Source organism: Hyalella azteca, unplaced genomic scaffold, assembly GCF_000764305.2.
Source record: "Hyalella azteca isolate HAZT.00-mixed unplaced genomic scaffold, Hazt_2.0.2 contig10814, whole genome shotgun sequence".
In the NCBI taxonomy this organism is placed as follows: Eukaryota; Metazoa; Arthropoda; class Malacostraca; order Amphipoda; family Hyalellidae; genus Hyalella; species Hyalella azteca.
The window spans coordinates 31,936-98,866 of NW_025940835.1; the positions used below are offsets into that span (position 1 = coordinate 31,936).

The 66,931-nt window shown below is 38.2% G+C and overlaps 2 protein-coding genes across 2 annotated transcripts; both read left to right on the forward strand.

The window, feature by feature from the left end:
* Positions 1-16,142: 16,142 nt before the first annotated feature.
* LOC108682637 lies at positions 16,143-22,834 on the forward strand. Its single transcript, XM_018171841.2, has 2 exons — positions 16,143-16,410; positions 19,304-22,834. The coding sequence occupies exon 2, from the start codon at positions 19,321-19,323 to the stop codon at positions 21,976-21,978; it is 2,658 nt and encodes an 885-aa protein (XP_018027330.1). The 5' UTR covers positions 16,143-16,410; positions 19,304-19,320; the 3' UTR covers positions 21,979-22,834.
* A 12,972-nt stretch (positions 22,835-35,806) lies between these two features.
* LOC108682632 (periaxin-like) lies at positions 35,807-36,573 on the forward strand. The gene is made up of 2 exons (XM_018171834.1): positions 35,807-36,103; positions 36,238-36,573. The coding sequence occupies exons 1-2, from the start codon at positions 35,807-35,809 to the stop codon at positions 36,571-36,573; spliced, it is 633 nt and encodes a 210-aa protein (XP_018027323.1).
* Positions 36,574-66,931: the final 30,358 nt, after the last annotated feature.

Genomic DNA, 66,931 nt, shown 5'->3' on the forward strand with positions numbered 1-66,931 from the left:
TGCAAAACAAGAGCCTGCTGTGACCTGCAAAACAAGAGCCTGCTGTGACCTGCAACTGCAAAACAGAAGCCTGCTGTGACCTGCAAACATGAGCCTGCTGTTACCTGCAAAACAAGAGCCTGCTGTGACCTGCAAAACAGGAGCCTGCTGCGACCTGTAAAACAAAAGCCTGCTGTGACCTGTACAACATGAGCCTGCAGTGACCTGTAAAACAGGAGCCCACCGTGATCTGAAAAAACAGGAGCCAGCAGGTACCTGCAGATAAACAGCCTACAGATACTCGCAAAACAGCAGCCTACAGTGACTCGCAGACTGCATTGACCTGCAAAACAGCAGCCTGCAGTGGTCTGGACAAAAGCAGAATGCAGTGACCTGTAGAACAGTAGCCTGAAGTGACCTGCACAATAACAGTCAGACACCACTGCAGGTGTAGTGACCTACAAGAAAGTAGCCTGCAGTGACCTGCAAAACGACTGCCTGCAGTGACTTGTAGAACAGCAGCCAGATCCAACAGCAGCTGCAGTGACCTGCAGAACAGAAGCTGCAGTGACCTGCAGAACAGAAGCTGCAGTGACCTGCAGAATAGCAGCTGCAGTGACCTGCAGAACAGCAGCCTACAGCGACTTGTGTTCTGGGCTGGAGCCTCTGCTCGGACTACGCTGCCCCGATACGTAAATACGGAAACTGCAGACCGCATCACAGCTCGTCCTAGAGTCGATTGGGTTGAAGGCCTCGGAAAATGTCAGCCTGGGCATATTAGAGTAGCGCTTGAAACGCAGTGTTAACAGTTATCGTTCACGAAAATTGTTTCATAGTTTGCACTAAACGAATTAACCTCTGGATACATATATAGTCACGATTTCGTGCAATAGGAAAGTTAGTATTCGTTACTGCTGGTAATAAGAATAAATAGTTTACGAATTTCCACAATTTCAGCCTGATTGTTAGCAGATGATGTTTTTAATTCGTTGCATAGAGTAATATATGCTAAATAAATGAGTTTTTTTGTGTCACTGTCGCTCTATTCTTAAGATATTTATTTGTCATCTGGAAAATGAAGATATTTTTATATGAAAATAATAGTAAAAATTTTCACTCTAAAATCTTAGCGTTTGAAGACCCCATTTTGATTAATTCTGAAACTATAAAAAATTTCTCTTGTATATGGAAATTTATAAGAACTTTTTTTACTCCAGATAAAAATATGATACATCATCAGCTCACAGACAAAATAATAATAAAAACAGCCGTCAATAATGAAAAATTGTTTCCAGTAACGGGAAGATAGTTCTACTATGCCTTCGAACAGTTATACTCCTTACTCCCATTTATATTTTTAACAATTTAGGCAAGCAGAGAAACGTCACTTTACTATTTTTGCAACTATTTAATTTGCAACTTTTTTTAAATTTTTTACAACGTACATTTCCAATTTACTTATATTTTTTGGTGCCAAAAAAAAACTTTATTATATGAACTTTCAAAATTTTCAATGGTCGACATTGTCGCATTTAAATTCGATGGTAATGTATTCGAAGTGCCTTGATTTTAAAAGCAATTTGATTCAATCTAGGCCGTGAGCGTTCTCATGCGCAGGTAATTAATTTAAAATTAAATTTCTGCATAAACTTAAAACACAAAATATGTGTGAGACAGCTTCCTGTCGAGGTTAAAATTTTACCCGATTTAATAAAAATTGCTTCTTTAAATACTTCTCTCATCGGGCTCCAAAGCCTTCATCGAAATTCCTCCAAACTCGAAAGTGATACACAACCACCCACGTCATTAAATATTCCAAGAACCCCATTCACAATTACCTTATCAAAATTCGGAGCCCACCCAAGAACTACACTCGGCGCAAAGTTATTCTATATCTGTTTGAAAGCAGTGTCTAGTCATTATATCCTTTCCGATTTATAGTCGCCTGAGAGTATGACAAGGGTTGGCCGAGCCGCGTCATAACGATCTAGCAAACTGCCCAGAGGCTGCCCTTCGAACCCTGAGTAGAATCGGACATATAAAAGCCGATTTACATGTTTCTCGAGTCCTAGGCGGTCATAATGCAGTGTCGCGCATACCTCTTAATTTATTTAAGGTACCGGTCATCTCTCAGCAGCCGCCTTTGAATTGGCTTATTTGAAAGTGTGGTTAGCGAAGTGTGTGATGGCATCGAATTCAAGGGACTTTAGTCGCAGCATCCTCATCATCAGATAGACTTCCTCAATATATATTGATTTACTTTTTAGATTACTCTAGGTATTATAAAGCCCATCAGTGACCGCCTCATCGAATAAATCAGTTATATTGGAGAATTTTGTGGTCGTCCAGAAGGACACAGTCGAGTAGCAACGCTACGGCACACTCCGGGTTGGTTTGATCCTTCCGAATTTATCACTTTAGGCATAAAAAATCCGTTGGCTAAAATCATTATGTAAGTTTGATCAAATTATTGTTAAAGCTTTTTTATTTCAGCACATAATACCAAAATAGTAGCATATTTTTTCCTGAAAAACTGTGCATTTCCTCACGACAATGTAAATTCAACTGCTGCCTTCAATATCTAGCAGCATGCATATTTCGCACCTTCATATGAAGCCTGCCATACACAATGAAATTATTCAAATTTATCCAAATAATTTCAAGACTACGCTCATTTGACGTCACATGAAAAATATTCCATTAAATTGATCAAGTCTTCCAGCGGGCATTATTCAAAATGTCATCACGCAGCTTCCCAGCTCGCGCCACGTCAAAAATATCACAACAAAATCTCCTCCTGGTTCTCGAGGTCCAAATTATGCAGCTTTCGTCAGCACTTTACCTTACCATCAGCGTTAGCGATGCACTCCAGGATATTACAAATTATTTTAAATTTTTCTATGGCAGTACACGGTTATGCCGGTCGCCTGACGCACGTAAAAGGCAAATTTTATTACTAAATTAGCAAAGCTATTCAATGAAAGACGTATGAGAAGGCCTTAGATAATGCAGTAATAATAGCTTGGAATGAAGTTTCAGCCTTGCAAGCAGAATCACGTTCAATTTCAAATTTAGCAATTATTTTTATTTGCGCGAACATACACAAAAAAGAAAAACGTGTTTAAAAAATACAGTATGACTCAGTTCTCACTGCAGTGAGTGACAGAGAGCGCATTTTCTCAAAATCGACGAAAAGGTGAAGTCACGGACAGACGGACGGACGGACATGACAAGCACAATAGGGCTATTTTTCCCTAAATGAGAAAATGCGCTAAAAATGTGAAAGATCCAGTTCAAAATTCTTTATGAATAATGATTGAATACAAAAAAATTACCTGTCATATTGAAAATTATGATAAACAGTTGAGCCTCGACCAAAGAATTATATTGTATTCACATGTCATGATTCATGATCGTGACCTGAAATAGTAAAATCAAATAATGCTGAAAAATTAACAGCCAGAATTCCCGCATAGTAATATAAAAACATAATGTTAAGTCATGAAATGCGAGTTATAATCAAACAATATGATTTTTCAGTTTACCTATTACTATAGGTAAACTATTACAGGGAATAAATCACTTGAGATAATTATGTTTCAAGGAAATAATTAAGAGATATATGGGATGAAGATAAATATTTTTTGTAATGAAGTGCCTAATTTAATAGAGAAATTGTTATTTTCTGGAATAAATTGAAGGCTAAGAAATTTTACGATGTTGTATTAAGAAGACAACATACAAATTTGAATACCTTGTTACAAAATTATCTCTCTCTTACATTCATTCAACTTCATTACATTCAGATCAAATGTGAACATTTCGATTTACCACCAAAGTAAATGTCGATGAGCCAAGGCCATAGAATTAATTCAATTAAATAGTATTTTTAAACAGGCAGCAGTACTGTGACGCATTTCGAAATGAATACGAGTGCTCAACTATCGAAATAAGTTTTTAAAATCCTAAGAACATGTCTTCTTCGACATTTTAGAGAGCTTCAAGTTTCTACATGTTTTATCTCCAGCAATTAAATTTGCTAAATTTGCACGAAGCAAAAGTGTTGCAGGGAGAAACATAAGAGATTCTGAATGAGTTCATCCATGAACAGGTTTAACCAAAACATTCAATGTCCTTCATGTGAAACTGATGAATGACAAAAAATAATGTGAGAAAATTTTAAGCTGAAAACTGAACGAAAGAGATTGAGAGACATTGAAGAGAATAACATTGAAGATTGAATAACTGAAACTGAATCACAAACGACAATAACGAGTAAATATCTTAATTTATATATATGCCTGGCTTGAATGAATCTTTCCAAAGACTGCGACTACAGAAAATTCCTGTCATTGGCTGCGGACAATCGATGGTATATGCATTAAATAGCTGAACAGCGCTCAGTCGAGGAGCCTCGAGGCTATGATAGAAACCTTCTCCCAAATACAATTTATCTCTGCAGCATAGCCGGCAAGCTCACGCCATCGGAGGTCATCACATTCATCTTAACAATCGATCAAAGAGAGACTGCAACGTGCCGGTGCTGTCTAACATTATAGTACGAAAAATTAACCTCTTATGAATTTAAATGTCTGGCGCGAAACTTCATTCGAGTTTAAATTGATTTTACACAAGCAGTAGCATAGCTAAACGGGATGCTAGTAAAGAAATTTCATTAAAATCATGCTAAGCTTATTACACCCGTTTTCATTCTGAGTGAAATGACAAAGTACACTTATTAAACAAAAATTTTCAGAAGAATTGATTCAATCAGAGTTATAAATTTACTCACGCTCACAAAATTTGTCACGGATAGAATTCTTCAGACAATCAGATAATCTATAATCGAACTAATTCAACGGAAATGTTTATACCATCTCGCAGCTTGCATGATCAACCTGTGCGTGACCGAGGCTACAATTCACCGACGAATTCTCTGGATCCCGCCGTGCAATATCAACAGAAAGGAATAGAGATAAGATTATTGTGTGCAAGTTTACGCTCTAATTTTAGTGATGATTTTTAAAAATACATAGCATAGCATATATCACGATAAGTTCGGTTGTATATTTTACCTCGAAAAATTTACACCCATGGATATTGAGGGAGAATAATTGAACTGGTATATTTATGGAAGCACAACAAATTGAATTCAAGACAAATTTGATTCAGAGTAGATCAATCACTTCCTGAAGAATTAAATGTCTCAAAATTGAACCATCCATGTTCAATTTAAATTATTATTGGACCAATTCACGATTACACGCCTTTGTCCTGCCTCAGCTCCGAATCAATTTCGTGCTTCGAAACAAATGGACGAGACGTGAATAAATCTACGGATATCGCTGCCAATATTTAAGTATCTCCCACTGCGACCGATGCAATTGACTTTGCCTGCACAATAATGCAATGATTCTTATTTGCCCCTGAGTGGTATAGTTTAGCATCATTTATAACTGTAATGATAATAGTAGGACTGCATTAATAAAATAAAAAAGTGTATTTAAGGCACTAACATTTAAGCAAAATCAATAACGGTAAAATTTAGATTTAACCTTATTTTTCTGACATAAGAGTTTCAATCTTATTTTAAATTGTGTGAACTTTATATAAATTCAAAATAAAGTTTTAAAATCCGGAACTTTTAAATGTACAATACGGGAATTCTATTCAGAAACAATAAGGAAAATTAATCTAAGTGAGTTCCGCCACCACTGGAGGAGGCAGTGTAACTGACAGGAAGATTTTAGACTCGAAAGTTCAATTGAAAGAAATGCACTCTACTAGGGCGACCAGACTACACGCTTCACCGCACTGTACGTAAGCGGCAATTAATGACTGGTGAGTAATGCGCTTAATCTGCGCACGACATAAAACGCGTTCTGGATACGCAGTGAATAATCATAAATATAAAAAAAAAACAAAATACTGAATAAATTTAAATGATATCAATTTTGATTTGATGTATCTTATGACATCATCCGTTGCACTTACATTGAAGCAAGAAATAAATTATTAAGAGATTTTTTTCAAATGACAAATGTACCTAAAAAAAATATACAATACTGCGCAAAAAAAATAAATACAATACTGCGCAACTATATGACCATATAGAACAACTATAAAAAATAATAATTGAAATAAGATATTTATCATATCAAAACTACAGTCACCGTTATTGAACACAGGATATAAGAATTGAGTTAGGCTGAACTTCCATTAACAAAAGCAACAGAAAAGTGATAAATATCTTTTCATCTTTACTGCGGTTTCCGTCTTTTTTTTAGGATGAGATTTAAAATGAAGTTGTCTGAAGAAAACTTTACCAATAGCAACCACAACTTCAAACCTGGACAGCACAAGTGACCTCAAAAAGAAATGTGAAGTCTAACCAATTGCAATAACCCGACATTTCGCAGAAAAATTCCAGCCTGCAATAAAATGAGCTAACGAAACGAGGACATTCGATCCCACAACAGACAATGCAATACAAGCTCCTAGGACACTTAACATATTCATATCTCTGAAAATATTAAGGAGTGACGGACGCAAAAGTTACCCCAAAAATGAGTTGGACTCTCACTTGCATGAATTAACAAATGCTTTCACACGATCAGTTGAATGTAAGAAAAAATGCTAGGGAATTTTGTGTAAAATTTTAGCGGAGGCCTACGAGGAGGGGGGCGCGTCGGTTTATGCTTTGTAAATTAATTGACGAAATTTGAATCAGGCGACGCAGGATCGTCTCGAGGAGTCATCAAATAATGAAATAAACTCCGACCCAATCTTATTGGTAATTACTTACTTTAATTTAATTATTTCGTTATCCCGCTAATTTCCCATAATTGAGCTTAGTCCGAAAAACATAATTTTTCGTTTCTAATTAACAATTCATTAGTAACAGTCTGAGGACGAGAAAAGTTAGAAACGCAAATAATCTTCTCATTTGGAAGCTAGTTGAACCTGTAAAACAATTAAACGTCGATTAACAATGGATAGATAATATCTTGAAGTATGTTTTTTCAAGTATTCCAATGATGGTTCAGTGAAAGGATTAAAAGCTCAAATTCCATATTGATCGCTACATGACGGCACATTAAAAATCTTCATTAGGCAATTTAAAAGTTAGGTGATGCATGCGTGCTGCAATGAATTCAGGATTTGGAACACGCACAAGGCATTATTTCCTTTAAAAACCCATTCTCAACGCAGATACCCTAAAACTTGAACATTTCTTCAACCTCCGAACTTTAAGAATAAAATAGTAAATTACGTATTAAAAGCCCATATATTAAGATAGGCGCCGTCGCGGCAGCAGTCAATTGTAAGGTGAACGCGCTAAATTTATCACCCGCACTCACGAATAAAGTCATTGTTTCATATAATTTAAGCTCGTAAATAAGATTTAAGAATCTAGAGTATTTTTCAACATACGTCTGACAATCTCGTGAATTTTTATGTCGAAAACGCTTGATAAATTCGTTATTCGTAAATGTGAGTTTAGAAAATTTTACTTTATGAAGGTTGTGATTTTTTAGATTGGTGAACTCCAATTAAATTACATGAACAAATCAAATGTGACTTCTAATTAATATTTGCTATATACCTTCCAGGACATTTTTTGACATCCACAGTAAGTACAATAGAAGACAGAATTAATTGGCCAACGCCTCAATAAATCTAATATTAGTCGAACCCTCGACGGCAATTGCAAACTAAGTGAATTTGGTCTTCACATAAAACGTTCCTATATAAATGATGTGAATACATCATAAGTAATTTTTAACAAATAACAATAACACAATTCCACACTATTATATTCGCTAGAACCGAAGCAGATTTTTCATCTCGCAATTTAATTTCAAATTGAAGAAATATTGCGCTAACATCACACGGCAGGGACAAATGCGTCACCACACAGAAATCACGCTGGGTTGATTCGCAACTTTATAGGCCAATATTGTTTGGCCACGAGCGGCCTTGATTGGTGCATGGCCTTGTAGTGGCTGGCATGTTTGCTTCATTACAATCATCAATACCGAAATATAAGGCTAAAAAATTATTGTGTGTTTTGTTTGTGTGAAAGCTAACAAAATGAAAAATTAAGCAATACCCAAATATAAGGTTTAAAAATTATTGTGAGGTTTGCAGAGGATGAAAGTTGCATTTTTTAAAGTTTCTAACGAATGTGCAGTGTAATTTTACTGGAATTAAATATTTATTAATATATAATATTTAAGCAGTGCAAGAACTTATCGTTCAATATTGTACTGAAATTTTACCTCAGCATGATGAGCATGATGGCTCTCGATAAGAACGAATTAACATAAAGCTAAGCAAGACATCCGTGCTGCAATACTTCAATGGTGACCACCATTGGCTGTGAAGCTGGTAAGCTCTGAATTGATGTGAATTTTTCCATTTGAATTGTTTTTATGTCTGAAAATTGGGTTCAATTCTTTGAACTAGGAACGTAAATTATTTAAAGTGGCCCTCGATTTATGAAAAAATATCTATATCTATAAAACCAATATATATCTAGAGATTTTGTAAATAGGTTTATTTCTGAAGTCATGAAATAACAAAAAATTGCCAGGAATTTTAACATAACACTATTTTTCAATAATGAACACATTTTACAAAACAAATCTGTTTCAATGTAAATTAATCTCACCAAGTTAATAACGATGACAAACTATAATTCTTCATAATAAGTACGCAAATTAAATGGCAAGGCCCGAAATGTTAACTGTCTGGTTAGTGAATATAAGCCTTTACTCCCAACGATACTCTCACGCAACTGCAGGTTGTACTGAAACTTTTACAGCCTGTGACAATTGCACGGCATTTGAACTTCTCCACTTGGGTTCAATACCAGCCGAGTTTGTGGAGACGTCTTATCGAAAAAAAAGAATGAGAGGAGCCTCGTCAGGTCAGTGCCTAGAAATGGCTGGTCAAGGACGTCGTTGATTGCGTGAGTGTGCAGTAACGTCCCATAAAACTTTGTTGCTCGCGAGGAAAAACACTCGACGATGGAGGTCAGGCCAAGACACGTCATGCAAAAATTGTCCGACTGGATGAGGTGAAGCTTGCACTTCAATTCAAGCAATTTTCGTCAAACATTGAGGATATTGGAGGAATTTTTTGATAATTTGTATACGATAATCAAATTTATATACCAGTATTATTTCTTGAAAATATTACATTGGTATTATTCTTTAAAGCATTTTAATTAATTCTAAATGAAATAACTTTGCATAGAGTAAAATTTGTCATGTCAATATTTAAACACAGAAAGTTCCATTTCACTGCGATTGATTCCAAATGCTGTTTATAATTCAATGAATTTTGGTATTCGGTGAATAGCTTAATAATTACGAGGAAATAAAACGTTTATACATTTGAATAGCAGCGTCGAATAGGTTAAATCCAGGTCAAAGAAATTATATTCTGTATATTCATAATTAAAGGTAATTTCAGTCGATAATTTTGTAATATATTCTATTCAGGTAAGGATATAATTATTATTTCCAAATGTAACAGTCGAAAAGATTAAAAAAAGTATCCAATAAATTTTAGTAAAGATTAAATTATACTGTTACGTCGCAACATTTCTACACATGCAATTGATCACAGTTTCAGAATTTCGTCAATTCATTCAGTAATGTCATGTTTCACTATAGTAATTCTGCGAATTGTATCAATACACAACGTTTCCACTCATAAAATTAGTTTTCACTTCAAAATTTTTAACAGCAGCACCATGAATGATTATTGACATAGATTCAGAGGAAACAGATATGATGACTGGGCCCCGCAAGAGTCGCACCCAACCTCTGCCGCTGCCCACGATCTACTAAAGCTTCGAACCAACAACAAGCCTTTTTATTGGAGAAAAAGATTTAATTTAACGTCCGGAACACCTTTGCCATTGGCCGCCGTCGCTCGGCAAGAAATACGGCCATTCATAAAAAATCTACGGACACATGCACAGGAAACTATTAAACGAATCCCGTAGCACGAGATGTGCAAATGCAACTTAAGGAGCAGGACATGTTTGGGGAACGAATCATTGTGGTAACTGGAAAATCATAGCTAAAGACCTGCGTATCCTTCGCTCATCTGGAAAAGTTGAAGTCCAATGCCAATGGATGATGTGTTTTCCGCGGGCTGTTCTAAATTCAGGAAGCTAATCAGCTCTATGAGCCCGAAAAAGTTCCCAACCAGCCAGGCTTGACTCTTTATGAGCACTGAAAGAGAATCGAATCGATGAAACTTTTAGGTCACCAGACTGAATGCGTATACTGTATAGACGAGCATTGACACAATAAATAACTTATAACTCAGGCAACCAAAAAAATTGTTATGAGAAAATCTCAACGCGTTTAGACGTTCTCACGATCATGAATGTGCAAATAGGTGATGCTCGGTCCCCTAATCTTGGTCCCGTAGCCTCGTTAACGTGGCATCAGCCTCGTGGACTCTGTCCCTTGGTTCCGCTTCTGTCATCTCGGTCCCGTCATCTCGGTCCCGTCATCTCGGTCCCGTCATCTCGGTCCCGTCATTTCAGTCCCGTCATCTCAGTCCCGTCATCTCGGTCCCGTCATCTTGGTCCCGTCATCTCGGTCCCGTTATATCGGTCCCATCATCTCGGTCCCGTCATCTCAGTCCCGTCATCTAAATCCCGTCATCTCGGTCCCGTCGTCTCGGTCCCGCGGTCCCGTTTAATAGTATTTGTCTCGGCCGTGTCATGCCGAAATTTTCAGCGTTTCCAGAAGAACTTTTCCAGGTGGTCTTTTTTTGTGGCTGTAGGAGCGCCATTCATCTCAGGATGTTTGGCGAGCGCGCTATCCATCTTGCTGGCGTGTGGACGCTTCTTCCTTCCTGAATATCGAGGGCGTAACACGGATAAAGATTTTTAGTTACGGAGTGAGACAACGCATCCATACCGAAGATCACATCGACAGCTAAGTTGAATTTCGATTTGCATACCTGCGTTGGAGTTATTCAGACATAGAGGAATTTTTCAGCAGGATTATACGAGAAATTTCACAGAAGAGAAATTGTACTGTTTATTGAGATTATTATTATATTGTGAATTTAAGTCATTTCTTCATTCTTAATTCAGCCTTTACTGATTGGACGCTCTGGTTCAAGTTTCTGAAGACGCCCGCGGACTTCTCAAAGGCGGAACGAGTCGTGTTTTGCAGGGTCTGCGCCATAATTGATGGCTGGCAGTCAACAGCGTGTTTGCCACTAAACTTCGGCCAAGCTTCCTCTGCTGCGCCTCGCCTCGTTGATCACTAATTGCTGCTGTTGTATCATCTCAATGGGCCAGCCATAGTTCAATTAAGAAGTTTTACTCAAATTTGCATTTCTCGTCCATTTGGTCCTAGATGAATGCATATGTTTGAATTTTTTTCAATTTTGTCAATTTATTTGTTGAAGTTATTTCTTGTTTTTTCCCTTTTAATTTTGATTTTTGTGTGCGGGCATCTTCCCGCAGACCAACATATTCACTTATTTATCTACAATATCCATTTTAATTGTTAACAGCTGTAGTGAAAATGCCATAAGAGAGTAGTGAAATGCCATAAAAACATACTCTCTAAGCTAAAACATGCAACAATTTTCCATCAGAATACGGCTGACAAAATTCATTGGGTTGAAGCTGAGTATATTAGTAGCACCAGCAACCTAGTATATCACTAGCACCTATCAGTTTAATCCAGCCCATGCACCTAAAGCATGACTTAGCGCTGCAATGAGCAGGCAGCACTAGCTGACATTTTCTTTCAGCTATTAGTATAATTAACACAGTGAAAACATTTTACCTTCCCGCGGTTTAAAATTGTTGTTTTATGTCCTTGAAAAGCTCGGTGCTGAGGTAAGGAACTTTATTTACTTCATTATAATGCTTTACTTCTGTAGATTTTGCATGGTTAGTCGGAGTGCAATTTTTTCATTAGTAAATCCAAATGCAATAAATCTACATTGATTAAAATATGATCGCTATTCAGCCGCACGGTAAAATTGTTCCGTGAACAATGTGCAATAAAGCCCAGAAGCTGATATTATCTTGAACTATGTCCGGTTAGTCGATCACTTCCGTAGTTCCACTCTGCATGTCAGTCCAGGGAGCTAAATATGCACGCCACCGTTGCGTTTCAAGCTTCAATATGAAAAGGTGTGAGCCGTCCTCCTGTCTCAGAAGTGGGAGACCAGTCCTTGCCTGTCTGTTATTATTACAGTAATCCTGAACTTAACCTCATAAAATTGAGCTCTTCCTTGTAAAAATGGTAAGAAGAACTGCTTTCCAAATGTTATCATCTTGATAGATGGGTACACTAATGGTATATGTCGTGGAACTTTATAACTAGTTGCACTTTAGCCCTACGTATAACCTTGAGAAAAGAATTTTCATAGTCTCTGCATGCCTAAAGATAAATCACACAAAATAATCGTGCCATAAAATACATTAATATCAAAATCACCACACATTCTGAAGGTCGATTAACTTGGCAATCAGAAACACGCGAGCCCCGGCCTACATGCTAACGTTATCTAATGGGCAGTTCTTGTCACAAAAAGCTCGAATTAGGCCTGTGCGAAACATCGATTTCTTTATCCAACAAGTGGCTATTAAAAGTACTAGGCGATCAGCAAGGTTAGCAATCTTGTGAGGATGAGAATTTCTCTAATTCGATGTTGAGTCGTGGTACTCTTTGTCGACTCGAGTTAACAACTTACAACCATACGACACGAGCACAAACGTATGAATAGAAAATTTCAACTCATTCAGAATTTAAACACAAAAAATGCAAACGAAATTCACTTGATAATAATTGGAATATTTCGTCGTCGACCTCCACCATGAGTTTGATAACCAATCGAAGCCGTTTTAAGCATCCCTGTCACGAAGGCTTTTCTTCGATTATCTTTTTGTGCAAGAAACGTCAATTAAATTCAGCACGGAGCTTGAATCGAGCAAGTGCACCTTTTATTGACTAAATTGTACTAAATCCCTTAGCCCTGCTATTTCCGTTACACGTTGTATGTTATCTTACATTAATATACAAATAATTTTTTAGCTACGCAAATTTTATGATGTGCATTCTGGATTCAATTTTTATGCAATAACTTTTCGCTGAATGGTTTCTTCTGTTTACACAAATGAGGAAATGCATATCCAAGCGATATTCTGAAGATGATCCGCGTGTGGTTAGGCCTATATGAGTTATTGGACATTTTCAAACGCTAGCGAAGCATCTGAAATCATATTAAAAGAATTTAAGTTTTATTCAAGTAGTAAACTGTTAATACTAACATGCGAGATTTGTCGTTGAATAATTTTAATTCGGTTTTTTCACCATGAAAAATTGTTGTCTCCCTAATCATATGCCTTCCTATCTAATTTATTTAAGGCAGCTGCAAGTTAAACACATCAGCTTACGTCGGTCAAAGGTAACGTAACTTCTATCCTTGACTGACGCAGCATGAAGTTACAAATTATTGTACTATAAACCTCCTTCCGCAGCTAACGCGTTCTGCAAGGATCCTTCCGCGTAGAACATGGATACGTTTAATTTTTTCCAGTGTATCAAATAAATTTCACATCCGCTTCCAGTGTTTCTGACTTGAAAATTCTATAATACCTGAATATAATGAAACAGAAGCATGTTAATCGCAGGCCTATTAAAGTAGAGTTCAGGAAGACAGATGGGAAGTGGATCGTTGGATGGACTCCTTGCTTCTGCAAATTAACACATATTTGAACAATAATTCTAGCAACACATTAATGTCTATTATAACGCAACTATCAACTTATTCTACGCAGCTATTCTACTATTCGATGGATAACATTTTGCTCGAAACTTGAAAAAGATCCCTCCTGCAGTTGGGTCGATGATGCCAGAACATCTGGTACAAATACTCAAACATAAATCACTAAAGACACCTCATATGACCGCGTGTCGGCATTCGTGAAGAACCTCCATATCCCAGCACATAATGGTTCTCGTAAGTCATGAAGAGAAGCTTTCACTTACTTCGCATCGAGCTGTCATTTATTATGCACTTGAAATGCCTACAAATTAGGACGAGAATGAGTTATAGCTCCTGCATGTGATACACGTATTATACTGAGTGAAGCATTATTGCCCTTGGACTCATAAATGAAACTTAATTTTAAATAGGGCTCGAGGAACTCCGAACCACTATGAACTTAAAAAAACTGCATTTTAATACATTTAAGTTATCGTTGCTGGGGAACTACTTCTTAATCATTTTCTTAAACGGTCAGGAAAGGTTTTCAGTACATATAAAACACGGATTATTCACAATACATTTGGTAAAACACGTATTTACAATTGCGTTGTGCCCCTGTAGTCCACTCCAGCTAAAGTCTAAAACATGAATGACTAAAATCCTGAATGTATACAAGACCTAAATTGCGGAATTGAAAGTCTGAATGAAAATGGAAAAATTGTTGCTAAACATATGAATAAATTTATACTATTCCCTAACATCGTTAATGATTATGTGAAATAAATTTAGAATGACTGCTTGAGATTTTCGTTCTATTTTCAATTCTGAAGCAAAGTTCACAGTCGCGTGTATCATGCAATAAAGACTGACCTCGTGAAGGCGAGACGGCGGCTCATAGCAAGAGCAAGGTCACGGTGCTGCATGCCTGCTTGTATCGAGCGAGGGATGGCGGTGCAGGTCGAGCTAAATTCTTAATATGAAGGCTTCCAGCAGTTTAAATCGATCGTGCAGAGTGACATAAGGAACTTTATGGCTCATGAATGTCGTTTTATAACGGCACCAGATGCTGGACAAAACTCGTGATTGGATTTTGCGACATCGCTGCAGTAAGCACTACAACTAAAATTACCGATCCAATCTTCTCCTGGCTGTTACATTTTAAATATAACGCCAATATGGAATTCTATCGATTCTGACATTTGCGAATTGAGAGAAGACAGGTACACAATAGGTATGCGGTCGTTCTAGTTATTTTATATATATTTGATACAATTTTGGATTTTGTGTGTGCTTGACGCCCGGTAACATAAAAATATAAGGACTGTTTGATGAACGCTTATCTTCGATGCTTATCGTGTTGAGATATTACCAGACCTAATTTTTTTGCGGGAAAATACGAAAAGATCGGAGAAAAGGGAGTGAAGAATTCGATCAAAAATTCAATTTTGTTTTGCAATTGGTTAAAATAATTATAGCTTAAAAGATGAAAATTAATTTTTTAAAGATTTTGAAATCAAACTAAAATGTTCGTCGTTTAATTAGAATTCATAAGCTCTATTCCTATTTATCGGATTAGATATCATTGGAATGACGGGAATTGGATTCCAAAATTGCCCGGAATTATAACGCACAAGAAACGAAGGTCAAACATTCTCGTATAGGAAGGATATAACGAAATAATTTAACTAGTCGCGTTGAGAATGTTTTGAACCTAAATCTAAGAAATTCAATGTCATGTTTTAATGTCATTGAAAAATTCATACATGCAAAAAAAATTGTGATTTGCAGTCACGATTACAAGGGCCGGAGAGCAACGTCGCAAAGCAGAGTGTTTGATTTTGTAAAGAAATGCAAATGCAATTTTTGCGGGATGCTTCGAATGTGGGACAATTCTCCCATCGATTTCATGTACTGACGACGACGCTGCCGAAGTCGTTTGCCGAATTTCTGCTCTAGACATTCGTTTTTCACTTATTTTTATAAATAAACCATTCATCTCTATTGATAAGCAAAAAATTGTGATTTCAATACCCTCAAAGTTAAATTCGTCATATTATATGCATAACCATTCCTTTTACGAAGTAATCAATAAATTACAAATCTAAAATGCGATTGAGGAGCAACCCTAGTTCCGGTAGAATGACAGCATTCAGCGATGAATTTATTACCAAGTCATCAATGTTATTACTCATCGAGGATGGTATTACTCACAGTTCGAGTACGGATGGTGTAGAGTCGTGCGAGAAACGCTCTTTGTTGTTGGCTTATCAACTGATAGTGGAGCGCGCCGCAGTTAACGCTATGATAGTTCGATGATAAGCGCTGATAAAGACACAAGTAAGCCTTCAGGACCCTACAGCTCACGGATGTGGACCCAGTCTTATCTCGAACTTTGTTCAAGCAGGAATGTTCTTGAGGAGCTCTCGTTAAGTTTCCTACAATAACGGACAGCAAAATTAATTTCAATTCTTAAAGCCGGGCCGTAACCACATTATACTTTTTAATTTCAAGGAAAAATAACAGAGCCATTACTTTACCACGAGGATAAAATTTCTGCCATTAGTTGTATAGGATTTAGTAGCTCATTCTTAAGTTAAGCTTCAAACCAATTTACAACCTTTTAGAATACATCTAGAGGCCAGCTTTTACATCATATAATTTTGGGTGAGTTAATTAACATTGTGTTTGTTCACGCCAGTGACTTTGGTTACTAAACAATTCATGAGCAATCATTGGATGGCCAAGCGAGTGAAATAGTTTCAGCTTTTTGTTTTAGCCATTTCTTTTGAACAGAATGATCAGAGCCACAGTTGCGCTGCATGAAAATTAAAAAAAAAGGAAAAGATTTAAAACAATCGTTCTAAATTAAATTCATACATTTCGAACTTGAAAATTTTCCTTTATTTTCCATTTATTCTCTTTCTCTTTTACTCATTAAATATTGCAATTTTTTGCGTAGCAAAGTAATGATGATGAGTCTCTCTTCAAAATAAAGTTTCTCATACTTCTAATATCTCTTGAATAAGAGAAATTAGTGGGCATGTCAGTCTTGAATAAAACTGAATGCAATTCATTGAAATTGCTTTAAATCTCACTCCTAGCTTCATTAGTTTTGGACAAAGATGAAATGATTCGAGAAGCGCATTCCCAGTTCTATTACCGTCGCGTCACACGTGATCTGCGGGCAAATTTTCGATGAGCTTTGCGCTTCTGGTGACTTAAGATTCCTTGTCCACGATAGCTTGCTCATCGAAGCGAGAAATTGAGCGCGAGCGGAATTTCTGCCAGAACTTGTGAGAGAAATCGAGACTTTCTGATTTCTAATTACTGTAATTTTTTCAGTCAATATGTTTAAATAATTTTCATGTATACGTTTACGGAACTAACATTGCAATTGTTTACACGTCACGCCCACCAATATTGCCAGCCTATAAAACAAATTCGTGGAATCCCAAATACTGGATTATTGAAGTTAAAAATATTTTACCGGATTTTAAACTTTCCCCTCCAGTTATAAATTACATGAGTAAAGTTGTCATTACTGTTGTGTACCCAAATATATTTTCTAAAATTTCAAACTGTTTGTGAATTGGCCAAGATCATTTAGTAATTAATAATTGAATTGCAGAATTATAATTGAAGAACCCTGTAAAGCACTCAACCATTCTTCCCTATCACCAAGTTCCACGTCAAAAACACTCGCTCGCAGGGATTTTCTTCAATTATTTCAATTGGGAAAAATACGGGGTGTATTTTTTTAGTACAGGTGATACACTAAAAAATTTTCATTTCCATTGTGTAAGTTCATTAATTTGGCAGGGAAGAATGTCGCCACGACCAAGTACGTCGTTTTACGCGATAATTTATTCATGAAATACGCTCATTTGCTATATTATTCTCACATTTATTATCAGACTCGAATAACCAAGTCATTGGAGCATCTTCGCTTGGAATTAAAAAGCAAATTATGAGTTTAAAATGTTTAGCCAAGGCGTATTGTGCGTGAAAGTCTAGTTTACGAATTAAAAATTGCGTCAGTCATCCCTCCAAGCGATCGTTTTTTAACATACTTAATATTGCACACAGAAAGTGGGGTGACATATTTTCTATAGATAACTAAATAATAATAACTTCACAAACGTCGCATAGTCGCATCCTGACTCTGCGTTTAACGAGTTATATAATGATACAATATAATATAGCGGTTACAGCGTTTATTAGGCCGTAGGTCTGTCGCAGATTCTTAACATCGCTGAACATGATTCTTAGTTTGTTACGATCTCGAACACGCAACTTACTGCTCCAATTCTGCTTTGCTACCGTCCGGCATCCTTGCCGATTTGACCAGAACTGTCACAGGTAGCTGGGATCGAACCTGCATGCACCTCTCTGCTCCTATCTTGTTGCTCTGAATTGTAACCACAGGGCCGCCTTGGTGTCACCACTTATATGTCATTGCCGAAAATTTTCAAATACCTTGTCGTAATTTTCAACTTGCGGTAATGTAACCAAAGTACTGAAGCAAGAAGAGCATTTTTTACGCAAGACAATCGCATATTTTCTATTTTAAAATCACATTTCGATTGGGTCTACAAGAGGCTTCTGGCTTTTCTACCAGGAATGTAGCAATGATATTCTACACGTGGCTTGAGGTTTGGTGAGAAATTGTTAGGTAGAATTACACTGTCTACTGCTACGAAGTTTTCCGTCAGAATATTAAATCCGGTAATTCGTCATGCGTGAAAAATATTTCGAATTTTTTTTACAACATTTAACGATGCGCTCTGCGGGGTTGAAAAACTGTAGAAAATCTTTTATTCCAGCTGAAAACATATTTTCATTGCATTGAAATTTCACAATCATGTCTGGATATTTGCGTACTACATCGTCATCTTGCGCATTTTTTTTACAACACTTCTCTTTAACTTCACTTCTTGTTTGTCTGTTAGTGTGTCTGTCTGCTACAAATCTTGTAATCGAAATTTAACACACTTCTAGTTATCCTATCGATATGAAATTTTGCACACTTGCGTTAAGTTGGAGACAATGCATGAATCAAATGACAAAATGAATAATTTTAAGAACAAAAAAATTATCAATATTAAAAAAACTGAAAAAATAATTTTGTCAGTTGCAAATCTTGTAATTGATATTTGACACACTTTTACCTGTCCAATTGATATGAAATTTTGCACAATTGTGTGAAATTGGAGGCAATGCATGAATCAATTAACAGAATGAATAATTTTGAAAAAAAAATTATATATTAAAAAAATTGAAATTTTAATTTTTTAATATTCGAAAATAAAATTAGAAATTCATTGTACATCTGTAACATTGGAATCACTGGATTCTTTAGAAGTGTTGTCTTTAAAATGTAATTTTTAGCGTGTATTATTATTTCTTCGCTCAAATTATGTAGAACTGTAATCGGAAAATCTTTCCCCTTTATAATCTCTACAGTAAATGTTCCAATATACCTCTTCAACTTGACGCTCTTCTTTACTAATTATGCAGCCAGATCTGAAGTTAAAGTGTAGTCATGTTTTCTTTACAGACCGGACATCAGTCACTATGCCTGGCTCCGGATCTCCAAGCACTCCGCGAGGCCGGAGAAGCAATCGAGTCCTCATCCCTACAACCGCTGCGTCCCCGCCATCTGTCACTGAAGAAGTCTTCGTACCTCGTCGCCGTAGCTTCGGCATTATCATCAAGCCTTTCGATCCACAGCGGAGCCCCGCGCGTGCAAGAAAGTCATTGTCTAAATCGAGGTCAGGTTCCCTATCGAGATCTCAATCCAGAGATCGACTTAACATTCCTTCGAGGAATGGCAGCCGCACATCTAGCGTTTGTTCCTCCTCGTCTAAGATAAACCGAAGAAAAAGTGTGAGTATGGGAGACCTTGATTTCGATGATGAGTTTGTTGCTCTTGACAATGAGATATACCAAGAACAACGTTCTAGAAAGAGAGAAAAAAGTACCGATCAGCTTAGCAACAGAGCACCAAAAAGATACAAATCCACGGACGCTGTTTGCAGCTCTTCAAGTTCCATTGACGACGATTCTACCGACACGAGAGTAACAAACTTACCTTCTACCACTCATCGTCAGCGATCGCATGAATTCTCACTCAATGCATCAGAGGAACGTCAGAATCAATCAGTCAACACACGCAGTAGAGGTACTAGTGAAAGTACAGCCGAAGCCTCATTTAAAATCGAGCCTAAGAAAAATGGGGCATTTGCTGGTTCCTCCGTGAAATCCACTGAAAACAATAACAGCAGCCGGCATGGTAACGTTGGAAATTCTGATATGTCAGATGCTAAATTCGTCCGAAGAGAGTCAGAGTGGGAGCAACTGCTGACCATCAGTCAAAAGACCCAGAATCAAGTCACTAAGAAACCCATGCAATTCATTAGTGTCCCACACCAAGCACGAAAAGCATTGGATGATTCTGCAAGCACAGTCCCAGCGTTTGATTCATCTGATGACGGAACTGATCTAGATGATCAACCATGGAAAAGACCGACCGAAACTTTAGCCCAACACACCAGCATGCCTCGAGATATGCATAACTCAAAAGTGAACGGCAAGCCGATAACTAATTTTGAAACAGCGCCAAGTCACAAATGGATCAATGAAACCGGAACGTACATGAATGCAGAAGAGAGACAACCATTGTTACCTTTAAAATCTCCTCCTGAACGACCTCCAAAAATTTTCAGCCCCCCTCCACTTCCTCCTAAAAACATCCCAGTCCAAAATTCACCACGTTCGAAAGCGGATCCACAACATATTATTCCCCTGTCTCAAGGATCTCCGCTCTCCACCCAAAATTTCCAATCAAACATGAATTTAGGAAGCTGTCAAGGTGGATCACTATGTACTTGTGGTGGCTCTCAAGGATTACCTGCCGCTCCTAACGTCAGTCATCACACAAATGGACAGCAAAGCTGCAACATCCATCAGCCAATGATGAATAGCTGTCACTGTCAAACTGGTCTCGTCTTTGGCCAAAACTTTTCCTCATCTCATGCACCCCAACCACAAGGGTGGCAGAATCAGGTCTGCACTGGAGTCCAATGCGGCCATGCTCATGACCAGCATCTGTCATTCTCTCACGGGATCAGTCAAAATGGCTTCACGGAAAGTGGTACTGATGTGCATAGAACAGCCCCATCCTGGAATTCACATCATGTAAATCAGAACAGAGGCTTTGACAGTCATGAAATGCGAGAATTCCGTCAACCGCTTCATGAAGGAAAATCTCCTATTCATAACTCAGAACTTGCAAATTCACGCCGACAATTCAAATCAACCGTAAATCTCAGAAGCGATGAACTTTCTTCTGATAAGGAGAATGCGAAGGTACGAAATCAATCAAAAATGCACAAAGCCAAATCTACTGATGCCCTCACAATAGTTGGCACAACCAGAGAAGAACCAGAAGTAGAGAATTTAGAAATAATGCCGGGAAAAATGAAGAAGATGAAATCGACAATCGTTCTAGACGATTTGACTTTTGCTGATAAAAAAGTAGTGCCAGACGATCCGCTGCCCACTCTGTCTCAAGATCCGAAGCGGGGTAAGTTAGAGATGTGGAGTGGTCTTTTGCAACTTCTTACGATCTGCGCATGTCTGCTCACAACCGTGCCTATGGCAATCGTGAGCCGAAATTGGGACTGGCACGCTGACAAATGTCCATTGTATGTGGAATCCAACCTCCAACATGACAGACTGTGGGGCAACCCAAGCATGATTCCGTGTTACTTGTCTGCATATCTACCAGTCATCATAATGGCGATAGCCCTCACGCTCGTTTTTATCCATGGAGGGCTGTTGTTTTACTGGCGGTCAAAACGCAAAAGCTCCAGTTTTTACACGAGACGATCGTTCAGCATTAGCTTGCTGTTTTTCAACTTGGTCTCGTTTGCAATAGCCCTGGCTGTCGCTTGCATGTTGACAGATGGCCTCCGTCAAACTTGTCTGTCATTCCAGTTCATTTCTGACATTGACTACAGGCCCCCGAACTGCCAAACTGGCTTTAACGGCCTCGATTTGAACTACAACATTGAAGGAACATTTTACTTCATTATATTCGCAATGATTGGCGCTTGGTTAGCCGTCACATTCACCTTGATATCCTTCGTCTTGTATCTCGTACGCGCAGAAGTTTGCCAGTGTTCGGTGGGCGGAACTAGGAGCAAATCTAGTGCTGTGAGACAGCCGTGACGAGAACCTGCTTCATCACATTTTTCACTCTGCACTGCCGCAATAATACGAATGATTTAAAGAATAATATGAATCATAATATACATAGCATGATATGTCATAATACGTTTATAAACTACACTGGGCATTGCCTCCCAAAACAGTTGAACGAGAGAATAGTATGTAGGATAGAGTTTTCAGATGTTGAGCAAGAGTCGTTATTTTCCGACATGCCCTGTAATTTGAATGAACTTGAAGAAGCTGCGATGTGTAATTCCTTATGATAAACAAATAACAGTAAAAATCGAGGCTGGCACCGGCAAGAATATTTTTGAGGTGAAATATTCTGATATGCTCGAATTTCACAACAATTCTCCAGCAGTCAAGAGTTACAACGCTAGCTTCCTTACAATAATCCCATTTAAATGTAATTACACATTTAGTTGTCAATACGTTTATAATCTAATGATAAAATTTCTAGATAAGGATGTTGCTTCACTAATATGGTATCGTGCGAAAATAATATAATAATAATTACAAATGAAATAACCAGTTTCATTTCAACATATTCTGATTAAACCGAGGTCACGTGCAATTGTACGGCTAAAAACATTCAGGTACTGAGCATAAGGAAATTTTTCTGTGCATGAAAAGTTTGTAAATTAATAAGATACCCGTCATCTCAATCTGAAGGTTATATTTTATTGAGGCAGATTGAAAATCACAATAATATTATTTTGCAATTTGTAATTATTTTACAGACTTTGCGAATATTTCTCATTATATCAATTTTGTACATGATTCACGTTTCCCATGATTTTTTAGTTGTAGTCAATAAGTTGATTGTGATGTACATGAAGGACTTTTTTAGATTCAATTAATTTATACATATACTTCAATTTATTTTATAAAATTAAACGTTGAAAAACGTGTTTACCTGTTTTCCATACCTCTGCTTGAGTTCCGTATAGCGATTCGATTAATAAAAATTCTATTTCAATGTAACAGTCAGAATGAGTCCCATGCACACCGGCGAACAACACGCAAACTTTTCACATTTGAAGTTTCATACTTGATAAATATCTATAGTAAACTTTACAGTCTTTTTGGTCTTCCATTTTACTGATCAGTTGGTAAAAATCTGTCAGCTTGTGCATTTCATTCACAAGCGTCACACATTTAGGACACTCATCCGTATTTTGGTACACTCCACTCGTTCGCCACAGTTTCTCAGTGCTTTTTGTTTGAGAAGATCTCAAAAGTATCATTTTATTAATGTAGACTCTCATGTTGTTTGACGAATATCACATTTTGTGTATAATAATGCCCTCTACATGCCTCTGTAAAATGCCTATTGTAGAACTTGCATTATGACAATAAACGGACGAGACAACAAAGCGATCCTAGTGGCGAGCTTGCATTGCAGGCGATTTTTGTATCGCCTACTTAACATAACATAACATAGTGATGTCGGCTCTGAAGTGTAGGCCTGATGTGGCCTGTCGCCGATTCTTTTCCATTTCGTGTCTTGTTCATAGATCTAAACTCGTGTCATTTGACCGGATCTTTTCATGACTGGCGATAGTTTGAAGAAGCTACTAGACTTCCACCGGGTTCGATAAGGAGCTAGGCATTTCAAATCTGAACATATATTTTTCCATATTTTTTTTTTCACTTAATTGAAAATTCCGACAACACACACCGGGAAGTTTTCTAAATATATATTATATATTCTAAATTTGTTCATGATCCGAGATTTTATTAACATTGAACAGCGAATTAATTAGAACGAAGATGCATACGATGAAATCGCCGATATAATCTCGATGTTTCGGTAAATGGGTAAAGGACAACGTAAACGGGACAAGCAAAAAGATTTATTGGAAAATTCTGTCAATATTATAGCAATTCACATGATATTACAATAAAGCTGTAATACATGTATTAATGTAATGTGCGATCATTCGTTATATAATACCCATATATTTTTAAGAGAAAATTTTTACTTATAACTTGCGCATGTCTCACATATACGCATATATTTCACCTGCGCATATCTCAAATTGCGCACGGACCACATGGATGGCGTTTTTACGAAACTAATGAGACGGCCGTGTTTAGGCCATTGCCAATAAAACCGCACTGATTTATTACCCCATGCCTACAACCGTCACCGAGAGCGCCTCGTATATACCTCACCGGTGCTGCCAGCTGCCGCAGTAGCCGTGACACGTCTCGATGTGGCGACGATTCAACCCAAAAATTGGAGTACTAACAGCTGTCCAAATTGGTATTTCCGGCACTACCCCGCGCTGTGGCAGCGAACACGCGCCGAATATCGGCAAGTGGCCGTCATTAATGCTGGCGTCAATTTTCAACAGGAGTGACCAGTGGTTAGTCAAGAACCCCTGCGTAAGAAATAAACTGTTTTCACTGATGTTTAAGTAAAATTAGCTAATGAGTAGTGTAAACTTGAAGTTGAACAACGTAATTTTAATGAAAAAATAGCATCAGTCGTTCACAAGTACAAAGCTGAGAACGAATGAAACGCACTTTTCTACGGCAGTATACAAACTCCATCTTAAAATAAGAACTTTCGATGAACAATGAAGACATTGACTTGACGAAAATAGAAGTAAAAAATTACACACCTACGACAAAAACCTAATCGTTGCACTTCAATAAGGTACATGAAAAGTTACGAGAGCAGAAAAAGCTTGTTACAGACAACAAATGTTCTCGACAAAGACTTGCTACCTATGGAGGCTCGTCACTGGCATGAAGCTACGGGCACTACTGGTCGGATATGTCGACGGTGCCATTTGAGACGCGAGTTTTGAGTCTTAGCTCCTCTGGGGTATGCCGCACGACTTCACCGAATCGTTGGCGGGCCACGGGGCAACCGGGGCCCCAGCTGTGATGGGGTTTTAGGAAGTCGCGTACCCTCTGGTGATAGGGAGGAATACGATGACGGGATGAGTATGAGAAGGTTTTTATTTATAGTTGAAATTTGCGCTTACATTATCAAGATGAAAGAAATCAATGCGGCTGCTGTGAAAAATTTCGCTAAGTTTTGTTAGTGAGAACGCAAAATTGATTGACATAAACAACTTCAATTATATATTGGCAAAGAATTTGAATATAATGATGCAATGTAAATAGTGTTAAAAATTTAAACTCGTAAGCTCAAAAATCTATCTGGAGTGTTTGTATCATTTAAGAAAAATAGAAGTAAAGTATGTTAGCATGGTAGCTGAGAGAGAGATGGTATATAGCTGTAAATGCGGCACCAAAGCAAGTGTAGCGCTGTAGCGCAATATTCCTTAAAATGTGGTAGAATACTCAGACACGAGCGGGCCTCTAGCAACAAAACGAATATGAGGAACATGAAAATCAGGCATCGAAGTCGAGTTGTAACCGGAGCTGCTTGATTATCGTGGCTCGATCTACGAAGCTCTGTGTGAGACGTCGGTCCAACCCATTTAATATTAATCCTTTTCTATGTCGAACGGAGGAAGTCGTAAAAACTTTTTAACCCGTTGCTTCATGAAAGACGGTGAACATCGTTTATACTAATTTAACCTCGATTCTTCATACCAGACCGTTTGTGTCAATGTACATCCTTCAACCATTCACATTTCATTCCCCATATTTTTCTCACGCCATGTCCCGTCATCAAACCTAATAGACATTCATCATTCCACTCTCATTTTTACAATACTTTTCTTTAACTTCACTTCTTGTTTGTTTGTCTGCTACAAATCTTATAATCGATATTTAACACACAGACCTGTTCAATTGATCTGAAATTTTCACACTTGCATAAAGTCGGAGGCAATGCATGAATCAATTGAAAGAATATATAATTTTAAAAATTTAAAATATTTTTTAATTTAGAAAAATTAAAAAAATAATTTTGTTTTCTATGAATCTTATAATCGATATTCAACACACTTCTACCTGTCCAATCGATCTGAAATTTTGCACATTTGCGTAAAGTCGGAGACAATGCATGAATCAATTGACACAATAAATAATTTTGAAAATTTAAATTCTTTCATATGTTAAAAGAAAATTTAAAAATTACTTTTTTTAATCTATGGAATCAAAATTAGAAATTCGTTGTAGATGTGCAACATCAGGAACACTGTATTCTTTAGGAGTATTGTCTTTAATAAATAATTTTTAAACGCATATTTTTTATCAATCAACTTAATGCGAGCTCTTAAGACACACACTGCCAGCCATACTTCAGGAAATACTTGAAGCCACTAATGACCTCGTTTATATTAGCTTACTGGCCCATGAAACTAATGGTGGCCAGTCGTGGAACTCATGCAGTACTGGCTGCCACATTTGGACCCGTGAACGAGCAACAATAGATATAGCTGATGCTATAAAATTTACCGAATAACTACGATACGCGATTAATTTAAGTGTTCCAAACAACGGGACTCATCCCGCTTCATACATCCGGGACTCAAGTTTGAAATTCAGGGACTCAATTATCATCCCGTTACATTACTTTATTCTTAAACAATTTTTAACCTATGTCTCGTATTTTACGACATATTTATCGTCTGGTCCCGTTCATTTCGAGAAACTATTCCAAGACGATCGAGTCTAGACGAGTTTCGGGATCGTAACATTAACATTATTAACTTAATAGACTCCATACGCATTAGTAGAACCGTCACTTCACTTGTTGTTTTGATTCTCCTTAAAAGGAAAAGAATTTATTAATCATTTTACATAATTTTATTACAGATCAAACAAAAAGAAGTTTGATCTACATCCGTTCACAAATCACATTTCCTGAAATCAAAAATTTATTCTGAAAGGTTATTGATGCTCCCCGGCTCATCAGTACTTTCCTCCGCGTGTGGCGCCGTTCATTGTGAAGAAGTTAAACTTCCTGCACCAACAATCAAGCTCCTCCGACTTTGTTGTGCTCGAGGAGCCCGCTTTGCAGGATGATTCCTCAGAGTCGCTCTGAGTACAAGTGCTTGCAGTTTTTGTACACGCGCAGTAGTCCGTTGAACCTCGGCTTGCGGTTGCTGAACTAAATTCAGAGTTGCTTCTTTCTGAGGTCGAAATGGCTGTGCCAGAGCTCTGGCTTGTCGTTGAACTCGAGTCTGTAGTCTGACTGCTGGACGAAAAGGTGGAATCTGTGTCACCAGCCATGCTCTTGCTCGATGAATTACTTGATGTTGAAGTTGTTCCCGTAACTGATCTCGATTTCGGAGCAGTTCTTTGAGACGAACCATTTTCCGTCGTCGATCGAGTCGGTTTATCTGACGAGTCGCTCTAGACCTCTTTCCTACTGGAGCCTGAAGATTTTTTGGTCTCAGAAGAGCATGAGCTACGCTTCATCGCGCTCTTCGTATCGTCAGACTCAGTAGACTCGTGCAGCCGAGAGCTACAATTCTTTGTGCGTTCTGATCTATTCCTGATTTTTCTGTTACGTGATGCTGAATTCAGTTTCTTTGATTTGTCACAGGAGTCTGCTGAGGATTAGCTTTGGCGTTTCGAGGAAACGTTACTTCTCGAACTTGATTTACAATTTGAAGAGGCTCCCGTGCTTGAGTTAGTTCCCTGGTCATCAGTGGACTTGCAAACTGTCGAAGAACTTTTATCTTCAGACCGAGTCGAGTTGCATGGACTCTCCTATACTGATGTAGATTTGCTTCTTGAAGATTTACATTGCGTGTTGCCCGACGAAACGCTGGACTTCGGCTCAGAAGTGCATGCTTTGCTGCTAGAAGAAGATGCTCTTGAATAAGTCTAGGACAAGCAACTGCATTCGCTTTTTGATGGAGCGCAGGTTGAGCTTTCTGAACTTTTCTTACTTCTCGTTGAGCTTGGACACGACTTCGTTTCAGATTTGGTTGAGCAAATTTCGTACCTTTCCGAGGTAGGCTTCCTAGAAGAGCAACGCTGCCTTGCACGAACTGAGGTTTCGCTAGAGGTTGAGCAACGGTCTGATTCATCCTCAGTTGAACTAATACACTTCAAGCTTCGATTCTTACAGCTGATGCTTGAAGACTTAGTCTCGGATCTCAATTTTCCAGAGGCAGCACTGCACACGTTACAAGACCGACTCATGTCGCTTTCATCTTCTTGAGAACTTGAACGAGATGAAAAAGAGGTGCTTTCTTGGCAGGAATCTTCGGATAGGCAGCAACTTTGTTTCATGCATTCGCAGCAGTCATTCGTACTGCTTGCCTCAGTGCCGCAACTATCGTCTTAGGTCGCCATGGAAGGTTCTTCACAACATGCGCTTCCAAGCCTCCAATTCCTCTGGGCACGTCCAAGGTTTCGAAGAACTTAGCTTGTTGGTTTTCGGCTTTCCATGTTTATGAGTCGATCTTCAATTCGCATGTAAGATTTTCGCGGTCAATTTTCGAACTGTTCTGAAACTCGAACTATATACTGCTTTGTATTGTTGATACCGCCGCTATAAATGTCAAATTTGTTATATTTTTTAAATTTTATGATTATAATCTTTGCAATGTTTATTTTTTTTCCGGATGCAGAGTGCATTATTTGGCAAAAAATTGAACTCGAATAATTATATTCTTCATTCTGTCGTGCATTCTTCAATTGACTAATTGCTAATTTTCCTATCCAATTGTTGATCGAAAATCGTTGCCAGAGTTCAATATTTCCGGGTCAAACGGTGGATTTCAGATATCGCCTTTATTTAATTGTTGAGGTTCAACTCCTCAATTTAGTGAAATCACAAAAAAGTGCGACAAGCAGGCTCGGATTGTTGAAAATTTACTACCAGGATGCTTAATTTTTATTGAAGTATATGGCCGTATTACTTGCGTAGGAGGAATGTGCCTCGAGATAGTTACAAAGGTGACTTTTCTCATGTAGTCAACTCTAGGCTGTAAATGTTCGTTTGTTATTGTGTAATGGTACTGATAAGGGTTTATTCCATTATGCATAGTTTCCAGTAGAAATTCTTCTTTGTGTTTTTTTTAGAATATGCCGTGTCTTCGCTCCATAATGCAGTTGTGATCAAACTAGGCGCCGAGATGGTTTTTTCCGTGGTTGATATATGTTCAAATTGATGGTTGATGTGGTAGATGTTATGATTGATTGAGAGAACCATTGGTCGCCAATTTTGAGCCTGCAGTCATACTTCTACACGTGTGCTAATGAACAGCCGGTAATTGACAATCAAATTATTCTAGGTAACAATTTTGTTAAAACACTTCGATTATTTCCGATAAACTATCCTACATTTTCCCACGTCTTCTTTCATAGCACGAAAAATGTTACATGTACGCATGCTAAGCGCTTAGTTGTTAGAGTCTGTTTCTCGACTCAAAATATTTGCTTGTTTTTCCTCCGTTCATTTTTTACTTGCACTATTAATATTTTAATGAAAAATATGTCCTGCACATTGGAATGAAAAATATGTTCTGCGTATCTGAAGTCGGTTTATGGGTATGCGATTGCGCCATCAGCATAATTTAAACACTTGAATCAATGTTGAACAATATCTCGTTAAACACTTTAGCCAAGATCGACACTTGTGGCACATGTAGATTGTTTTGACACGTGCGATGCGATTGATTGACACCTGCGAGTCTATTGGAAAAAGCTGTTTTATCATAATGCTATTTTCATGATCTAATTTAGTTCATCGACACTAATGAGCCAGTACTTACTAATGTCCTGTTTCAACTGTTTAAATTTCCGTCTCATGAATTTATTTTCCTCTTTTCTAAAGTAATAAAATAAAAAAACTCTTCCTCAGAAGACTTTCCATATGAATGAAAGCTATGGAGGAGGAGAGCTAAGGATGATTAAATACAAATAATTAAAAGACTCATTCTACTTAACGTGGAAAGAAATTTATTTGATAAAATGAGTGATAAAATAGCGGGTGCCTTGCTTTATCACGGGATAAATTGCGGAAATCGTCGTCCGACGATCTCACTATCGCTAATTTAAAGTTAATGCACAAGTTGAAATCTAAACCAGTTAAATATCGAGGTAGATAAAACATAGGGATCTTCATTTCAAAATTAGCAGCTAATTCTTATCTTCATCCATATCTGCCATGCATGATTCATAACAAGCGTTGATATGAATATGAAAACAGAATTTCCAATGAGCCCGAGAGGAGTTAATTTGCCCATTTTTTCCCCTCTCAGCGCTGAATTACGAGTATTTGCTCTACATCCTTCCAGACTCAAAGACCCGGTCGGCCACTGCGCTACTCAGGTGACAGGCGTGCAAATAAAATCTTGTAAATGATATTGACTGTTCTATTCGTTTCCATTCAAGGACGGAATAATTTCAGCGCGTCCAATAATAAGTTCTCTCCCTAAGTAGGCGCTCGGAATATATCCGTCTAATAGGCGCTAATAATAAACTAATATAAATATATAAATAAACTAATAATATAATAAATAATATAATAATATAATAAATAAACTAATAATAATAAACTAATATGAAGGCACTCGGAACATATCCGTGAAAATCAACGGCTTAGCAAGGCATTCAAACAAAAACAAAACAACGCCTTCTTCTTTGCTTCATTATTCAGTTTGTGGTCAAAGAGGTCACTCCCATGAGCTGACGAATATAAAATAAAAAATTTTCGTTTATATTTCCAAAAAAATATGTATCTGAACTAATCTAATAGGGAGACTGTCACTTCATCAGGGCTGGAGTTTGGGGCTAGAGTCCCAAAAATAACTAAAATATACATCTACAAAATAAATTAAAAACCATAAGCATTGCACTAATAGTTCTACGATATTAGTCATGAATAACACACCTAACACACATTGACTGCCCACATGAAAAAAATTAAAATTTTCATATAAAATTCCTATCTCACCTCCAACATATTAATCGATATTGCTTGCGTGGGTACTACCTTGGACGATGTTTCGAGGGTTATTGTCTTTAAAGGAGTAAATATGTTAATTTAACCATAAACTTCATCAGCCACTAAATTGGAATTTACTTACATGTGATATGAATGAAATTTTTTCAGAGCCGCGAAAATTAAATATATTTATGAGTTATGGCCAACTTAGTTATTTGAAACGTTATTTAATTAACAATTTTTTCCATGATTATGATGTATTCCGTTATTAGGATTGCACTAATTTTAATGAAGTGGGTTAGTGTAATTTGGGCTACGGCTTCGACAAGTTTGCACAATACACAATTTATTTTTTATCTATTGTTCACCAAAAAATATTCGTTTAAAAAATACCGATTAAATTTTAGTGCATTAAAAAAGTTCAATGTTCTACACCATTTTGTTACATAACAGGTTTTCAAATGCCTCTTATGGAAGATAAGTGTTTCCAACAATTGATTCGTCACCAATTGATTGAGTTTGCCTCAAACAGCTCCAGTCGCTTGGGTTTAAATATTCCGAAAAAATAATTCCTCAGAGCAATAATGGGGACTTGGTGGAAGTCATTACCAATAATCGCTCATTATTACCATAAATTTAAAAATAAGTTGAACGAAAACCACCACCATTCGGCTTGCCAGCATTTTTTTAAGATTAAGGAAATCATAAGTAGAAGTTATGCTGCTAGATTTTATTTTTTCACGTTTTTCGGAGCTCAAAGTTATTGATCCTGACGTGAAAAACACAAACCGTAGTATAGAACGTATAAAAAAAAAATAAAATGTTGTTGCTCTATATGTTTTCCTGTGCCATTGAGAAATCCGATGTGTAGTTAAGGCCGGATACATCACGAAGGAAACAAAGTGATTGTATTTTTTTTTTGTCAAGGCCTCCTAAAAAATACTGGCGACTACAGAACCAATGATTTATATTAACGACCATTCCATTCAGAGTCACACAGATGGAAGCTAAAGTCCTGAAAGAGTCCTAGAATTTCTCTATCAGTTCTTCTTAAGGAAAAACAAATGGCCTTGTGAAACGCAGCCGCCTTCATGCAGTAAACAATGGTCATCTCTGGACATAGCCTCCTCAACTAACATTAAGTGGACGAGCCGAAAGCAAAGTTTAAAAATAATGCTATAAATGGTTTCAAGGAAGGAGTTAGTGTTAGTTTTTTCTATTCATGTTCCTACCATAGAATTCGAAATAGTCGGGATAATATTTTAATATTTACCGGATCAAAAGTTCGAAATATTCGTGTACTTCAAATTTACTTTAACTGATGAACATGTCGTTCGTGAACTTATCTGATGGCTCCTATCAGTAAGATAACCTCTGTTCATTGATCTGCATATCGCGCATTACGTTCATCTTTCTTTACATGAAGCGAACGCGCGTAAATTATCTATTCCATTCTGGTTCAAACACAGTGATAAACTTGCTCGCCTTGCAGGCCGTGTCCAGGCAGAACTCGATGATGTTCTTGCATCAAGCCACTTCAATTAACATGCAAACTACCATGGTGGTAGTTCCATGTTCTCTAAAGAAATTTCGTTAAACCACTTACAAGTCATTCTAAACGCAACGTATGCTCAAGAACTCGCCTGCGTCACGCAAAAGGATTGAATTTGAAAACTTGTGGGGATTTTAAATATAATTCCATACTTCATATGTTATTTTTTCGGCAGACAGACGATCGCAGGTGACATCTGGCCAATTGTGCGAGCGCCCAATATTTCTGGCTTACATGCATGAATATCTAGCATCTTAAGCGCATAGGCTTGCAGCGCTGCAGCACAAACAGGCAAAGATCCCACACAATCCGCTCAGAGAAGACTAAAAATGGAAATTCAAATTTGAGTCTTATTTTATACATTTTTTTCAATAATATACGTTACATTGTATCGGATCACGTGAGTTTGCAACACCTGAATTTCCGCGCCAAATTGGACGCAAATGAAGTAAGCAGGCGAAAAACTACCCATCTACATGTCGTTGTTAGGGCTCCTCTCCACTCGCACGTTGCGGACGATATTCCTAAAAATTTGCCGAACAAACACGAAATCAAAAATTTCATTCGTCAAGAATGTACTTCCATAAGTATAGAGGCTCAATCTAGCATAAAATGAATTGCACGTGCGAATGTCCTTTTCTATTATGACCTAGTTATTATTGCTAGAATTTTTCCGAAATGTCAAGAATCGATCGATTACTAGGCCTATAGCACATGCAATGTGCTATACAAATTGCACGAAAACTGGTTAAATAGTCTTAATGGCAGAGTAAAAAATAAAGAGAGTTTTTGGAACAGAAATTAAAAAGAATGGATAATTTTTCAAAGTCTTTTGCCCACGAATATGATATTCGTTTCAAAAGCATCGCATAAAGTAAGAATGTTTAAATTAATATTATAGGGGATTTTATTTGGAAATTAATTACAATAAATTAGGTATTATTCCAGAAATTTTCGTAGCTGAGTTAACCGAGTTCTTGGATTACGAGTAAACGAAGGACAAGCGTCAAGAAGTTTAGAAGTTCACTTATTTTGTTGCCAAATATACAAGTTAAAAGAGAATGCCCTGCACTACTGCATTTCAACGACGTCAGCAAATTTTGATCACATATGCGCACATATTTTCACTTTCTTCCGGGTAAAAATTCTGAAGAAAATTGTACATTTTATTTAGAATATCGCAATTAATTACATCTTTTATTTTCAGGATGTTTATTCTATTAAAATTACCATTGCGGCTGAACATTTCTGTATTTGTTCTAGGATAATTTTATTGCGAGGTAAACTCTAACTTTTCTATGCTGTGTCTCAATGGCAGCAGCAGCACAGCTCGAGTGCCAACTTAAATGTAATTTATGACCTCAATTAAGCATATGACTCACTTAATGACCTCCAAACAAACCCCTAAATTCATTACAATATTATTATTAATTTAGTACACGTATGACCGAGCCACTTCATGAAGCACTATAATTTAATATAAACAATAGACGCAAACGACTTGGCAAATGATGGTCCGTGTGACTTTGCAAAAGCACTGGAATTTGATGCAGACGAATAAGTGCCGTGAACCCGCACAAAATTCCTTGAATTCACACTTATTATGATTCTACGAAGATTGCCAGGCCAATTTGATTTCCAACCTATCCCGAATTTCCAAATTTAATCAGGATTTATTAATCAATCAATAAGAATACTGCACTGTAAATAATATTGTACATATATTCAGTACAGTACGGTACAGTTATTTGTAGGACCGTACAAGTATAGTACAAAATTGTACAATTCAGTATGCACAGAATAGTACAGTTGTGTATCAAGTTGTACAGAAAAATAAAGTGAAGTACAGAACAACAGTGGACGTTGGTGAAGTCTGATTTTTTCTGAATTTCTAACGATGGCAAAATAAATATCGTCAGTTACATGGGAAATTTCGTCTTGACTATTAAATTGTTCTGCCACCAGCATGCATTTAATTTCAAATAAGCTCAATTTAATACCACAAACACCATACAAATTGCACGAAAATTTAATAACGTGAGGAGGGCCCCGTGTTTAATTTCAATTATGGGTGGCTGCTGCTGTGCGAAATTAAAAATTAAAATTGACAATCCAACCGCTGCATTCCGGGATGATATCCGAAACACTCGCACAATTTGCCCCGCAATTCTTTCCTCTGAAATGAAAGAGCACGCGAAAGTTTCCGCGCCGTTTACATGCAATATGGTCTACATTAGTCTGCTTATAACAGGTCTAATTATCACGTATAATAAGGCCATTAGTGCCATAAATAAATCGTCAACTTCTTCAGCTTATGAAGAGTGTTATTATAAGTTATAATAATTAAGGCACTTAATGCCTTCGACGTAACGTCTACCTTAGCGAGGTAATAACCAGTCTTATTCTCAATTATAAAAAGGTCATTATGGCCTTAGATGTAGGCAGATAATACAAAGTTTTATAATGAGTTTTAATATAAATGAAATGTTCTATATAAGTTTAATCTGACCTTTAATGAAGTCGACGGCCTTCTCGAGACCGTGTGCGTCCTGGTCGCAGTCATCGTGGATGAAGGCGCCGATGGTGATGTCGGGCAGTAGCCGCAGCCGCTCATTGATGTGGTCAAGGGTGAACAGCATCGCCTCCAGCGCCTGGATGCCTCCTACACCAGAAATTATGCATAATTATTTATAAATAATTATCCTTAATAATTCAGTTTTTAATGTTGTTAATTACCACAACAATTAAAATTACTGTTTGAAATGTATTGTGCTAACGTTATCTATGGAAGAAAAGCACTGTATACTGTCTCAGATAATTCACGTCAGTGTATGCGAGGCTCAGGCATGGGTATCTGATATAAATTTAACTCTCAAAGTTATTCCATGAATAAGACATCAGCAAAATCTGTTGAACTTCTGACGTGGCCTTCAGAGTTAACGATATCGAAAGCTTTTTTCAAAATAATATTTGGAAGCTATTCAACAATTTCTACAGCTAAAAAAATAAATAGGTAATGCATAATTATTTGCTTTTTCACATTTTTAAAAGTTTCTTTGTTATTAAAATCAAGTCAGGAATAATAAAAAGTATGTAGAGTCGAAGACCGGCAATGCACACATAATTAAAGACATTCGATACCATGTCAGAGAATAATAATTAATACAATGACTAAAATTATTGGCTCTTGTAATAATACAAAGATGGTCAGAGAAAGAGTTAAAATGCTTGCCATATTTTCCAATATTTGCTGCCGAATCGTCAAAGAATCTTCGTAGACGATCATTACTCTCCGAACTACGTCAATTTTGGAAGTGCAGTGGAGCAGAGCTTCTCACACTAAAAACAGTTAAAAGAAATCCCAGCCGTGAGACTGCTTTTCCCAAAATCAATGTCCGACATTACCGTTATTATTTCCCTTTGCCGTTCTCGTAATTGATATGTCTTTCTTTTCCTGCCGGTCTGCAGTCCGTCATTTGATCCATGAAGGCCCGACCTTGAAGACCCAGACCTTAAAGGCCCAGACCTTGAAGACCCAGTCCTTGAAGACCCAGACCTTGAAGACCCTGACCTTGAAGACCCAGTCCTTGAAGACCCAGACCTTAAAGACCCAGACCGTAAAGGCCCAGACCGTGAAGACCCAGTCCTTGAAGACCCAGACCTTGAAGACCCAGCTGGACCTTGAAGACCCAGACCTTGAAGACCCAGAACTTGAAGACCCAGACCTTGAAGACCCAGCTGGACCTTGAAGACCCAGACCTTGAAGACCCAGTCCTTGAAGACCCAGACCTTGAAGACCCAGACCTTGAAGACCCAGACCTTAAAGGCCCAGCCCTTGAAGACCCAGTCCTTGAAGACTCATACCTTGAAGACGCAAATCTTGAAGACCCAGACCTTGAAGACCCAGCTGGACCTTGAAGACCCAGACCTTGAAGACCCAAACCTTGAAGACCCAGACCTTAAAGGCCCAGACCTTGAAGACCCAGTCCTTGATGACCCAGACCTTGAAGACGCAAATCTTGAAGAGAGCCCAGACCTTGAAGACCCAGACCTTGAAGTCCCACCCCTTGAAGACTCAGACCTTGAAGACCCAAACCTTGAAGGCCCAGACCTTGAAGACCCACACCTTGAAGACCCACACCTTGATGACCCAGACCTTGAAGACCCAGACCTTGGAAACCCAGACCTTGAAGACCCAGACCTTTAAAACTGGTCTCGTGATAAACGTGGCTGAAGCGATTCCTCTTCAAGCCGCACCAGAATTACGAGGAAATAAAAGTTCGCTGGAACGATCGTGACTCTTGTCATCAAAAGGACAAGGTCAGTGACGGAGCGGGCACTTCGTACCAAAGATCTCGTTGCGATAATCAAGCAGGACCGATCGTGATTCTTGTCATCGAATAATTTAATTGGGAATGAACAGATGGCGTTTTCTTGTTTGTACTAGAACATGTTGAACGTTCCCTTAGCCGGATCTGCCATGCTAGTATAGGATTGTGTTTGCCGTTGACGTGCACGGTAAGTTCTTGACTAAATATGAAAAGTAAAAACTGTGAATGTTCGGTCTTAAGTTTGTTACTATGTTTTTTCATGCGTGAATATCTTGAGTATATATTGGAGAAGTATTCTAATAATTAAATTCCGTGTTACCGATAATTAATACGATATTCATGCTCAATTTAATTTTTGGTAGATATTTATTTTTGTTCGTTTGTTTTCAGGAGTTTCAGCAATAGTGTTGAACTTGGTCTCACACTTGTTCTCCAGTTTCAGCAATAGTCTCAGTTACATTCCATGTTATTACCCCTTGTCGATAAAGGTACACCAGAAAAGATCCTTTCTGTGTTACTTAGTTACTGTGGCAAATGCGACTGGCCTTTACGATCATTCATGAAGACGGCTTTGATTTCTTTTCGTGCAAATGAGCCCCCGTTTAATAACATTCAATGTTATTATCCCTCGTCGATAAAGTAACACCAGAGTTCCACCAGAAAATATACTTACTGTGTTACTTAGTAGGCCTATAGATCACCTGGCTGAACAATGCAGGGATGAAGACGGCGTTGATTTCTTTTGGTTTAAATGTGTCTCCAGCATCATAGCAGTGACGGAGGGGGCGCGTCGCCCCCGAAGGGCTCGGTCAGATTGATAACCAAGCGACCCCAGCACGCGACGCTGAGCCAACACGCAACAACTCAGCAGCCATGACGGCCTTTTTTATCAATCCTGTTGCGATCAATCTTGACCAACTACAACACATAAACGTTCTTATTGCATCATATTGAGAGTAAGGAGTTTAGATCGACTTCTCGACACGTTTAAGCCCTCATTATGAACAGCTCTTATTCCCATTCATTCTTCGCTTGTCCTTGTTAAATAAATCATTAGGCCGAGCCTAAAAGTGTAACGACAACTTCATTTTTTCCCGATACAATAAAAATTAAATTTCAACCAAAAATAGTCTTACACACACCTGCAAACAACCAATTTTTACAAGTTGGCTACATAGTCTTTAATATATAAAGACTGTGAACTAATATATTCTTATTAAAATATATGCTTCACTTATAGATAAACTTAGACAAATCATCTCAGCAAGCAGATTTCTTAGCCATTTCAAAACCCGCTTCCTCGTTAACCAACCTCAAACCTTCCGTCAGTCACTCAAACGAAGAACTTCTGCTGTGCGAGGCGTTTTGATTAAAAAAAATAAACAATTAGTTCTCGTCATTTTTTAAGATAAATAACATAACATCATAACAATCAAATAAAAAATCCACTAAGTTTATTAAAAGATTCTAGCTTTTCAAAAACTGAATTTTTTTATTGAGAAAATGATATCATTTCTTGGAATAATTTAGATTTAACCAATTAATTTGTATGGCTCGTTATAAGTCCTTACCATTTCACTAAACAGGACATTTACTTCATACTTACACTGGTCATAAATTGAGTTTCATCACTTGTCATTAACTCATCCATATTCACCCAAGGAAATGTTACACAGAACTGACTAATAAAATATGAAATAATTTTACGGTTCTTGCCACCGTACTTTAATTAAAACCAGGGCTTATTACTTATATTTGTTATTACACCGTACTTATTTAACAACAGCCGATATGGAGAGGACCGATACGCTTTATCCCACAACAACAACCGTGCGATGCTCGACTCGATTGTTCGCCCTGAACTTTGCTTGCTGAGGAAATTTGCTTGCATAATTTTGCTCCTCTGTGCAATTGTTGCACTTCCGTTCTATAAAAGTGTGGTAGGATTATACAAGTCTTGCTAAGGAGAAGTTTAGAAAGTTTAAGTTAAGTTTATGATACCCTTGAAAGCCATGAAGTTTCGGAGAAAAGGGGAAGTTCATCATTGCTAAACAAAAAGTGCAAAACACACAGAATGCGGAAATAAACACAAGTTACCTTACATGAATTTAGTTCCTTATCGCATGAGGAAGCAAGCTTCTCTGAAATGCAGTGATTCCGTAAAATCATTGCAGCGATCCAGCAAAGGGACACATCTCATGGTAAATGTATATTTTTAGTATTTTAGGGAAATACATTTTATTCTGTATTTTTGGGAAAAACAGAAAATTGGTGCCATTAAATGGAGCGAATAAGGATATTAAATAAGTCTTAAATTGCAAGCTATTTTCAATATAGTTCTTAGATATTAAGTTAAGATATTTTTCTTGTAGCAAGCTTAAAGGCTCGATTAATTACTGATGAATTAATGGTAAAACCGAACTAGCTCATCATCGCGACTTATGTTCATCGATATCGCGATTAGTTCATCATCTCAGTGGGAACTGACAATCAACGAAGCTATTACTATTCGACATTCGTGCTGGAGTGAAGACTCGTTGTTTGGAGTGTTTCAAAATTCTCCGTTGTAAAATTTGATTGCTATTGTAGCAAGAATGTCGTCATTTGCGACCCCATCACATAAAAGTCGTGATGACTTCTAGATAAAACCACCATCGAGCTGCCGATTGCATGGCAGAAAAATTCCCGATTCAGATGCTAAAATCAGCGCTTGAATTGAGTCGTCGATTCTTGCCTGAATTGCCAACGGAAAATCCGCCGATCTCACCAAATAAGAAATTTTTGAATGGCCAAGATAACGGATAATATCATCATTCGCGAGATGGAAAAATGAGCTGAACTTTTTACAATGTCGTCAGTGGTAGCAATAAAATTTTCCCATCGAGATTGTTAAAACATCACTTTGAAAAAATGTGGAAAAAATTTGCGAGACTAATATGGCTGGAAAACTAGTACATGAATTCAAGGCCAATATTTAGCATAGACTCAATGAAGTATAAAATCTTCACTGAAATTTTTTCATTTTTTCCATTCGTTCTATTGGAGCTCAATTCAGCGGTGTCATATGAAGACAGCAATCATTGCAATCATTGACAGCATTCGTTAGACTAACGCTTTCATTGGTCCAACTCTTCTGATCCAGATCAGTTCGTAACGCGCAAGAACGTCCGTAATTAATATCGAAGCACTTGCCCAAGACACATCAATGAAATTGTTAGGAGAGGCAGCAGCTGAGAAGCTTCGTCCTGATATTGCAGCCAATGATTACCAGCATTTGCAGGCACGGCTGCGTTTAAATCGCTAGCATCAATTGCTGGCCGGGGATCAGAGTAGGAAGGATTAAAGCTACTGAGGTTTGATATGACACTTGTGATCTAATGATAAGGTAATCAGGCTGTCAAGATAGGGTTGAAGTGTGTACAAAAGGCAAGGCTTGATACATCTGAGAATGCACTTATTAAATCCTTCAACTTTGCTGCAAGATTGTGTCTACTTTAATTACTCTGTTTTTTAATGTTGTAGTAGATATCAAAATATTGGAGTTGCTCTGAAGTACCTTACAGCAGAATGGTTGAGTACCCGTCACGCGAATCGCTTACCTGACCCATCACGCAAGCTACACGCTAGCATGACACATGACGTTTTATAAAGAGGCGAGCAGCGTCACGGCATCGTCATAATTTATGCTTCATGACTACCGAAATAATTTGTGCAAGGTTTAAACATTGATTTACATATTTGGTTTACTCAATTTTAATGAAATCTATGCCACGAATTTACTACAATTTACTTAAGTATGGAAACCAAGAAACAAACCCCCAAAACTCGGCATGCACTCCCAAAACCACTAACAGCACAACTGTTCTATAAAATTCAATTTCCAAAGCGTTAGAAATTATAGTTTCCTTGGCTTCATTATGTCCAGTGGCTTGTCCAGTGGCTTTTCCAGTGGCTTGTTTAGTGGCTTGTTTAGTGGTCCTACAAAGCCACACCATCAATAGCCACTCAGGCGAACCATAATCCCGCTGGCGGGAGGGGAGGGGGCGGCTTGCCCTCATGCGCATGGCTGCGCCCTTTGTGTGGCGAGCGCAGTTAATGAGAGTAAATAAATGAAACTGTGAATGAATGAAACACTTACAGAAATAAATGAAACTTTGAATGAATGAAACACTTAAAGAAATCAATGAAATCAACAATTTAAACCTGCAAGAAAATCAACTTTCAGACCCACTCATGGAACTCAACCCGGGATGGAATCAAACCAAAACAACGGAAATAAGGGCTTCAGTTACAATCGAAACGTGGATAATGAGAACGGAATGCGGGAGACATCGAGGAACTTAGGCGACGTAAGGAGTGACACACGGAGAGAAGACAGCAGGAGCACTCGACGTTTCATGGGCGTTCCGAAACATTTGATTGGCAAGAACTCGAAATGCTTTCACTGCGGTCGAATTGGACATGTAGCGGCTAACTGTCGGTCAAGAACCGGAGCGTGTTTCATTTGTGGCGCATTCGGACATTTTTTCAACAATTGTGAAAGGCGGATCAGAGGTCCAGGCCAATCACGATTCAATAGGCCATCCTGGAACTCCGAGATGACATCGCGACCATCTACTCCGACACACATCGACAGGCAACAACATCGACGATTTCAGAGCCAAGAAAATCTGCTCAAACCAGAACACAATCCCCATGAAAGAAGGATGTCGGGAAACTGAAGGAATCTGGCTCAAGAGGAGGTATGCCAGAATTTTTCCCAAAAGTGACCTCCAACAACAGGTTCAGGAAAAACTCATGGACCAATCGCTATTCACCATTATTCGACGAAGTAGAGGACAAACTTGAAGATGCGATCCCCATTTATAAAGAGCAGCAAAGTAACACGAAGAAACTGAGTAATAAGAGGATCGCACATCAGAGTTTCACGTTTATTCCAGCAGAAATGAGACAATCAAGAGAGCAGAGTTACGACAAGGCCGGTGAAATCCATCAGGAACATGTACACAACGAAAGCGAGGTTAGAAAGGATTGTGCTAGAAATGTGCTCGGTAGCAAACAAATTTTATCTAGTAATCTACTCAGTTTGTGTCCAGTAAAATTATTGAGGATTCCAATGACAATCAACAACCAAGTTGTCAGTGCGTTGATCGACAGTGGTGCTAGCACGAATATTATGAAAGAGAGTGTGTGTAATCAGTGTAAAGGTGTTATTGATGCAAGTCAACAAATTGAAATTCAAGGCTTAGGTGGCACTAAGCAGCTAATGTCGAGTTGCACCTTAGTCAAGTTGATTATGTACCTATTGCTGTCAACATGAGTTCTTGTGTCTTTAACGCTTCGGCGGATACTTTCTTCTATGACGGAAAACCCAAGAATACGAAATTACAGAGCTTTAGTGGTATTATTGAAGGTAGTAATATGCAGTGTAGTAAAGTAGCTGTAGCATGTAAGAAGGGTGTAGCTACAGGTAACCAGCGAGTCAGGAAAGGGGAACGCCTAGGTTATATTACCACTCTAGTAGACGTCACTAAGTCAGATGAAGGGGTAACGGAACAGTGGTCTGAAGTAGATATTAGAGATAAAATTAAGTTAGAGGACAATCTCACTGTGGAGCAGAAATCAGCAGTTTATTCAATGTTAGTTAGGACTCAAGAAATAATTAGTAAAGGTGAATTCGATATAGGTAAAGCACAAGTGATTCCACATAGAATAAAATTAACGAACAATTCTACTGTTTGGCAGAGACCGAGGAAATTTTCAGAGCCGATCAACAAGGAAATAGATAGACAATGTAAAGAACTATTAGCTCTGGATATCATAGAATATAGCAATTCACCATGGAGTAGTCCTGTAGTTCCTGTTCTTAAAAAGGCATCTAGTGAAGGGGGAGAAAGAGAAGTCAGGATGTGTATAGATTATAGGAAGCTAAACCAACAGACTGAGACCGAAAAATTTCCAATGCCTGACTTGTCGGAAAACATTTATAGTGCTCATAACGCAAAGTATTTCACCAAACTTGATTTGATCAAAGGCTACTATCAGGTACCGTTAGACCCAGAAAGCAAAGAATACACTGCATTCAGCACGCCACATGGGCATTTTCAATTTAAGACTTTATCATTTGGACTCAAAAATAGTGGAATTGCATTTCAGAAGAATATGCAGAGGATTCTTTCAGACGTTTGTTTTAATAATGTACTAGTCTATATAGATGATATACTAATCTTAGGTCATTCATTTGAAGAGCATTTAGAATTAGTGGAAAAGGTTATCAATACATTGATTAAATACGGGATTAAAGTAAAAATTTCTAAGTGCGAATTTTTCCGTAATGAAGTAGCATTTTTGGGGCATTTAATAGGAGAAGAAGGGATATGCAAGTCACCGGAGTACTACGATAAAGTCAGGAATTTTCCCAAACCATCTAATGTTACGGAGTTAAGGCAGTTGTTGGGATTGGTAAATTTTGGTAGAAGGTTTCTCAAAGACTGTTCTATAATAGCAAAACCCTTGACCGAATTAACAGGAGGACATAAAAGAGCGAAGCTTGACTGGAACCCAGAAATGGAAGCAGCGTATCTCCAGCTGAAGGATAAGTTACTAGAGGAAGTCATTTTATCATTCCCAGATTATTCTGCAGGCGCATTACCATTAGAATTATTTGTAGACGCTTCATCGGTAGGTGCTGGCGGTTGCCTTATGCAAAAACAAAATGGGGAGTACAAAGTTATAGGATATTCATCGACCACATTTTCCAAGACAGAAAGTAGATATTCCACATTAGAGCGAGAACTTTTAGCAATTCGATGGGGCATTAAAAATTTTTCTCCTTTCATTTTAGGCACAAAATTTATTCTGTTCACTGATCATAAGCCATTGTGTTACTTGAATAATATGGCCATAAGTAATTCTAGATTGATGCGAACTTTCAATGAGATATCAGAGTATGATTTTGAAATTAAATATAGACCAGGTTGCGAAAATTTAGCTGCGGATACCATGTCACGGTTAATTACTAAGTTCACTGACGATGCAGAGGCACCCGAACATCATGAAGAGTTACCCGCTGGATTCCGGGTGACGAAAGTAGATGGAGGAGGAGATTCATTTTTTGTTTCTTTACTGATTTGCTTAAAAGACCTCCATTTTGATAACTTGCCAGTGAATGTACCGGAAAACGAACAGCTGTTGAGAGAACTGATGGTTGATACGTTAATACAGAATCCATCTAAATACGATGTTAAGGTCAATAAAGAAGTCACAAAATCGCTTAAACAAATGAGGAAAAAAGGGCAACTACCCAGAGAAGAATTAATACTTGTTGCATGTGAACTATTTTAAGTAGAAATATGGGTACACCACGGGATGCGCTGGCCCGTTGTTTTCAAAAGAGATAATTTGTGTAATTCCGGAGAGCCTAAAATTCATCTACAATGTATATCAGTGATACATTATAATCCTGTGTTTAGTAGAATAGACGATAAAATCGATACCTCACTTATCAATAGTAATTTTGTGAATATTTGTAGAAATGTCAATCAGCCTTCTCATGTCAATGTCGGAGAGCAACTCTGTAATAACTTGATAGGGTTCTTCACCAAGTCAGTTTATTATGAGTTTTCGTCGGAGTATTAAAGAAGACTTGTTCCCACAAGCATTTATTCAAATAAAGTTTATTTACAGCACAGTTGAATAATAGGTTGAAATTAACATACGGGACACGCATCTGAATAGGCAGGAGGCTAACTAGTAACTAACCGTCGCACACAATACCACCTTCGAGGTAACCTTCGGCCCGCTATTTTGTTAGAAATAGTCCTTACAAACTTGATGAACCAATATTAGAATGTGTGAACCCATTAAAGAATTTATGTAATCATGATGTAAGCAGAGGAACTTTCTGTATTCTTGAAGTAGGTAATTTTCAAATCTGTGCACTAATAGATACAGGATCGCAAGTAAGTGTGATTGGTGATGGTGTGGTGCAGCGGCTTATAAACAATGGGGCCGATATTCAAAAGGAAGCGCCTGAAAATAACCTTATAAGAGGAATTGACGGATAAACTACTCAATTCGGTACAGCAGTCAAATTTGAATGTGGCTTAAGTGGATTTAAAATAGATGTCAAAGTACCGTTTGCAGTCGTAAATGATGAGGCACTACCATGTTGCTGCTTAGTGGGAGCAAATTTCCTGAGCATGAATGCAGTAACTGTAAATTACGATGGTTTGCATTTGGAATTTGAACGCAATCTGTCGGTCGTCAAACATAATTTCTTACTAAGTAGCGAGATACAAAGTTCCCTGTGTTTAAATTTGGCTAGTAGTTTTTTTAGTGTTACTGTATTGTCCGATTCAGATGAAACTGATGTTGACCATAACGGCATGTATACATCAAATTGCGATTTTACTGATGTTGACCCTGATGTTAAAGTGAAATTTATACTGTCACATTCTAGTATTAAGGATATACAAGCTAACGATTTGGCAATAAGATGTTTGAATGAGATGGTGACGAACAATGTACCTGTATGCCAGTGGACGATAGGATGCATTAATCAATTTAAAAGACATGCCTCTACGTTAAAAAAGGTTGCGGGAATAGTAGTTAAACGTGTGAAAGATTTTATAGTGCCTGCCGTGCCATTTATGTTAATGGTTGACATTGTTTTCAAGGTGCATACGCAGTTGGCGCACGTAGGTAGTAGGAAGGTTCTGAAGACAGTAGAACAACATTTTTGGCATCCCGCTATTGAGTCGATCATCCGCGATGTATGCGTGAGTTGCGTGCATTGCCAGCTTTACAAAACGTCGTCGCAACGAGCTGAGCCGCCTACGCTTAAAATCGAGGCCTTACACCCATTTGATCTTGTCGCACTAGACCTATTACAATTTTCTCGTTCACGTAAGGGTAACGTAGCTTTATTAGTTGCGATAGATCATTTCTCCAAATTTTTATTTGCGGTACCAATTAAGAATAAGACTTCAGAAACTGTTTCAGCCGCACTACGCGATAGAGTTTTGCCGAGCATGCTAAGAGTCCTGAACAGAATTTTGACGGGCAACGGTCCGGAGTTTAGGGCAAAAGAATTCAACGATGTGCTTGAATCGTACAGCATTACGCACGTTAATTCGACGCGTTACAGAGCAGCCTCGAACGAATGCGCAGAGCGAAGCAATCAGACAATAATTCAGATGTTAAAAGGCGTGGTTAACGATGGTAAGTTGGACTGGGACCGCAAAATTAGTAAAGCTCTGATCACGTATAATAATACTTACCATACACAGATACGCGATAGCCCGGCGCAGTTTCTGCTAAACAAGAATCATTCAATGAGATGTGCAGTTGTGCACTGCCAGTAAGCGCGCTAACTGTAAGTACTTGGAAGGAAGGGCACAAAAATTTTAGTTCGTTTGGTATGGGGCAGAAAATGGCACATAAAATCAATAGAGTAGGTAATCTGTTGAAGTTCAAGCTAGAGCCTAAATACGAGGGACCATTTAGGATAATAAAGATACAGTCTAACGGTGTAACATGTGAAATAGAAGATGGGGCTGGGAAAATTCACAAGGTGCACCATGCGCAACTGAAGGCGTGGAATGACCCACCGATTTATCTGGTGAAGTATTTGGAAATGACAGGTGCATCAGGTGTGTGGAAGGATGGGATTGCTGAGGACGATCGGAGAAATGAAGAGGACAATGTTAGGCAGCAGGCTAGTATCATTCCTTATTTTGGTAATAGTAGTGATAGTGATGACAGTAGTTTCTGTGATGACAGCAGTGATAGCAGTGATGGTATTGATAGTAGTGATAGTGGTGATAGCGACGATGATGGTAGTGACGGTTACAATACCGATAGAATAGTGAGGAGCAAAAGTAGGAATAGTGAGGAGAGAGGAGATCAGCAATTTGAACATAAACGCCTTAGGAGAACCACAGGGCTTAGTGATAAATTTGTTGAAACAGCAGAGCAAGTGATAGATGGTATCAAGACTTCGACTCCCGTTAGGGCTAACCAGACTTATATACGGAATTCTGATGATTTTGAGATGTTTCTTTTAGAGAATGAGTCAGTTATCAATACACTGCGCACCCTAGAAGATTTGTCCGCACGCCAGGAACACTTAGTGGAAGCACTACAAGAAGTGGTTCTATCCAGTCATGCTGGAAGTATAGGAAGTGAAAAGCCAGGTAGTAATGAGAGAGGGGAACGTATTAGCTTAAGTCCGAAGACAGAGCTAGGTACTAAAAACTTTGAACAGGATATTCAATTAGTGGCAGATAGTGCAGATATTTTGCGGGATACAAATATGGATATTCTAACTGAAAATGTACTGGGAGATGATGCAATTCAGGTAGATGTAGTAGCAGCAGTGACAGCTGAGCCAAGCAATGAAGCGACAACAGTAGACCGGGTCCGGCAAAGAGAGGTCGTAACACCCGTTTCCCCGGCTTGTACAGCGTTGAGAGAGTTGAGAGATTTGGTGGGGGAATCGCGGAGGTTTATAGCAGAGAGAAGACGACGAAGTCGGGAGATACGTTTCGACACCTTGCGAAGGATGAGCACCGGTAGCGCGACTGGAGTAACATGCAGATACGCTGTGTCATGGTGAAGCGTCAGACATATTGATGGATTTGCCGGGACTGCAGCAGTCTACTCCAGTCAGAGCCTTACGTTCAAGAGGACCAGTACCGGAGTTACCAAATGTACAAAATAAACCTTTGGAATATCGTCAGTGGCAGCGTAAAACTTAATCTGTAAACTATTGATGTATAGTTAGGCTAAAATGTAAATTTTATGTGTACCAATCAACTAGCAAATGTTCAGGTTGGCAAACTATTTTTTCATGTATTACTAGAATTGAAACTTGTACGAAATGCGTATACTGTGTCTATAATGTTTGTAAATACTACGTTAAGAGCTAGTTACGTTTAACAAATGTAAATGTCAATGTGAAAAAAAAAAGTTTAGGTCAAGATTGTCATGTTTCGTGTTAAATGTTAAGTGTCGTTTCCGACACTTGGAGGGGAGCAATGTGGGAAAGATACTTCCACACATATGTTCAGTCTACACTCCGCAAGACTCATAACATGGCATATAACACTCCGTATGGTTGATGTCAGGCTGGCATCAGTCTGGCCTTAGCAAATTCGGGAACCATTTCTTAGATTTCCTGGATGTTTGACGCAGTGCAGAGTCTTTCGGCCGTAATGCATATATTACTTGAACCTGATATCCTGTACAAATTTCCATATAGTGTTTCAAATTTCACGCTAATGCAAAGCGTGAAAAAATGGAATGTAAAAAATGAGCAGCTTATTTCCCATGAACAACTTGGTATGTTCTATGTCCTCCACTTTTCTTACAGTATAGTAATAATTTGGTGTCTCTATTGTGCCATAGTCGAGAATGTGTTTATTACGACAATGCACTTATTATCACTTTTGATTCCTCTAACTGTCCGACCAACTGTCGCTTTGATCTTGCCCTCCGTCTTGTTGCTGCTATGTTGTTCCTCATATGAGGAAATGAATTGTATTGTCGGGGCGGAGTCTGCATTGTTTTATCTTTAGTTTCAATTGTGTAGTTATACGCGTGTTTTCACGTGAATTTCGTGGAAGCAAGAAACAAGCTCCATATGAACCATATCACTTTTTCATTTCAGTTAAGATAAAAGCAAAAATTAATTCAGTAAATGGCTAAGGAAAATTGAATTGCCTCCGGCGAATTGAAGATAAATCTAGTTAGATCACAGCTCATTTTCGTTTATTTCACACTTTTGTTCTCTCGTCTCCCAAAAGTGAGAACAGGTAATGCAAGCGTACAAAGTATTGAGACCGTTTTATTCTTCATGAAAATAATTACTAGACAAGTTGTTTTATACCTTTGGTTTCTCATTGGTTCTTAATTATCAAAACATTTTGTTAGCTTTACAAATTCATCGAAATCGATTTTATCATGTACCTGTCTAAGTCTCATTGTTCTTCACTCGCATGACCTCGTTTTAAAACACCTCGTTGTATTCATTAAAACTAAATTTAAGGTTTGTGTGCGTTCAAATCTTGTGTACAGCTTAATTGTCAATTTGAGGTATAATTTACACGTGATCCCCAGTCTGATGAAATATTAACCGACCGTCGTGAGCGCTATTTATATAAATTATTATATATTATTATATTATATATTAACCGGCGTGAGCGCTATTTATATAAATTATTATATATTATTATATTATATATTAACCGTCGTGAGCGCTATTCGTACCAACGACCGCTTAACAATAGCTACCGTCAATTGACAGAGAGTTGTCCCTCTGTCTACGCATGCATTTCCCGTCGTGTTATTCGTAACTAACGGTATAGTAATTGGTGCCTGTTACCATCAGTTGACGAAGTTATACTTTTTTCGGATACATTAGCCGTCGTCAATGGTATCCGTAGCAAAAGGTCTGGTCATTATACTAAGCGTTTATTCTGTTCACGGCCAATGTCTAGATAAATCACGTGCTTGAGTCACGAGGAAGAAGCAGCAGAGTCCGTATTATCTGAACTAACTTAGCCTAATAAACGTAGTAGCCTAAGTACACGTGGCGGCCTAAGTAAACGTATAGCGGTCGAAGCACACGACCGCTGAGTAATTAAACGTAGCGGTCTAAGTACACGTAGCGACGTATTCCTCGTCTATAATTGGTGGGGTTTGCTTGAAAAGTCATCAGTGATTGGCTGTCGGAGAGAAAAACTCGTAACTATTTTTTACAGGTCAGCACCTGGTGTCGTGGCCACCGCCACTCCTGCCGTGGCCGCGGCTGGCGTTGGCCACTGGATTGCGCAGCCAGCGACGCGCGTTTAAAGCTACCGGGCCCAAGTAGCCGAGTTGCCTGCACCTGCTGACTCTGTGCCTGCCTACTGGCCTGCTGACTCTGTGCCTGCCTACTGGCCTGCTGACTCTGTGCCTGCCTGCTGGCCTGCTGACTCTGTGTCTGCCTACTGGCCTGCTGACTCTGCGTCTGCTACTGGCCTTCTGATTTTGTTTTAGCCCATTCATCTGCTGATTCTGTCAGCCGACCAAGCCAACGAGTCGTTGACAGCACGAAAGACCGTTTGTCTTATCCCGGCATCTCAATCGCCGGAGTCCTGTAATGCTATTTGACTACGGAGCTCACTTGCGACAAATTGTGTATGCGTGAGTTGACTTCTTCCCGAATGACTCATAAATTTGAAGGCCTGTGGCTCGGATTTTTTTCATTTTGCATCTCAAGTTGCCTGGAGGACGAAGTGCTTGTTGGTTGTCGGGAGGTGTGTACATTCAGTCGTGAGATTTAGTTCATCTCACTAGTTATATGCCTATTTCGACTTACAATTTAGGTAAAGTTTTCAATGGCAAAAATTTTGGTATTTAGTTTAACACGATAGCTTCAAATCTGGTCCTTTAAAATTTTAAGTCCTTCTAATAAAATTTATCTCTGCGAGACTCGTCGTCGATGTGTCTTAAATCTAATAAAATTTCATAATAATATAGTCAATGCAAAATTTGCGCCCTGTTTTCATAATTTATATTTCTATCCTTACTTACTACTGCCAACTCCGTTGTAGGATCTCGAAAGCTCACACCTATCGTCGGGAGCTACTCTTCCGGTTATCTCTATGGAAACGTTAAAAACCACAAGGAAGGCAATCCGGTCAGATCCATTATTTCTCAAGTCACGTCTTCTATCTACAAAACAGCCAAAGAACTGGATACCATAATAAAACCGTACATTCCAAAGCAATTTTCTGTGAAATCTAGAGGCGATTTTATGGAGATCCTCCGCGCTGCACGCCCATCTGGCCTTCTTGCGTCACTTGATGTCACCAGCCTCTTCACCAACGTCCCTACCGAAGAAACATTAGAAATCATTGAGAAGCACGTATATTCTCATCCAACGTTACCGGCTCCACTAATACCTAAGAAAATTCGGGAGCGCAGCCGTGGGTAACAAAATTGACTCGTAAACAGGCCCTGGGCCTAACGCCAACCATCAGCATGCAATATCTACACATAGCCGCAGATCAATGAGCTGTGGGTAACTCCGGCTAACAGTAAATCCGCTTTGCACAACACAGCCACTGCTTCACAGCGCCGGAGCACAAAGCTGGCCGGAGCGCAACAGGCCCTGCCGCAACAGAGGCACAGACTCGCAGGTTAGGTTAGGTTACGTTTGGAGTAGCCTGTTGCGGTNCGGTAATCTGATTTTCGATTTACCCGTGCAAACTAAAAATCTTGTACGATCTATTGAAAAAACTAATAAGAAAATTGTCAATAAAACGAATTCTCTGGTCTTCAATGAAACCTGCTTAAAGGAACAAATTTTGCCCGCATATACTACTATCCTTATTTATATATCTATACTTATGAGATTCGTAACCATCTCTATTTCAGCACGGTTAATACCGTCCACGGTTAATACGGTTAATACACGGTTAATGTTTGAACGTTGCATTGCAACCCTCGTAATTATACGGCATCTTGACGCTGCAACTAGTGCCACCAAAATTAATGAGGCTGTTCAGCCAGCGCGGCGACGGCGTTTCAGCTGTTCTCGTGTTAGCTTGCACAAGTGCATCTGTTGCAATGAGTGGCAGCTATGGACTTCTGTTGTGTCATTGCCAACGTGCATAGATGGTAGCTTGCACTAGAGCATCTGTTGCAATGAGTGGCAGCTATGGACTTCTGTTGTGCCATTGATAACGCGCAAAGATGGTAGCTTGCACTAGAGCATCTGTTGTAATCAGTGGCAGCTATGGACTTCTGTTGTGTCATTGCTAACGCGCAAAGATGGTAGCTGGCACTAGAGCATCTGTTGCAATGAGTGGCAGATATGGACTTCTGTTGTGTCATTGCTAACGCGCAAAGATGGTAGCTTGCATTTCTCATTCTGACTTGCACTGGTGTTATATTTCAGCCGAGGGTCGGCGTGATCAAAAGAATTGGTTTACAAGACTCCTGTTGAAGATTTAGTTGCACTGTTTGCGGCTTTAGGATAATATGACCTGCCGTGATGATAAGGTGATTTATTTTGTTTCCTTAGTGATGCATTTTAAAAACAAGTAAAACGATAATTGTTGCTGGCGTTACCCACAATGTTGCGGAAATATATGACAAACGTCACGTAACGTTTAGCCATGTTAGCCTTTTTACAAATTATTTCAATGTCTGGCAATTAACAAAAAATTGGTAGCCCGCTGATTGTTCTGATTCAACTCCTAAATCGCAAGCTTGAATCATTCAGCATTCGCAATTTCCAGCTCTGATCCTGTCTCTTATACACATNTAACGCGCAAAGATGGTAGCTGGCACTAGAGCATCTGTTGCAATGAGTGGCAGATATGGACTTCTGTTGTGTCATTGCTAACGCGCAAAGATGGTAGCTTGCATTTCTCATTCTGACTTGCACTGGTGTTATATTTCAGCCGAGGGTCGGCGTGATCAAAAGAATTGGTTTACAAGACTCCTGTTGAAGATTTAGTTGCACTGTTTGCGGCTTTAGGATAATATGACCTGCCGTGATGATAAGGTGATTTATTTTGTTTCCTTAGTGATGCATTTTAAAAACAAGTAAAACGATAATTGTTGCTGGCGTTACCCACAATGTTGCGGAAATATATGACAAACGTCACGTAACGTTTAGCCATGTTAGCCTTTTTACAAATTATTTCAATGTCTGGCAATTAACAAAAAATTGGTAGCCCGCTGATTGTTCTGATTCAACTCCTAAATCGCAAGCTTGAATCATTCAGCATTCGCAATTTCCAGCTCTGATCCCTGCTCTCGTAAAAATTCCGAATAAATGTTGCCATTTTGTGTCTCGTCTGCCACAGCTGCACTAGCTATAAATAAAAGCTTACTTTTTATTCCATTTGCATGCACTATTTTAACTGAGGACAGGTTTGAATTTGAGTGCCAAAACTTTATCGTGACAAGAAACCGCTGAGGCCATACACATAATTGAGATTTTTTTGCATTCATTTGATAAAGAAATAGCTACAATTGTCTTTGCCGGACAATGCCTGGATGCTAGAAATGCACTGATAATTTATTTTGAATAACTAAAAGGTTATTGACAGACTGTGCATGTTCTTTTACCTCAATGCGATTATTGATAGACGCTAAAATCTGCATCCAATATCCAGAATTTTTCAACATCTCCCAGTTCCTAAAATTCCAGGCCAGAATCATGTTCGTTCTGCTGATCTTCAATAATTGCTAACCATCATCCCAACTCGGTATCTTGGTTACTTCTGAGTAATTGCGACTCTAAGCACAATTTTAAAGTGGCATGTCCCATGTTTTTGGCCGTCATCTCAAGGCTTTTTTGGAGAGGGAGTTATACTCGTGAGAGGAGACCGACAATTTAGCCTCTACGCTGGTAAAATAATGCGTAATATCAAAGAAACATGGGATATTTATTGATTTTTAGATAATTGTTTACTGCCTACTACGAACCTTCGCCGGCATAAGAGTGCATTTATAATCGCACCGCCGAGCGCGGCATCGGCTTTAGTCTGCGATTGTTGGCGCAGGTCTCGACGATCTTGAAGTGCTGGGAAGCCTCGAGCCGTTCGACGTCAGAGCTCGTACCTATATCAAACAGCCCGCCATGCCAGGAAATGTTTGCCGTCTGTCACACTTGATTAGCCACCTTACTTGATTAGCCACCTTACAGCCAGCTTACATGATTAGCCACCTTACTTGAGTCGCCAGCTTACTTGATTAGCCACCTTACCTGAGTCGCCAGCTTACTTGATTAGCCACCTTACCTGAGTCGCCACCTTACTTGATTAGCCACCTTACTTGAGTCGCCACTTTACTTGTTTAGCCACCTTACTTGTTTAGCCACCTTACTTGATTAGCCACCTTACTTGATTAGCCACCTTACTTGATTAGCCACCTTACTTGATTAGCCACCTTACTTGATTAGCCACCTTACTTGATTAGCCATCTTACTTGATTAGCCATCTTACTTGATTAGCCATCTTACTTGATTAGCCACCTTACTTGAGTCGCCACGCTAAAGCTGAAGCTTTTTATCTTGCTAACAAAATAGGAATGAATATCGGGGATCTAATATTGGTTAACCCTTTTCAGCCCCAATTATTTTTTTTCTTGAAATTTCATTTTCTATCAAGTTTTTGGTGTTGGCTCTACCTAAGTGATTAGGAAAACGTCTCAGTTTGCTTTTCTCTACAATAGTATTGCTAGAATACGATGTGCCATATGTGGCGGATGGTATAGCTAGGGCTTGCTATTTAATGGAATAAACCCAGGTTCTATAAGACGGCGATGGTTTAGAATGGTTTATTTACACATGACGTATAAACAGGCACATGAATGACGAGACACAGATGGAATAGTTAACATGTGATATGGACGCTTGCTTGAGAGTGAATGACATAAATGAGACGAATGGACTAACATTACTTACTAACTACACGTTACGGGACGATCCCGTATGTTACGGTCGGGCTTACATTGGTTTCCCCGACACCATATATGTACCACTGAGCATATCCAAGTACATTTTTTTTAAGAAAAAACAACCGTGTCCTAAATGCACTTATATATTTGTAAATTGACATGTTATATTACAATTTTAGGATATTGCAAATTTAAAATTAATGGTACCTTATCAAAACCTTGCATTATGCAAGTATTCGAAGTTATGAACTCAAATATAATTTTTCACTGAAATTACATATTTGTTTGATCGTATTTTTGAGCAAACAAATAATGGAATTGATTTTCTAATCATTGCTTTTTAACCGAAATCGAAGAATAATTCATGCACACAGGGTTATTCACCACAGCTCTGTATTTCGCGATGTTTATTCACTGCGCTAAGAAGTTTCCCAAATGCCTAGATTCATACGGTTCAAATTGAAAATAAATATTAACTTTCTTTTCAAAATGCAGCAAAACTCACAAGCAAGGCCTAAATCTGAACAAAATTTTTCTTCAACCTTCTTCACTTCATGCAAGTCCTGAGTCATCATTTGCTGCTCGGGCAACTTCATTTGCAATTCAAGTGACTTTATGTCGACAACCTTATGGTGCCTGCATCGCCCTCGCCGTGCATCTCATAAAAAGCAAGTTTTGGGCCGCTTGTGGCGCTTTAAAACTGGTCATGCAATTACCATATTTCAGCGCGCATTATTTGGTCGTCACATTCCCCTGAAGTTTGGATACTGAACATCGGAGTGACTTTACCACAGAGTTTTGAACTTTTAAATGTCGTCGTATCTCGGCGCCAAGCAATTAAGTTTGGGATGGAATTTAGGTTTGTTTTAGGCTCGAGTTTGGAGTCTGTGTGAATTAGACATTATTGGAGTATCTAATCACAGTTGCTGAAAGATATTCAGTGCATTTTTGTAATAAAAAGTTTGAGATACGTTTTTCTTTGACATTTTTAGCCTGTTGACATATAGAGTTTAGTATTAACGAAAAAACTGGATTTTTCGGTGCATTTTTCATCTAGATTTTTTCTTTGTTCTAACATAAATAACAATGTCACTAGAAAAACGTAATCATATCAAGAAAAATTACTGTCCCACTCTCAATACTCAGCGTGAAGAAGTGGCCTGCAAATTTCGTATATATAAGCAATTTTTTCATGGAGTTAGTGGCGGCTGCGTGGCCATTTACTGCTCAGCGTGGAAATAAATGTGGCGTCAAAAGCGGGATTTATTGGAAGGATTGATGCCGTGAAAAAAATGCGACTTTTTTTTCTCCGAGAAATCAATGGGATTCGAACGGTCTTAACCAGTACATATAAAGAAGAATTTGAAGTCAAGAGTATACAATGCTTATCATGAATTGTTCATGCATAATTTTTGCAGATTTGAGGACCTTCTAAGAACTCCTGTGATGGCATTAAATGGAAGCAACGAACAAGGAACAAGCGTTTTGGTGACGAGACTTAGTATTAAATTGTCATCATAATTGGTATTTCTCTCTTATATATTCGTGTGATTATTAAAGCTTAATAATTTGCATGCCAAATCTGAACAACTGTTGCAGTAGGGATATATATATGAATGATTTCGTAATGAAAATGGCCATTACCGAGACATTTCTTCACGATACGCTGAAGTTTGTATTTTTCTATAGTTCATTTTATTTTAAAAACCTAGGAACTTAGGAATGCTGCTCATGACAGGCTTGAGGAAGTCAAAGGCTTGTTTTCTTTTTCCGTTCAGTAAACACAACTTGAACATGAAGTTTATAATTCAATTTAGAATTAGCCTAAACTTGTTATTGACCTGTGCAATCCAGCCTTTTGGCGGCGAACAAAAGTCTATTATAAAATAAAGATCAATCGAAATAACTTTGTGACATTTTTCTTCACAAAAATTACAATCTAATTGTGTTATTTTGTGAATAAATGCGTAAATCCTCTTATAATGTTTACGCGGAATTGCCCCTAAAAGGCGTCGCCGCCGTCAATTTGCCGCTCCTGATTGCCTGATTGACTAAAAAGATTTAAAAATCCACTTAAAAATCCAGCGCTCGGAGCTAATGAAGAGCATGGAAAGCTGAGTGAAAGTCTCTGCCCCGCGATGACATGACGGGAAATTATCCGAAAAGTTTGGTTTAATTTAGAAAATATATCTGTAGTTCATCGTCATAGCAGGGAGTCCGTGCGTGTTATGGAGGGGCTGTGAAGGGCTTTTAAATGTTTCAGATTGGAATATTAGTTGTTTTTTCAAGCGTTTCATTATCGATAAATGGCTTTTGAATCAATCTCGGTAAGATTCAGTATTTGGATCAGAGACACGCGACGTCTCCTTCTTCAGAATTCAAGTGTCACTTCGAGGTGTCACTTCAATTCAAGTGTCACTTCGAGGTATCATCTGGCACTTCAAATAAGCCCTAGCTGTAGACATAGAGCAGCTCGGATTCTTTGCTCCATCAGATGCCGTCGTTTGCATGAGCTTTCAACTTAAGCAACTCTTCTCATGAGCCTCCACGCTTATACAGGCACTAAGCTTTTCTTAAAGTATTTTTAGTAAAGTATAATATTTTTCAGTTTATTTTTAAATTTTCTAATGCCTACATGTTTTAATTTCGAATACTCGTACTTCAATCGAATGGCACACTTTTGATTTTTGAGTGCGATGAACATTCACAACTTGATGAATATATTTTCGATTTCAACATACAGTATATATCTGTTAGACATTGCATTCATAAACGGCGCACAGGCCCAAAACACAGCAAGAAAAACGACCTATACGCAATGTCGCGCAGCACATCGTTGCTTTAGTAACTTGATGAAACCCTTAATTGATCCAGGAATTTTAAATATAATTAATTGCACTCACCGTAAACGACTGTAATATGTTGAGAGTTATTAGCGCTGCACACCCATGACACTGTTCCAGGAATTGTTTGATTGCCCTGACTTAAATTGCAACAAAAGACATAGAATGTAAAGGACTTTCAAATAGGCTAATCCTTTGGGAACGTTTACTGAGCTATTCTGAAACGTGCCGCCATTGCAGGACAAAAACGAATATTTCATGACGCACGGTTTCTTGAGAGAAAACGACCAGAAAATACACAAGAAAAATATATAGGGAAAAATGCAAGATATACGTATATGAAATGACAATATATGAACTAATCAAGGACTACTACACACAGGACATGCATAGCCTATGTCCAGCCTCTGCTAGCAGAGGCGATCGCCTACACTATGAAAATGCTGTTGTTTTAGTGGCATCAACAAATGATATGCCCATAATTGTTTCATACAATAGTATTACAATGTGTGTAGTAGTCCTTGAACTCCATTTAAATATTTTTTTTATCAGTGTATGAAGGCAGGAAAATGGTACCTACTTTGCTTAGTACAAAAATTTGAACTTCAAAACTGGCAAAAAGTCTATGGTTCTGACCAAGGACTACTACACACATTGTAATACTATTGTATGAAACAATTATGGGCATATCATTTGTTGATGCCACTAAAACACCAGCATTTTCATAGTGTAGGCGATCGCCTCTGCTAGCAGAGGCTGGACATAGGCTATGCATGTCCTGTGTGTAGTAGTCCTTGGAACTAATATGAATTGAAAACAATGAAACAGGATATTCCATAATTTACTAATAAAACAATAAATCTAACTAACCGAATAGCTGGAATCCTCGGGTACTGCAGGCATCATGCAGTATACAGGGTCTAACACTGAATGCTGTGGTGCATGTGTAATTAACTACGTCTAGTAGGCTAATTCTCTTGTCGTAATTTCCAGTTAACATGGGAAATCAAAGATTGTGAAACAGCTGCTGTATAGAAACACTGCTCATATCACTATTTACCTGCGTTATAGAGTTAAAGATTTAAATTGAACTGAAAAGTATTAGAAATATGAACGCGTTCTATTTAGAATGTATTACCTAACATTCTGAGGAGCATTTCCCATCTTGCGATGGCCGATGGGTCATCATGCATTACGACTCCCGCGCACAACAACAGCTTTCATAGTTCTAACTGTCAAAGATATAGATTGCAATATTCATGCATGCTGTGAAATACGGAGCGTTCAAATTTCGCCTCGCCGGTTACTCTGACTGCGTCATCTACATTAAATTGAAAGTTACAAAGTGTTATTGATTTTCTGAGTATAGAAGCAGCTTCCAGTTTGACCTCCTAATTTATATATATTGATTAGTGTAAATGAAAGTAACATATAACATTACTTTGAGTTAGAAGAACTGGAATTGGAAATGAGTTCCATCAGAGCGCATTTAGAGCGCATCATCTAGTACGGTGAGTTACTTCACCTACTTGAGATATTCACAATCAGCGCGCGATGTTCAAATACTTTTCTACATCCTGTGTGTGCACGCAACATACTTGCGAACGGTGCAATTCTTTTGCAGTTTCGGTGATACGCGTTTCATTTTGAATTTTTTCGAGGCGTTGGTCCCGGGCTCTTTTTCATGTGAGTGCCTCAGAGTTCGATAAACCACGACAGAAAAAAAATTCGCAGTTTTTTCGAGTTCTTCACTGTCAGTTCTGCTGTTTTGTCCAACTTTGAATATTAATATGACATTCTAGACAGCAGAGCAATAACTCTAGCGTTAAAGTAATGCGTGTGATTTGACGTCGTATACGGACAAAATAATCAGCTTAATGGGATCGAACAATCAGATGTATAATAAAAGTGTTCTAACACTGCTTGCATGGTTTTAAAAATTCTAATTCAGTAGAATTATGTTCACACATGAACATATTCGCAGTGGTTGCTTCTGTTTGCATCACTCTTAATTACTCGTACAGCATCAAGTTAATAATGAAATAACCATTCATCTTCATAAGCATTCACTGTAAAGCAGAGAATTTTTGCAGTCCGCAGCGCAATTTACTCCGCAGTGTCTCGCCCGGAAGTTGTTCGATAAAAGGCAAGAACGTGAGAGCGACGCATAAACTGCGTCTCGCGAGGTGCTAACATATTAAAATGCATTCGCGCGGCTGCTTTTTAGCGCATTTTCTCATTTATGGGAAAAAAAGGCGCTATTGTGCTCGTCATGTCCGTCCGTCTGTCTGTCTGTCTGTCCGTTCGTCCGTCCGTGACCACGTTTTCGTCGACGAGAAAATGCGCTCTCTGTCACTCACTGCAGTGAGTACTGAGTTATATTTTTTCGTCAATGCCTACATATTTTATTCAATGCCTACATATGTTTCAGATTATTTGTATTGAGCTTCTGTCTTGCAGAGCTCTGCTCAGGAGTTCAATTCTTTTTATGGACGTAATTTAATGATCCTATTTGCGTGTTCCTTGGCTGTTCTTTTGATTGTTTTTGAAGATGAGCACCCTCAAAATGTAATTTCAAAGTTGATCTAATTATATATACGCGTAACATTGCCGTTTCGTTGTTTTAAATGAAAGGGAATAAATTTATTCAATACATCTAAGCCTGAATTAAAATTGATCACTTTAGAATATTTCTGCTGGATTAATATCAGTATATATAACTGCTCGTAAAGTCCGCAGCAAACAAATTTAAATTTAATGACAAAAATACGCAGAAATGAAAAAAATTTCGTCGTTCTGCTATGAATGAATAAAGGCTGGGCAGGGTGGCCCAGTGTTTACACTTCAGCGTACCAAGATTTGAGCAGAAATGTGCGGGTTCGATCCCAGCTCTGTGCGCCAGTTTCTGGTCAGAATCGGCGTGGAGGCCGGGCGGTTAAGTACAGCAGAATTGTAGCAGTGAGTTGCGGGTTCGAGACCGCAGCAAGCTGTGAATGTTCTGTGATGTTAGGAATCGGCCACAGGACTACGACCTTATAAACACCGAAACCGTTTTTATATTACATTACAAAGCCTGGGTTTTTATCATAATATATTATATTATATTATATTATATTATATTATATTCAAGGACTACTACACACAGGACATGCATAGCCTATGTCCAGCCTCTGCTAGCAGAGGCGATCGCCTACACTATGAAAATGCTGGTGTTTTAGTGGACTCTGCTAGCAGAGGCTGGACATAGGCTATGCATGTCCTGTGTGTAGTAGTCCTTGATTATATTATATTATATTATATTATATTATAATATATCATATTGTATTACATTAGTGAATCATATTATATGCCGTTGAAAAATATTCATTATCTCGGACATAACTCGCTCGCCCGCCTGACCTTCCTGCTATCGCAAGAAGCTCGGCGATGTAGCGCCAGATTGTCGACCGGGAGCTCAACTTTAAAAATCCGAATGGTACCGAGGCCTTTGACGACTGCCACAAATATTAACTCGTATCAACTTTACAAAACATCCATCATGACAATTTTAATGTAGTTGCCTGGTCGATAGTCAATTAAAAGGTTGATTTTGTCGGGCATTATTTTCTTCGTTGAAGCCGAGTTGGAAATTGTGACTTAGCAAAGCGTTAAGGTGGATGATTTTCACATAAATAGGAATTATTTTTGGACATATTAGTCGCAAAAATAGGTTCTTTGAAAGCAGGTTTACCTGCAACACCCGATAAGTTCGTTCAGTTCGCAGTAATCAAGTAATTATGTTCGTGATGTTGAAAATCAAAGCTTTGGCCGGCTCATCAGACACCAAAGCAAGTTTTGTGGATAGCTTCTAAAAATTTTATATTCTCAATAATTATTCATTATTATAATTAATGTATTATTATTATAATCATTAATATAATTATTATTATTATTATAATTAATAATAATAATTATTAATTATTCTGATGGCTCAAAATATTTGTGAAAATAATTAGAGATCATTTTTATACGTAAAGTCGAGCTCAAGAAATATGTTACTAAGCTTCAGAAAGTCCCGCAGCTCAGCCGAATTTCCTCTCTTCTTCTGAGGGAACTTTTACCTTCCATCCCCGCGTTATAAAAATGTCGTAACAATGGCGCTTAAGTTGCCTGACTAACCGAAGCCATGAAAAATAAATATACATGGAACCTAAGATTTATTATTTATTCGCATACGAGTACATAAACATGAAACAATAATGAAATGTCATGGAAACAAATTACAAAAAGCTTCCTAGTGTTCAACCCTTAAGCGAAAAAGTTTCGCTGGTCTCAAAGACAGTTTATAATTGAACAGGTTAAGACGCTATTATGATTCGAGACCAGAAAGTCATTATAAATAAATCATCTCATTAAAATGGCCTCGAATAAAATAACTAAATTTATATGAAAAAACGTTCTTGGCTCAATAGAGACTGGAAATTTCCCAAACGATACTTCTAAGTTGAAAATGTATTAAGTCTCTTAGGCGGAAACTTCAAACTTTTATTATGGTGAAAAATTATCCTCAACATACATTCGTCTCGAAACATGGCAAAACTTTCCAAAACCTCGGACATGACTTACGTTGTTCTCTGCAAGTCTACGCGTTTAATGGCCAAACTTTTGCCTCAGCGGATTGAAAAAAAATACACTGAGAGAAATGAGTGGTACTTTTTGTTCATGTGAGGGTTGTAGTAACCCAGTTTTGCCCGGCTCAATGGCGTATCATGGCTACACACAGAAAGATTTTCAGTATTTGGACAGTATGACCTATACATTGTCTGAATGTATTTCCTCCCCTTACATGTCAGGCTGATGGCTATCCGCTGCACGACAATGGCAATCAATAACGCCACAAATGCAGCCGAGATTATACCAACCATGCATCCGATGTTGAAATAAACTCTGATTTAATGCTATGGTAACGAAATCAACTTGCAATCAACGTTGTTACAATTTAGTTTGCCTGGAGGGCTCTGACGAGATCTCGTGGATTACGGTTGCTTTGTCTCTTGGATTACGGTTACTGTGTCTCGTGGATTAAGGTTACTGTGTCTCGTGGATTACGGTTACTGTGTCTCGTGGATTACGGTTAGTGTGTCTCGTGGATTAAGGTTACTTTGTCTCGTGGATTTCGGTTACTGTGTTTCGTGCATTACGGTTACTGTGTCTCGTGGCTTAAGGTTACTGTGTCTCCTGGATTACGGTTAATATGTCTCTTGGATTACGGTTAATATGTCTCGTGGATTACGGTTACTGTGTCTCGTGGATTACGGTTACTGTTTCTCGCGGATTACGGTTAATATGTCTCGCGGATTACGGTTAATATGTCTCGTGGATTACAGGATTACGGTTACTGTGTCTTGGGGATTCCGGTTACTGTGTTTCGTGGATTACGGTTACTGCGTCTCGTGGATTACGGGTACTGCGTCTCGTGGATTACGGTTACTGCGTCTCGTGGATTCCGGTTACTGCGTCTCGTGGATTACGGTTACTGTGTTTCGTGGATTACGGCGACGATGTACCGTGGATTACGCAGCATCAAAAATATACTCGTACATCACGAAGAAGCCAGACGACAAGCAAAGGATAATACACCGAAAGGCATAACTTAATATTGTGAACTTAATGAATTTGTACGATGTTAATTATGGAATAGGATATTTTTATTGCACGAATATACTTGGAAATGGTTGCGTTATGATGACTAAGATGAATCAAATGATGTTGAGCCGTTATTGAACTAGTCAAAATTATAAGCTTGCAGCGTCAAGTACTCGAAATTTTTTTTAGAATATTTAGCATAGTCAAGAATGACGTAATAAAATATGCAAATTGAGTTGGTTTGTTCAAGAAAGAATACGGATTTTATGTTATGAAATGCGTGTAATTTTATTTTTGAAGGAAATAAAAATGTGACTATTCTCGTTAACTCCTAGCTTGTTGTGGCTCAAATTATACACGAGTGAAAAATTATTTGAATAATATCAATAAAATATAAAGATTTATCATTAATTTATCAATAACGTGACACAGGGTGAGTGGCCTAATTACCTCGAAGTGTGCATTTAGATGCTCATATTAATTTAATAGCTACCTTATAGCATCAAAGCTTTATATTTTCTCTTAAAACTTCGCATCGATTGCTTTTTTTGGTCCTGAAGCGAACACGCATGGTCTCCCCCTCCTTAAATTTGCTAAGGATGACTTAAAAGTGTTTCACTTATCGCCGGGACTAGACACGCTAATGGATGAGTTTTAATTAAAAGTTCGACGGCTTCGGAGCTCACGGCGTCCGACATCAAAAGCTTTAAAGTCAATAACCTGGGAAAATATCGAGCGTGGCGTCGTGTTACTCCAGGAATAATTTGAATTGAGCCAAAAGACTTTTCCCGGCACGCGCTCGTGGATTTCTTCCCGGGTTTTAGATAGAAGTTAAGCTAATTATGTGTTCAGGTAATAGATTTACTGCGCGTGAAAAGAATACTGTGCGTAATTTGGAAAAGAAAGCTGCACGTAACAAGAAAAGGAATATTGTACATGATTAGAATAAGAAATGGTTCTGTACGTAATAAGGAAAAAAACTGCACACAATAAGAATAGGAATACTGTACATGATTAGAATAAGAATACTGTGCGCAATAAGGCTAAAAAACTGCACATAATAAGAATAGGAATACTATGCATGATTAGAATAAGAATGCTGCAGGTAATAAGGATAAAAATACTGAAGTATGAATCGTATATAAATAGCAACGATTGTTGAGTTCAAGGCAGTGAGAGAACATCGATAATAAGCTCACTCAAAATGGGCATATTAGCAGGTATAATTATTATTTTAAAATTGTATTCCAGTGAAATTTCCAGAATTGTTGTTGAATTTCAGGGTGAAAAACCCTGAATTGCAGGGTTTTTCTCCCTGAATTGCCCTGAATTGAAAAAGGGGTTTCACACTGAATTCAGGGTTGAAAAACCCTGAATTGCCCTGAAATAACCCCACGGCTGCAATTGCAGAGCATTGCAGCCGTGATAGTGGTAGGAGATCTTATCCTATACAGGAGTGGTAGGAGACCTTATCCTATACAGGAGTGGTAGGAGATCTTATCCTATACAGGAGTGGTAGGAGAGGAGATCTTATCCCATACAGGAGTGGGAAGAGATCTGTGAGGGCTAGAAGACGCCAAGGGGTCAACCAGAGTTTGTTGGTGAATATGTCATATTGTACAAGTATTGACGTTCTTTTTTAGCTACAGTAGTGGTAGAGAGCGGATACAGCACTAAATTGTCCTTTTGCCGCTCTAAACTGGGTCTAGACCACCTACACTTGGGTAAAAATGCATCACTGTTGCTACAAAGTCTCCTTTATTTCATAGGAGCGAAAGGGGGGTCGCTTTGAGAAAACACTCAACAAACCACCTATTCCTGCTGGTTAAGTGTTTATGGCATATCATACCTGCTGCTATCATCGTTTTAAACCTGCTAAATTCCTGTCTAGATGTAAATACATTATTTGTTTGGTGCTGCTATTCATTTCTCGTTCTAACTTCTTTCCACTCTCGTGCGATAAATTCATAATTTCTGGCTCGGTCCGTTCTCATTCTCCCCCAGCAAAGTTGCAGAACAAAAGACTGATTAATATTCACGAACTCATCGAAATTCGACCTCGTATCACGAATTGAGATCCAGTTAGAGAGCGAGCGCCTGTCCCTTGAGGCTGCATTCGACGCGGCCACCCAATTTATAGCTTCAGATCGAACAAACGCCGGAGAAACATATTGCCGGCCGTACCAGGTCAATATCGTCGACATCGTCATTTTAGAGGAAGTTACGACAGCCTTACTTAATTTGTCGGAGCTTTATGTACCTGGACACTTTCCTAATGAAGCGTAAAATGTTCTGCGATTGCTTCCATAATTGATTATGTCTCTATAAAAGAGCAGTGAAGTCCTGTGAAACCTGTAATAAAGTATTTGGAAATATGAGATACAGTTTGTGGAAACTTGAATATTGAGGGTTATATTTCGCAACATGAAGTCTTATAAGAAATATACAGTGAAGCATACAAATGCAGTCATAACCGCAGAGATCGTCGCTGAAAGAATTGTTGTGCATTGCAAGCAAGCGGTATCGATGCTTGATCACGTCACAAACAGGTGCTGTAACTTTAATTTTCCTACCTGCTATAACAAGCTTTATTTTAGCCGCCAATTGAGTTGCTGTACACATAAAACGAGTTGGTTGAATCTAAAAGCAGAAGTGAATTTCCTGTAGTATTATTTTATCGATATAGCGGAAAAACTGTTATGTATGGCTGATGTTATCAGGAAGCTTCATACGCGCTATTCGGTCACACACTTGAAAACACTCATTTTCACACCTTTTTGGGTCAACCCTAAAAATTCATTATATTGTGACTTGCTTCGCGACAGTCATCATTCATCGAAATTCAAGCAAAAGGTCATAAATCCAAAGCACTCTAAAATTACATACAATTTTCTAGGACTTTTCTGTGCTAGCACATCTTTATCAACCTTATAGCTACAGCGAAAATTAAACGTAAAAAATAATTGAAAACCATCCTTTAGCTCTACAATGACATCAATAGGTTTCTAGATCTGCCTCACGATTTGGGTGCAAGCACAGCTTTAAAGCAACAGTCCCGTCGCTCCTTAATTCAGGGTTCGCTTCTCTCGCGCGAGTAACCTGCTCGCCTTCGACTTCTATTGAACTGGAAAACGAGAATTGTATCTCTCTTCCCGAAAGGTAGCCTTTAAATTACAAGTACGTAAGAAGAACAAATTCGTGAATCCAAGCCCCAAAACCCCCGGCACGTGAAGCCGACGGGGACTAAAAACTCCTTAATAAATTCACGGATTATTTAAAAATAATGGAATTTTAGAAGTCATTGTCTGATACTTTTTCAGATATGTCGGAAAATTATAATTAATTGAACATTGAATACACGAGACTACGCCTCTAAGTTTTATATGTGCTTAGGGATGACTGTATTTATCATAACTGCTAAAACATGATGCACCTATAAAAAAGCTGAACGAATCAATGTGAATTTTGAAATTTGTTCTCTTACAGTTCTTGAAAACAAAAGTATATACGCAGAAAGAGCAAGTAATACTACGCTACGAAGCACTAGAACACGAAAATGGTTCAAATAAATGAAATAATATAAATGGAGAATATTTGGCAAACATTTCGAAGTGCTATTGGTAGGTTTCTATATGCAGGGATACCTCGCACAGTCATGCGCAATGTTTAATCGCTACCAATCTCTAATTACAACACTTCTCTTTAACTTCACTTCTTGTTTGTTTGTTTGTCTGCTATAAATTGTTTTTGTGTCACATTTGCTTAAAGTCATCGACAATGCTTGAATACATTGACAGGATAAATAATTTAAAAAATTACAAAATAATTGTCTTCGTGTATTAAAACAATTTAAAACATAATTTTATTCAATACTTAGAATTTAAAAAAGAAATTCATTTTATATCAGTAACATCTGAGACACTGGCCTCTTTAGGAGTTTTGTCTATGAAAAGTAAATTTTTAACACATATTATTTTTGCTTTTGGTCAATAAAACCGAAATTACATGGTTATATTGCCTCAAATAAACCGAAACTACCGATTATTTTTAAATATAATATACCGCAAAATGAACGGATGCAAAATTCATATGATGAACTGAATGCACGTACTATAATCATGCTGGGATTGCTCGGTCTAGCGCTCGTTTCAGTATGCAAAGTCGCAATCATTGAATTTCAGTTCAATTTGGCCATGGAATGAGCACGGCGACAGGGCCATGCACAACACTGGAACGTAATTGTTCCGAAGCCATGATAGTTGACTCAGTGTTGTAATAGCAATAATGTGTTTAATTTCTTCACCAC

What these genes read in the sequence shown, in the direction of transcription:
- LOC108682637 (XM_018171841.2), top strand. Translation starts at nt 19,321, where the DNA reads ATGCCTGGCTCCGGATCTCCAAGCACTCCGCGAGGCCGGAGAAGCAAT.
- LOC108682632 (XM_018171834.1), top strand. Translation starts at nt 35,807, where the DNA reads ATGTCTTTCTTTTCCTGCCGGTCTGCAGTCCGTCATTTGATCCATGAA. An exon ending in ACCCAGACCTTGAAGACCCA is followed by an intron (nt 36,104 to 36,237) that starts GCTGGACCTTGA and finishes CATACCTTGAAG; the next exon opens with ACGCAAATCTTGAAGACCCA.